The following is a 68,830-nucleotide window of genomic DNA, read 5'->3' on the forward strand; positions in this document are numbered from 1 at the left end:
TAGACAGCATGAAGGCCCTCCTTACTCATACAGTAAAAATGCAATATATTTCCACATGTAATTATTTATTTAACAGAAAAAAACACCAAAACAGTTTTACTGAAATACATGACAAGAAGTAGTTGTTTAATGCATTCAGCCCAAGGAAGATACTTAATATGTCAGAGAAAAAAGCACTAGAAAAGAAATGGCTTTTTTTAGAAATTACCTCAATTCTGCTATCAAGCTAAGCATTCACTTAAGTGATTTGTTAAATAGTGGCTTAAATATGTATGTTGTAAAATTATGAGAAGTATGAAACACCAAAACTCTGTTAATTAAACTGTGTGGAGTGATGGCTGTTTTATTCCGAAGCATCCAAATTGTTTTCTTGAAACTATAGACATTGTATCCATTTGCACCAAAAACAATACTTACTGATTGCAGAGTCATAGGAAGTTGAGTTGTGTTCATCTCGGAGAAGAGGAAATGGTGACAGGTAAGCATGTGTACAATTCTTAGAAGGTGACTGGTTAGCTAAAAATGAAAGAAAGCTGAAGATTAATATTTTACTGCCTCAACAATATTTCATGTCTGTTCTTCAAATGGGCAAACTGAGTTTCATAGGTTCTTTCCTAGGCAACAGCTTACAGTGGATTTGATTTGGTAAGAGATATGAGCCTTGTTATCCAAACAAGGATATTCCTTAAAGAGCAACAGATTTGTACTATGGGAATGGTAAATTAGCCACGCTGAAGGTTACACTGCAATTTATATGTTCTGCATATGTATGCTTTTGTAGCCATAGGTACCTTTCTCTTTTGAGGGTTAATTATGCTCATCTCATTACCGCATGTCCCACAGAAAAAAAATTCAGGAAATTACTGTTCTCTTGTGAAAGGACAATGAAAGTATCAAGCATCTTCAGAAAGTGTACAGTGTCCACAAATATGAGTTTGGTCTATGGAATTAATATCCCCCAGAAAAGGGTAATTTCACCCTTTATATTAAATATTTATAAAAACATCACCTTCTTTCTAGTTAAAGATAAAAGCTGACTATAACTTAAACCACATTTAAATTTCAGATTTTTGACCGTAGAATTCTCCAGATAAATAACAAAGGGAAATTAACTACAGTGAATATTACATTTTCCACCTAAGAATAAGCAATATATTTTACAAAATATGGTTTATTAAAATCAAATTTGTATGATGGCACCTGCTTTTCACAAGGATTATGGAAATCTTGTAATAAAGAGAGGGAGCTCTCTATCTCAGAGGGAGTGTAAGACAGGAAAAGAAGTTTTGCTTGATTTCTTCATGGGGGATTTTGGTTATAAAATACTATCTGATCTTCCAGAATCTTGGCATGTAGTGAAAGCAAGCAAAGGGTCATCTGGAGATGGTGTGTCCTACACCGTTTTCACATTCCTTCCTTAACCCACTTGTAGAACCTGATGGAGAAATTCTCCAAGCAAAAATTCATAGTTCCCAATAACCACTAAGCTCTTTTTTCCCTACATAACAGAAAAAACCCATCTATTTAACAGTTAGTGGCAAGAGACTGTGTAGATAAGAATGGACTCAGGTTAACAGAGCAGCCATAACAATCATAGCGTAATTTGATAGTTAAACTTGTATCATTTGGTCCTGGGGTTTCCTTTAGTACAAATTACAAAAGTGTGTGTCAAGAATTTATTTTAGGGTAGTTGAAGAAACTGATCACCAAAGAAGCCATATGAAATCCGATTATTCACAATATAGAAAAAAAAAGAAACACCACCAAACCCTAACAATTTTGAGAACAAACTACTGTAGATAATGTAAAAAGAAAAATTTACTTACTATACCAGAAATTCCACATGCTGGCATTATTATCTCCTACATTTCCACTAAACCAGCATCTCCAGAAGAAACCTTCATGATGGAAAGTGGCCTTCACTCCCTACAGAGGAAGAAAAAAAAAGAAATCCATTATCGTGTAATTTTTGAATGGCTGAAAGAAGTAAGTTCAACCTGAATTAGATGTTGAGGTAACAAAAACCATAATAATGACGCACACCTGTGTGCATGTAGATCAGCTATAGCATATCTAAACAGATATACTTTTTTTGAAAGGATATCCTATTGCAAAAGCAGTATCACAAAAGAAAAAGTCATTTTAGAGGTGATTACAACTGATTACAAGAGGTTTTGAAATAGGCTTGTAAGACTCCCAGTGGTCAAAATTAGTATATTCAAAAGTTTATACAGAAGTAAATTCTTAGAAAATAAACACATTCAAGAAACCTATATATATAATTATTGTTATAAGTAAAAAAGTCCATACTAACCCCAGCATCTTCAGGTGCTTCTGAACACGTTCCTATTTCCGTAGCAAGAAGCCAATAATCAGTTCCAAACGCCACCAAAAAAAGCAAAACCCCCAGAGCTGCAAAGAAGCCTCCAAAAAATATCCCCACACTCAGTTTCATTATCAAAGTTTGGGTTTGGTTTTTTATTTTTTATTAAAAAAAAAAGCTTAATTACTTGACAGGTTGGCAGTAAAAATATTGTGAAAGTGACTAAAAAGCTGTTTGGAGAATACAGCTCATATCAGAAAAAGTTTCTCTTCACTTGACTTTCTGTCTGTGCCCTTCTTCCCAATGCCCTGTGAGTCGATTTGTGTCTCCGAATTTGTGTTCCATGTGGCTGACTCAAGTCTGACAGATGAAAAGGGCCTTCTATTTTAGGACACTGATGGCAGAGCTTCACTCTGTTTCTCTGTCTGGGCGAGGCCAGTCAGAAATAGCTGACCTTCCCCTAACTAATCAGGGATTGACTTGAAATATTATTGCAGCTGGTGCACCAACATCAGCGGAGATGGAGTTGCAATGGCTCTGTCCATCTACATGAACTGCATTGCAGAGCACATAGTAGAAGCAAGGACTTCCAAAGCTCAGGCCTGGTGGTGAATGCTTCCTTAGCTGCTAGCAGGGAAGGAAACACCTGCAACACTTTGGAAGTTACTAGAAGCCACATTACAAAATGAAGGCTGAGGTTTTTTATAGAATTTTAAAACATGGTAGCCAAATTGCAGAGATGCCTTTGAAAAATCCTATTTTTACAAAATAATTCTCTTTAAAAAATTACATCTTATCTTTAAAGTAATAGCTTTAACAACACTAAACATGAAAGTATTTAAATGCTTTATTTATTCAGATGCACCTTATCAAAAATGTATGAAGTTAAAAATTCCTCCCAGCACCTGATAAAAAAACTTTCATCTTTTTTAAACAAGAAGACACTTTCCCATACACATGCTTTGGCCATTTTGGAAAGCGATGAGGTAGCACATTTAAATTCTAAATACTCACTGCACAAGTAAAAAGGCTTTTTCAACAACTTCATGCCAAGCAGGCCTTCCTAGTCTTCTCTAGTGGCTTACAGGGTATGCTACTACAGAGATTTACTGAGTTTATACTGTGCACCAGATCCTGCAGTCATTATCCAATAAAATTTCATTGGCATTCTCTATCATCAGAGTAGAAAATATTCCACTGACGTTGCATGCTGGTAAGTACTGGGATCAAGAGAAGAATGAAGCCAATTTACTCCTGAAAACACTTGTCACAAATTGTATTGCAAAAGACTTAGGACTTCAGAGGGACTTCTACTTCCAATATCCCAATACTGTTTGGACAGTGCAGCAGCATGCTTAAGGAGAGCAAGAAAAATACTGTTTCTACCCTCTCCTCTCATTTCTAGACAGATGAACAAGTGTCGTGTCCTCAGTGTTTTTATAACACTATATTATCTACTTAACACTATATTCACATTTTTTACAAGTCATATTTTATTCAAACATGATACTATACTAATTCCATACACAAGCATATCTGACATTTTGTGGCCTTTTTGCATTTCAGAGTTTCAGTGTATGCAGAGAAGCAAATGAATACTCAAACAGACTCTTTTTGCCATATTTGCTTTTCCTGACAGCCACTGATGCAGTTCATTTTGCTAGAGCAGAAAGAGATGTTTGCAAATATCATTTTGGAAAGGGATGTTCTGTTGTTCTTTATTAAAGAAAACCAAAAAAAGTCAGGAAAAAGAAGAAGACATAGAATATGCTATAAAAGAAAATAAAAAATGATTACTTGCAATTTAGAATAATACTTTAACTCTTGGTCAGCCCTGAAGTGGTCAGGCAGGTGGACTAGACGATTTTTGTAGGTACCCTCCAACAGAAATATTCTATTCTATTCTGTTCTGTTCAATTCTATTCTAATGTGTCCAAAGTAGCACCAAAAAAAAAAAAAAATCAGTTCAGCACTAACATGCCCAAATTTAGACAATTTCACGTGAGCTACGTCTTTCCATTATAATCAATAGCAATCACACTCAGCTGAGCCAGAGGGCCGTTCATCACAACCTAGATTAGACTCACAGAGATCAGTTCAATCACTCAGGCAGACACCTTGCTTTAGCCAGTTTCCACAGTATCCTGCTGGCTCTCAGATGCCACTCCAGAAGGGCATATTTCCCTCTCTGCTTTAAAATATATGCTAGCCCCACGCATGGGTCTTATGTACCCTCTTTCACCTTGAATGACACTAGGACTTTACATGACGGTGACAGAATCATTGCCCTACTGTCATCTCCCACAAATGCTTCAGGATGTCAAAGGCAAGCAGGTATGACAAGGGACTTAAGGGAGATTGACACTTTTCTTGAATGACAACCACAGACCAGGTTCACACCACCTAAAAGTGATTCATCCTCTGTTCAGATGGCTAAAGCCAGTCTCCATTAGCTTGTCAGGTCATTCTGGAACCACTGCTGAGTATTTTAACTGGACCTCCATCAACTCTAATGGCAACAAAGATCTGTATTTTACACAGAGATGTCTGAATGCACAGGTCTTAATCTGGAACTGAATCCCACTCAGTGGAGTTCCCAACCATTTTTTGTATGGGTACCCCTAGAAAGCTTTGGCCCGAAGTTCGAGATTTTTATTCTGTGAAGTCTAGAGATGTAAATAGTCACAACATAAAAAAAATCCATGATAAAAAGTTCTTCATGGTATCCATTAAAAAATTAATTCTGATGCATTGTTTAACACAATGCCATTTAGCTCATCCTAAATAATGGGGTGGTTATAACTTCACAATGGTGAAATGACTTTTTCAATGTTACAACAGAAATAAAAGAAGAACTCCAGTCACCTGACTCAGTCACTGAACCACAATTAATGAAAAAAAAAATCAAACAGCTGGTTCCAGTCATATTGCACCTACCTGGCTTTAGGTCAGAAAAGTCAGTAACCATGTGAACCCATTTCTGCCTGAGAGTAGCTTCACTGAAAACAGTTTGCATGAAAAGTTTCACTGAATTCAAATGACAGCTGAATTACTGACTGTGCAGGGCAAGTATTTATTTTTAATATATTTACATGCACTCTGGTCTCAGTTTAGCACGTTCATCCTGAGAGGATCTAATTTAATTATTCTCTTTTATATTTATGGCACATTCTCTGGCAGTGTTATCTTCCAAATACTCTAACATCACCAGTATTATGCCCAGCTATGTCAGGAATGAATCAGAAGCCATGTTAAGACTTGTTATGTCAGCTTAAAAATTCATGTTATCCACTACTTGAATATTCACAGAAAGTCTCAGTGCACTTTTTCTTTAATTAAATTAAATTCTGAAGGTTTCTCACTAGAAGAGAGAATGCTTCAAGGCAGAGAAAATAGGACTAGGCTTATCAAGCCAAAACAATCGCTATTCTGAATCTTATACAAGACTTATACAATTTGGTCATTCCCCAAATCTTCCCAAAATTCCTAAATTTCTAGAGAAATACTGCCATTTTAAACCAAAATGACTTAGCCAAATTTATTCCTACTATAATGACAATGAAGTAATTAAATCAGTTTTAATAAACAATCAATTTGGCCAATTAAGCCCAACATTCATTGATTTTGTTGATTTATAGAGTGAAAATTGAAGGCCCCAACATAATGGATGGATTCCGATCTCATTTAACAAAGCTAGCAAAAGTTTTGTGATTTTATTTCTGCTTATTCACTAGAAGATAGAGCTAAATTAACTCCTGAATCTGCATATTTTATTTATGCATCTAAATAGCTCCACCTTCAATATAGTGTCTGAGCCCCTCCTTGTATTTAAAAACAGAAAGAAAAAAAAAAAAACATAAAAAAACCAAACATGAAATCAAAACAATAGCAGGCTGTGTCTTTCTTCCTTTTGCATCTGAAGGGGAAAAAAGCTTGATTAGTTTATGGGAAGGGGAGGTTGTTTATTTGCTTGTTTATGTTTGTGTGTGATTGAGTAAATGTCTTGTGCGTATGCTTGGAATTGGCAGGCAGCTCCTTATCTGTGCTGGCAGATATGTCCATGATCTAAAAACAGCCTTTTAGAACTGTCTGCACGTCTTACTGAACACCAAGAAACAATTTCAGCAGCTGCCCCAGAGCTGAGTCCTTCTGAGACCCTCAATGTCCATTTACTGCTGAAAGAAAACATTCTGAACAGCAATGGGAGTGTCTCACCCGCTGATACTGATCCCCATTCTGTCCATCTTCCCCATTGCACCTACATGATCCATTGTCAGCAAAGGGCAGACATACAGAATATAGTACACCTTGTCCACTAATTCTTTGGCTGGGATTCATCTTACCTAACACTAGACAGCTGCAGGGAGGCTGTCTCCAACTAAGCTGGTCACCTCAGGTTTCCCCTACAGTCACATCACCACTTTTATAGCACAGTCCATCTGACCTATTTTTGGATGACTACTTCAATGTGCAAGGAATCGCGTCCTAAAAGCATGATTACTTTTCTTATTGTTTGTTTTGTTTTGCTTACTGACTAAGAGAGGGTCTGCAATAACTAATTTGAGATACAACCACTTAAACCTTAATACTATAGTAAATCAGAAAATAAATCACTGAATCACAGAATGATTGAGGTCATCTTGTCCAACTTCCCTGCTTAAGCAGGACCACCTGGAACTGGTTGCCCAGAACCATGTGGCTTTTGAATACTTCCAAACTTGGAGACTCTAGAAACTGCCTTGGGCAACGTTAAGTCAGTGCTTGGTCATCTTCACAGCAAAAAAGTGTTTCCTGATGTTCAGAGGGACCCTCCTGTGTTTCCCTTTGTGCCCACTGTCTCTGGTCCTGTCACTGACATCACTGAAAAGAGCCTGGCTCCATCTTCTTTATACCCTCCTTTCAGGTATTCATATAAAAATCCCCCTAAACCTTCTCTTCTCCAGGCAGAACAATTCCAGCTCTCTCAGCTTTTCCTCATAGGAGAGATGCTCCAGTCCCTTTATCACCTTAGTTACCCTTCATTTCACTCTCTGCAGTATGTTCATGTGTCTCTTGTACTGGGAAGCCCAGAACTGTACCCAGCACTTCAAGTGTGGCCTCACCAGTGGTGAATAAAGAGGAAGGATCACCCCCCTTGACTTGCTGGCAATGCTTTGCCCAATGCAGACCAGTATAACATCCCTCAGCTTTGCAGCAAGGGTACGTTGTTGGCTCGTGTAAAACCTGGGCAGAGATTGTAGAGATGTGCTGAAGTCCCCTAGAAATGGATGAAATCAAGCCATTTTGAACACAAGTATCACCAAGTCATTCATTTTACATGAGCTATATTAAGAAAATAGGTAAGAATATGGTAAGAAAATAGGGGACATAAGCAGCATATATCCCGGCAACAGTTTCAACAGGAATTCCAATAAACCAACAAGAAAAATGTTTGTTATGAGGCATTACATCTACATATTTTTATGTATCCAGGATCTATTGTTACACATCTGCAGCCACCCCAATTAACAAAGCTGAAGGGGGTATATCTCATCTGGATCCTGCCTCATACCCTCTCCATCCTCAAGACCTTGACACTCTACAAAGAATCACAGATTTATTCAGCCGCAGAAGAGAAAACTTTAGTATGACTATGAGCGGGTCACTCTTTCATATATTCCATTCTTCATTGTATCCTACATTAAATCTACATTGGATACAATGTAGATTTAATACAATAGATAAAATATGGATACAATAGAAAAAATATGGAAAAGCACTTTTTATTTTTTTTAATTGTGTCATGTTATTGATTCAAGGTGTGATGAATCCATGTCCCTGCGTTGAGCAAGATAACTAGAATCATCAGTGGTACAAAAGGGTGTATCTGAGTTCCTTTATCATATCACCATCCTTGGTGAGTGCTCTACATTTTTATAATTTTTACAATTATAGGGAATCCAAGCCAACCCCATTAATGTCTCCCGCACTGTTTTAAAGTCGTGACACATCCCATGTGCAATTTTCATAGAAATGAATGAGTTCCCTAATTTTAGGAGGTGTTCCAGGCAGTTTTCTATGGAAGCAGTTATCCACCTGCACCCCAGAAATAGTCAGAAATTAAGAGTTGGATCTTTCTTAACTGTTTTTTTTACTGTCCTGCATGGGTCCTTCCACAGCAAGAAGCTATTATAGATCTCACTCTGAGGGTGTAGCACCTTCCACTTACTGCAGATACTTTTTGGTACATATTTTTGGATCTTATTCAGGAAGCCTGAGGAACTAGACTCCAGTTCTTTCTGTACCCTTCCAGCTTTTACAGAGCTTCTGAGGAGAAAATAAATAAATAAATTTTAAAAAACCATAGACTAGGTGTGGGGCGATATGAGGGTACCATAATACAACAGGAAATAGACTGGAGTCAACAGGAGTCATCCAGGCAATCAATAATCCAGGATCAATAAAATCTAAACTAGTTCTGGTGTATTCATCTGTTAAACATTAATTGAAAAAAACATAGAAAACTACATGGCCCTAGTTATGCTGCCATGGAATCTCCAGCAGGGAAGAATTACGTCCAATGCCTGAAATAATTCCTCCCTTTAACAAGTTGTTTTGGTTTTTTTTAATAAATACTTTATAAGTTGTTCTGACATACCAGCACTTACAGCTTTGAGGGGGGAGTCAATTAAAAGGTTTCTTTCCACATTCCTTAAATCTGCAGATCTTTTCAAACAGATTACACTTTAAATGTCCTTAAGACTAACAACAGATTCCAAACTCAAGTTCATTTAAGTACCTCTTAAAATGTTCTGAACCACTGGATTGTCACTTTTTTTACTGGGCTCAATTCGTATATGAAAAGTTGAAATGACTGTTGAATGCTACCCTAATGATCTGAAGCAATAAACCCGAATGAAGTAAGTCATCGTTAGATTCACTAAATTTGATGACAAATTGTACATTTGGGGGTCTTGACCATACCCACTTGTAATGCAGGAATCCAAGAATATGTTCCATTTACCGGAATAAATTGCTGTAGTTGTCTTAGGTCTGGCTTACAAAAGTATTTTACAGACTTTATTTAATAATTTATAAGGTTTAAAATTTTCTTCCCTATTGAAGGAATGAAAGGATCTTTTTTAAAAAAAAATTAGTTAGATTTCATATGACTCCGTCAGTGCTTTCACTTGTCATGGCTCGGAGCACACACAGCCACTGAGCTGGCTGAGGAAGGGCAGCTGCAGACTGCCTCAACCCTAGCTTGGCAGGTGACACCAAATGACTACAGTAGACATTTTCAGTAAAAGGCTGCAGATGTCTCACCTCTTCTCCTCATGACCAAACTGAAGCTCAGACATTCTCCCCAGAATAGTTTTTCCCCCATTCATAATTTGAGGCAAGAATAGTCTACTGAGGCTGAGGATAGTCTGGCAGCCCAACACTGTAAGAAACATTCCTTCTGCCATTAGAGTCTCTCTCTCTCTCTCTTTTTTTTTTTTTTTTAAATTATTATTACTTTTTTTATTTTAAACCCTCTTCCATGTATTCAAAACTGATCTTCAATTAGGACAGGAGATGTAGGCACAATGTTGTACTAATATGCAGACTGAAGAACTGATACAAATGTAATGAAGTTTTCCTGCTTTTCTACTTACTGGTTCCTCTGTTTATCAAAAGATGGGAACATGCTTCTTGGGCCATGGAATAGCAATAAAAACTTATGGTCACTGGCTATGTACTGTGACTACCAAGTTCATCTGATAATCACTGTCTGTCACAACAGAGAGGTGACATGCTCAGCGTGCATCATGCTTTGTTTCTAGCTGTGCTTATACACTTAGGATACTTGCATATTTTGAGAGCTGAGTACTCAGGTTGTGTACTGACTACAGTGTCTGCATACTTTTCTTGGACTGGTGATTTTAATTTTATTGCTTCTACTGGATCATGGAAAAAGGGATAGAAATAAGAGGATCGTCTAGACATACCCCTTCTTCCGGGAATATTATCCATTCGCAAACAGTTTGGAGACATACTGGACAATTCTGAACACATGCTGTTGGCCATTCCTGAGTATGTACTGCCCCACTGTCTTTAAGAATCATTCAGTAACAAGTCAAACACCTTAAGTAACAGAAGTGTGCCATATTGATGGTTAGTTGATTTTAATCAACCAACTACGTAAATCTGCCCCCAAAGATACCAGACTGGTTCTATTTTCTTTAAGATTCTTATAAATGGTTTTCTTTGTATTTAATTCCTTTAATTGCTAGTCAATTCCCTTATCAGTCACAAAATCACTTTATCTAGGGACCTTTATCTTAAGATTTCTTTATTTTGGGAACCTTTATCTTGAACTTTGTAATTGCAATGACAGAACATAAGTGGAAACATTGAAGCAGCTGGGCTCATCTGCCTTCAGTTCAAAGGCAAGAGAGATACTTGCCACATTACTATATATTAATGCCTTTTTCTTACATATTATGCAAAAGTAAGCATGTAATAAGCAAAATTCTTTTAACAATATGACCAAGTTTGCCAGGACAAAAGCAGTAACAGATCTGTTAAAGGAAGAGACATCTAAAAATATTTTCTCCATGAACAGTTTGCATTGGCAATGTTATTGGAACATCATAAAGTTTGGTTATTCTCTGCTTTAAAAGGCATTCTGCATAGAGATAGCTTGAAATAACATACAAACTAAGGATTTTCATTGTCGGAATTCAATATTCCTGCCTGCAATATTTTGTCCCCATTATATTAGATCATTCTGATCTTCAGAATCTGAGAAGAATGCAAAATAGCTAATTCTGGTTTCTCAGACTTACAGAGACTATAATTTACATAAAACCCCAAAAATTTCACTTGGGCTCAGTGTTTCCACAAAAGACAATGTGCCTTAGACCACAGGAAAAGTACCTAAATCCTTACAACATCTTTTAATCATTCACCTCTTTAACAGTTTCTTCTGATAAATTTTCAAGCATTTTCCATTTCTTCTATCAGAGTTAAAATGAGTAAGGGTAAAATTAGCGCAATATTGAGCAGACAATGTAGTGGCAATTCCCATGATGTTCTAATATTTAAGTATCCTGTCACCATTTTGCCCATTTCAGAGGAATTGTATGCAACTATGAGATCCGTTAATGTTATATCCAGAATTTTAAAAACCTCACTGAGAGGATTTTTTCTTCCAAGTGGCCTCAGAGAGATAAATTAACAGGATGTATTGGTTAACCCAATTATAAAACATCACAGTCACTAGAACATTAAACAACTGAGTTATTCTGGAGACTCTGATAACATCTTTGTCCCTATGGATATACTACTCTAAGCTTTGCCTTGGTATCTTACAAATAAGCTGCATATCTAGAAATATGTCTTGCTTTACAGGTTTGGGTTTTTTTCAGCTTAATTCTTCATAACCATAAGGAAAATCACATTTCCCTCTCCTTTTTTGTGACCTAAATCTGTCAAAGAACCTCAGCCCTGTGATATTTATTTCTTCTGAAAACACAAAGATAGAATTGAAGTCATGCTATTGTCAGTTATGGAATGATCACTCTCAAACTTTACCAACTGGTGCTAACTTTTAAAAGTCATCAACATTTTTCAAAAGTTTCTTCTTACTGATAGTTAAAAACACATTACAGCACCTCCTGCTCCCTTTTGTGTTTTTTTGTATTTAAAACTGCAGCCCTTTCACTGATCCCTGGCCTAACAACTATATAAAAGAACATTTCTGCCTCCAACATAAAGGTATGTTGCATGTGACAAAGGCTTCCACCTGTGCATCTGAGAAATTTAAGAATGGTGTTTTACTTCTCTGGATGCAAACGCATTATAACAATTATCAACAATTCCAGCTACCCCTGACTTTTAATGAAGATACAGCACAGTGGCGTGCGTGCTAAGCAGAAAGAGGGATGCCCTTCTTCCCTGGACAGTACCACTACCACGAGCCACATAACCAGATAGGAAAACACTTTGCTGCCAGAAACACTTGGTGCTGGCACAGGGCTGAGCCTCTGAGAGGGCCAAGCAGTAGCACTGGCGGTGGGACACAGCCATTTTCCCCATGGATATTCCCCATGGAGCAGGCAGGCTCGGAGGTGCATAGGCTCAAAAGTCATCTTTCTGCAACGACCTCGAGAACGGTGCAGGGGATCCAGCACCACACTCCTACGGCATATTCTGCCCGTCGGCTCCATCTCGCTCTTCCTGCCTTCCTTGGGGCCTCAGGCCCTGACGTGACGGGTTGCAACACTCCCTTGCACAAACGCGCAAGAAGAGGCAGGAAGGGCAAAGTCCTGTGGCGTGGAAGCACAGATCTTTTTACTCTTTGTCCTCTTCGCCTGAAAAGGAGGAAACACGGAGAACACGGTGTCGAACGCAAACAAAAACATCGGACCCTGTCCCGCCACCCCCGCGCTTCCGCCGCGCCGCCGGCACTGCGCACGCCCGGCGCCGCCACCGTGCCCGCATGGAGGAGGAGGAGGAGGAGGATGGAGGCCACGGAGCCGCGGGGGCTCCGGAGCGGTCCGGGCGTTTCGTGCGCTGCCTCTACGTGGTGGGATTCCTGGTGAGCGGGGAGTCGGCGGGAGGGCCGCGGTGCCTTCCCGCGCGGCCTGGGGCGGGCGGCCGCGCCCGGAGAAGGGAGTCCTTTCCGCTCCGGATAAAGGCTGCTGGGTTCGGGGGTGCGTCGCTGCAGCTGCTCCTCGGGGACTTGGGATGCTTGTAGCGACAGCGGTGTGTAGCGGCTGTGCTGTTTTATCCGGGCGAACAGCCCTGCAGTTTGATACAGGGGTCGTATTTTTATCCTGTGCATGCCATGGAATAGCGCAGCGCCTTTAAAGGTGAGCCTTGCCTTGTGCTTATAAGAGAGCTGGTCCCTGTGAAATACCCGTGGTTGACGTAAACTTATATTAAAAAAAAAAAAAAAAAAAGAAACACTGAACATGGGTTTTTCTAGGGGAAAAATCTGCGAGAATATAGACTTTAAAGATGGATCATATTCTGTATTGATTCACTAGCCCCAGGAAAGTGCCATTTGAAATTAAAAGGGATTACTTAGAAAGTGAATACAAAGTGAGTACGAATTTGCACTGTGAAACGTCGAGATACTGTCTTACCTACCCTTAGGTTGGGCAGTAGAAACAAACTAGTCAGTTTATGTCCTGGACCAAATACTCCAGGTAAAGGTGTGTTAGAACAAAGTTTGCTTCTTAACTAACTTTTACACATTGTGGTTCTCCAGCCCTGTAATATCTTTCTGACACCGAGCCAGAGCACACACAGATGTCAACAAGTGTCCTTTTAGAGGTGTGGAGTGTCCTGATATAATACGGAGCTGTTGCTTGTAACGCAAGCTTCCTGTAGCCAGACAAATACAGGGTATCTGTCATTCAACATAAGAAATTACACATGAAATGAGAAGTAACTACCCATAAGAGGATGGTGGTTAATGGGTCTTGCTCTACCTGCACACTTATGACAAGTGCAGTACTGCCAGGGTATATTCTGAGCCTTGTTCTTTTTAATGTCTCTATTAATAACCTGGACGAGGTCACTGAACCTCCTTCAGGTTTGCAGATGACACCTAAGACTGTGTTACTGCAGGTGTTTGGAAGTCATGTACTCTGTTTGTTAATGCTGATGTATTATTTAATGCTGATTCTAACCTTGTAAGTCTCAATTTCAAGCATCAAAAGATAATTAATGACAGACTGTGAGAATGTAGGGATACACATTGTTACAGTTAATCAGGCTTTGGAGTAGTCCAGTTCAAGCAGTCGCTGATGAAAGGTGATCTTGCTCCGATAGATCTTCTCCAAGGGACACTAGATGCTTTGTCAGATTGTAGTAGTAGTGGAAGAACTACTGCGTCACTGTGGTGAGCTTAACAAAAGGGAAAAAAGCAAAAGGAACGATCAGAAGATCCTTGTGCTGTTCAGGATGGGCAGTGTCCTTTTCCCTCCTCTTACAAAATGTTTTTCACAAATGCTTTTCTTTTTTTCTTTTTTTTTTCGTGTTTCTGTCTTTTCACTACATTTAAACTATACACAAAGGTGTAAGTAGGTTTAGATCATAGCTTCTTCCCCTTGCAGTTGAGTTGAAATACTGTAGTTTTTCAAAATATACTTTCTTTGCACAAGTAAAAAGTATTTTTAGGTCATTGAAATTACAGACAACTTCGAATTTAAAATACTGGCACCAAGTACTTTTCTTGTTAAATGGGTAAAGTTTAATATGTATTAAAGAAATATTTAATGTTTAAATGTGTATCTTCAGAAGGACTGTATCTGGAGGGGGGGAGAGGACTGATGTTTTCATAAGTTTAACTCCTCCAAGAGGCAATCCTTTATCTTTCAGTTTATGTGTTTTGTAATTTTGTACATACTTGATGCACTGCAGAGGTTACAACATACTACATTGACCATGAAAAATTAATTTTCTTTTAACCTTGTGTTAATATGGAGGTAATTTACTTTTTTTTTTTTTTAATGTTGACTGTTATTAATCTAAGTTTCCATCATCTTTGTAGAAGTTATTAAAACTTTTTCTGCCTTCTTTTCAGGATTTATTTGGGGTGAGCATGGTTGTTCCTTTAATGAATCTTCATATCAAATCTCTAGGAGCAAGTCATACAGTGGCCGGAATAATAGGTGAGTTGTAGTACTTGACTGATTTACCAAAGAATAAGATAAGGCCTGGATTATGCCTTACTGCAAGTTGGACATTGTAACAAAGTTCTTCCTTGCTAATAGCACAATTCAAAGTAAGTAAGGACAATTTCCTAGTAAAACTGTAAGGGCATCCATACTGTGTTAGACCCATAGACCTGTCCAAACTTGCATACTGACAGTAGCCAAAAGCACACGCATGGGAAAGAGTACACTTGGAAAGAACAAGGAAGGCTTGGAGTAACATTTGTACAGATGCTTTTCCAGCATCCAAGAATTCACAGCTCAGCAATTTAGAGAGCTAGAGGTGTTGCTTCTAATTTTATTGTTATTTACAGACTCTGCAAACAGTACTTCTGTAGCTGGTTCTCCAAAGGTTTCCAAAGCCCACGATTGCTCCCATTTTGATTAAAATCCTTGCAGCTGTCTTGGCAAAATATTTATTCACTTTAAGGAGTTTTTACAAGTAAATTCTGAAGATTAGGGGTTTTATCTTAACATATTAAGTCGTAAGGTAAGCTCTGTGGGTTTAAAGTTCTTTAAAGTACGTTTTATGGTACTGTTTATGATTTGGCGTGATACAAGTATGATATTCTTTATAGCTATGTGTGGTTGACATGGGCTCTGTTATTCAGTTTTTTATTGTATTGCTTTTCTATTTTAGCACTTTTCATGAAATAATTCTGGTTCTACACTGACTTGACAGTATTATTTTAAGCAACAATTAGAAATATGTCTTCATTTCAACAGTTTGCTTTGATTTTTAACTTTAAAAAAACCTGGGATTTGAGATGTATTCCTATAAATAAGAGAGTCTGGCAGATATTTCTCTCTGCTTCTCTTCATTCATTCTCTTCTGTCTGTAAGTGCTGATAAATTCCTAGCCTCCAGAATGACAAAGTACAGTCTGTGGTTTCTTCAAGGTATCTGTGGCACCTTGCAGTAGGTTGAAGTGCCAAGTGGAAAATAATTAGTCCCTCCCAGTAATGAAATTCTCTCCCAGTTCTGAGAAAGCAACCATAAATGCATATATCTGTTTTGTTTATAACACTATACAAAGCAACATCATTCTACCTTACATAGTTTTACAAGTTTTCAGCACTTTTGTTTTGTCATTCCTGAAACACTACCTTTGGTTTGTCATGCTCCCTCTTCCCAGTCTTCCAGTAAATTATTCCCAGAATTTCTCTCATTTTTTATCATTTAAAATTTTGTGTATTTTTCATTTTAAAAAAAGTTTAATTTTTAATACTGGTATTTTGTTTGTTTTAGGATCTCTCTATGGTGTAATGCAACTGTTTTCCAGCACATTTGTGGTGAGTTCTAACACTACATTCCAGAGCATGTTGGTATTTCTATGGATTGTAGGGGGGGAAAAGGATGAGGCTAATAATGGTGTTTCTTGGCATTTTGAAAATGCATAAAGTGCTCTTATAAGCATTTTTGGTTGGAGGAACCAGGTTTTAGTTTGTGTGAAAAATGTTTGTTTCATTTATAGTGAATTGCCAGATTTTTCAGACTCAAATGGAATACAGTTTTTAGACAAAAATTAGAATACAGATTTAGGCTCAGATACATTACTGAGCACGTTGTGGTCACACAGGGTTTTCTTCAGCATTGGTGCTGGTAAAGCAGTTGCCTTCAGTGCAATAACCTATCCAAAAACAGTCTCGTGAGTCAGCCCTTCATAAGCCTGTTATCTACTTCACTTTCCATGCCTAGTGAGCAGTGCCTTGTAATTCAACATATGGTCTAAATTAACGCATTGTATCTTTGCTCTTTGTTTGGTTTTGTTTTCTATTAGCTATTGGTTTTTTACATCCTAAGATTACCCTGGTACTAGTTTTCTAGCTTTCAAGGGAGCAGATTTCGAACATCTCATGAAAAAACTGTTTCAGGGTTTGTTACCCAGGCCATCTGGGATAATTTGCCAACCTTGTGGCATTTTATTTGAACTGCAAGACCATTGTCTACTTTCTTAAAAAACTATTTCCTTTTTGGAATCATGCTGATTTATAAGCATGCTAAATGCAAGTTTTCTGTTTACCCTTCTCATAACTACTTACCTACGCACTCAGATGACAAACTTCTCATATCTAGGATCATTCCTTTTAGGATGTTCAACAGGTGTCTAGTACACATCAACCATTAATGCAAACAAATATTTGTGGTTGGTTATGATAAGATTTTCAGAAGACCACTACTGCTAATATGTATTGCAGGACTATTTTTAAAAGGGAGAAATTGTTTTTAAAAAAGCTGTATTCATAGCATTAAGTGGAATCATAGTTTTGACAGGTGCACTGCCAACAGGGCAGAACTCTGCTGGGGACTTCCAGATTTTGAGCACTTAGGAATGTTGTGCAATAAGCTTATTAAGCTTTCATTGACAGTCCTTTGATGTCTTTTCTCAGTTTAATTTAGAAGTACTGATTGTTCACTGTACATAGCTTAGTGTTATAAAAAGCTAATCTTTCTTTCTGCTTTGTAAAAGGGCTGCTGGAGTGACATAGTAGGAAGACAGTATTCCTTGCTTGCTTGTATTCTTCTCAGTGCACTGGGTTACTTCCTTCTTGGAACATCCACCACTGTGTTGCTGTTTGCCATTTCTAGAGTCCCTGTAGGTGAGTAAACACTTGGCATTTTGCAGTTTAAAATCCCTGTAGTCTTAGCTTGAGAGTTACTACAGGAAAAGTCATGATATGTAGGTGGCTACATCATCACCCAGCAGCACCAACTGAACCTTAGTAATGGAAAAATCTCTACAAATCAAAAATTCTCATTACTTTTTCTTGAAAATAATTTGAAATGTTGTTGTGACCTAACCCACCAGGCAGCTAAACTCCACGAAGCCACTTACTCACTCCCCCTCCCACAGCGGGATGTGGGAGACAATTGGAATTTAAGAAAGTAAAATTCATGGGTGGAATTAAAGAGAGTTTAATGGGTCAGAAAAGGAAAGAAATAGTAATAATAAAAAAGAATTAGAATATACAAAGCAAGTGATGCACAATCAGTTTCCCACCATTCGCTGACCAGTGCTGAGGCTGTTTCTAAACAACGGCCCCCACACATTTGTATGCTGAGCACACCACCATATGATGTGGAATCTCCCTTTGGCCAGCTGGGGTCAGCTGTCCTGGCTCTGTCCCCTCCCACCTTCTTGTGCACCCCAGCATACACACTGGTGGGATGGGGTGAGGGGCAGAAGAGTCCTTGACTTAAGGTAAGCACTGCTCAGCAACAACTAAAACATCATTGTGTTATCAACATTATTCTCATCCTAACATCCAAGAAGAAAATTAACTCTATCCAGATGAAACCAGGATAAATGTATACTCAACAAGTGTCACAACTTTTATGCTGCCTTGAATGGCTGAAATTTATGAGAATAGGAGTGCAGCAATATCTTGAAAGAGGCTATTGTAAAATTAGTCATAGCAGGTACACAATATACCAGGTGACTGCTGAAAATCTTGGCCTGCAATTGCGATGGAGAATGGAATGATATGTGTGTTGGGGTTTTCTAATGCTGAAAATATACCTCAAAGTGATACTAGAAAATTCAGCTGAAGTTTTAGATCATTGCTTCAACCAAACATTTATGTTGTACAAAAGCACGTATGTTTGCAGCACAGAAGTGAAGTTTGTGCCAGGGTTTGTAGCAGAGTTCTTAAAATAGCTGAACACCTACTGGATATATTCCGATACAATAAGCAGTGCTATTACTAAAGGGCACTTTTATAGACCATAGTTTTAATTTAAGAACTCCTAATATTGTTTCTTAATTTAAAGACAACTTGCTAATGAATTGCTTGGTTGAAATTTGATTAGTTGAGTAGTAGATGTAGTACTTTTTAATCCTGACATCACAGTGACTGTGACAGCATTGCCATGGTCAGAGGGAAGCCACATAAAAGATTGCATTATTAATATTCTTGCAGTATGCCTAACCTTCTGTGCTCTTCTTTTGCCACCCACCAGTTTCCCATATGAACTTGGTGTGTTACAATCTTGGCACTCTTCATATTCAGCCAAGTTGGTACAGAGTTATATCCATAAACAGACAAGCCATTTCTACTCCATCAAAGTTCCTGGTTTAGCAGCTATTTTATTCCTAGAGTGCTTCAGCACATGACTTAGTTAATTCTTTCATCAGGGCTGCAGGAGCACTCTTTGACACCGATGCCTAAATAATTTTGATTCCTAAATCCAAATCCTTAAACAGTCAGGATTATGGTCATGGCCCAGTGTGCTGCATGGCTCTAGCATTGAAGAATTTGTGATTAATGGGATCTTAAAAATATAAATCATACAGATTTTGCTCATTGATATTTCTGATAGCTTCTGTCGTTCTTAATCTTTTGAACAATACATGTTTGTTATTTTGTTTATGTTGTGTTGCAGGTATTTTCAAACACACACTCTCTATCTCTAAAGCCCTGCTTTCTGACTTGGTTTCGGAGAGGGACCGCCCTTTGGTAATGGGACGCTTCAATGCAGCCTCTAGCGTGGGCTTCATTCTGGGGCCTGTGGTTGGTGGCTACCTTGCAGAGTTGGAAGGTGGCTTTTATCAAACATCCTTCATCTGTGCCTCTATCTTCCTTCTGAATGGTGGTAAGTTATATGTCACATTTTGCATCTTGGGTCCCTTCATTCAGTACTTTCGTGTTTTATGCCATCTGTAATACCTTGAATTCATAGTGTATTTATCATCTATGGCATAAATGTTTATGTAGTATGTAGTATACCAATACTACTCTTTTGAATTTGAACCTGAGTGGAAGGAATTTTGGGAATTTTGAAACAGTTAACCTCTAGGTGCTTCTCCTTTGTTTTGCATATATCCCCTTTACATTCAGACACAAACAGGAACTTTTGATGTGCCTAAAGATCAAGACTAGAACTCAGAATTTTTGCTTTAGTCTTTAGATTTGTTCATATGGTATGAGTGTGGCATTTCATTGTTTCCTTTGTTGCTTTCACTGCATTAAAAATTGAACTGATACTGTGAATAACACTAGCCTTAATGATTACAATTTTTTAAGTGAAATTATTGTTGAAGTCCTTTTTTGAATTGTTACAGTCAAATTAATGTCTTTTATGTAAAGTTGATGCAATTGAATGAAATAAAATGATTTCTTGATGTACATAGGTCTTGTCTGGATGTTACCTTGGAATGAAGAAAACACTGGCAACCGGGAACATCATCAAGACAAAGGAACAAATAGTTTCGCAGCAAAAGCAAATCATGACCTGCTCTTCAAATCAGCAGCTAATACAGCTGTGACAAACAATAATGTTTTCCAGTCTCCGTGGACCCAAGTTGCAACAGTGTTGAAGAAGATTAAAGAGATTGCATGCTCTAACTTGTGGGATATATTTTTAGTGCGGTTTCTGATGTCTGTGGCTATACTGCTGTACTATAGCAATTTCACTCTGGCCTTGGAGGAGAGATTTGGAGTGAAACCACTGTTCTCTGGATACTTAACAAGCTATAGCAGTGCACTTGGAGTCCTGGCTGGTTGTCTGCTCGGACCAATAACAAGGCTCTATCAGCATAACACTTACAGAGTTCTGTTGCACTCCAGCACTTTCACCTGTATGCTGATTCTCCTGTATGCATCAGCATTGAACATATGGATGGTCATTTTGTCTTCCACATTCTTAGCCTTTTCAACTACTATAGGTCGTACTTGTATCATTGATCTTGAATTGACCATTGGTGGGAATGAGGCCAGTGGCACACTTCTAGGTGTTGGACAGTCTGTGACATCAGTGGGACGTATAATTGCCCCACTCCTTTCTGGAATTGCGCAGGAGTTCAGTCCTTGTGGCCCTCCAAGTCTAGCTGTTGGACTAGCTTTAGTAGCTATTCTGATAATGAATGCAAACAAACAAAAATACTGTAGTCATGGAAATGTGAAGTTAAAAAATCAGTAGGCACAATTTTGGATTGCATAGATGTATCTTCACCTGCGAGGCTTGTACAGTGGTTACACGATCTTTTAAGAGGGCACATTGTGTTCATGTGGAGGCAAGTATTTCTGCTGCAGGGTGCTGATCTACAGGGAAGCAGTACAACAGGTTTGTAAAAACAAAGGAGGACAATGCTGGTTTTCTGTTAACTCTAGATAAATGTTATTCTAACTGGTACCACTAGAACATTTGTAAGGGGACCAATGTTGCTATATTGTACTGCCTGTGATTTTTTTTTTTAAATGGATTTTTAACCCTTTTTGAGGGGGAAAAAAGAATATCATGAAATGCACGAATCCTGCTTGTAGCTCATATTTTAAACAGTGTTTAGATTGACAGACTGTTAAAATACAAAAATTGATTCTTATTATTTAATCGAAGGTGGATATTTGTTATTTAATCAGAAGGAGAATTTGCAATATGCTTGTTGGCCTTAATTTCTTATGCTGTGGTCAATTGCCATTTGTCTTCTGTGACAGTAGCTCAGTTAATAAGGTGTTTGCTTATGTGATTTTTTTGAAGTATACTTTGTCTACAAAACTTCTTGCACACCATGATCAGGCACTTTGGGATAGTCATCCAACCCCCACTGATTCCTGGTCTTTCCCAGGTAACAGAACTGGGTATATGCTAACTTCGTGTATTAGAAGACCTAAAGTGGACAATTTTAAAATGATACAAGCCGATTCAGACTGAAACTGAGGCTGAATGTAAGTTTTATTGAAATTTGAACTGGTGGTTTCTGTTTAGTAATAACTTCTACTGCTCAATTTTGTCATAAATATTTGTTATTATTTCCTGTACAGTTTTTCAACCTTCAATTTAAGAATAAATTTCCCTCTTAATTCTTTTGAATGACTGTAAAGATGTGCTGGAGGAACTAGCAGTAGTTCATGGTTCTTGAATAATGCATCCTCTCTCATCTCAGAGATAAGTGACATTTCAGTGACAAGAGAAAAATTTTTGTTTGTATTTTAGTCATTGTTTGAGTGCCTGGCTTAATTAATGAGAGGTTACTCTCAGAGCTATACTGGAAGTTGTAGCAGTCCCGTGCTATTTACTGTTCAGGCTCATATTACTTGCCACTCACCAGTGTTTGTATTTCATTTGAAACATAGGAAAAATGTATTTTTCACTGATAAGGTTCCATATGCTCTTCGTAATAATACTTAAAGAAAGTACAAAGTCAGCTATATGTAATTGTTGGGTTGAGGGAGGATTTGTTGAAAAACAATTTAGTTATCTTCTTGAACACATCTATACAAACACTGTTGCTGCTTCAGGTGAGTCATAGATGGTGTTTTGCATTTTTTATTTTCATTTTCTTCTTTACCTTTTCCAGTGCCTGCTAGTGTTCAGATATTTGTTGAAATATTCCAGTAGCAGCACCATGGGAATATATATATATATATATATATATATATATATATATAAAAAACTGAATTGTTTTAATTTTATATATTGACATAATCAGTGTCTTATTAGTGCTATGATTTCAGTACATATCCTCAGAGTTCTTCATTACAATAATCTTCTCCCAAGGAACTTGAGGCATTTTCAAGTGTCTTATCTTTTCTTGCCTTGTTTGGTAGATGCCCCAAAACATTGTTGCCCTAATTTTCCTGTTTTCTTTCTTTTCATTTTTTTTTTTCTTTACCTAAAAGTTTTAGGGACTTCTGTTTTTCATCTCTAGCAAGGGGTAAAGGAAAAGAGTAGGAAAAAAGCTTCAAAAATTAATATATATGAATGATTTAGTAATTTTTCCAATACTTGTTGGTTATATGAGGTAACATTTACCTTTCTAAGGTGGTTCACTGAATAAGTCTGACTTCTGTAAACACTTATACTAACACATACAGCTGCCTGAATATTTTTTACAAAATCTTTACAACTTCACTGGTTTATACATAAGTGAAAAATGTGCTTTCCCCTGTAAGCGAATATTTTTGTTTTATTTTGAAAAATGGTGCTCCATATAAGCTAAATAAAAATGAAATTAAATACTAAAATTGAGAAATCTACAAAAGCCTGTGGTCTTGGGGGCATGTTGCAATACATGTTACAGAAGATAAGTTTTTAACTTGTAGGCCAGAATGATTTCTGAGGTGCCACAGAAACACACCTTCTTTATACAGCCCCAGGATCAGAAAAGTTTCACTAATTTATTTTTTTTAAGGATTAGAAATGACATGACGTTCCACATGCATCATTTTGTCATTGTGCTTTTTCCCCTCTTCCTCTGCTAAAACTACAGCACAATACAGAACTGTTCAACTCAATATGAAGTACAGATTTTTTTTTTTTCTTCAAACCGTGATTCATATGATCATTTGAGTCTGCCTGCATTTCACATAAAAAGCACAGGAACCAAGGATTCAACCAAGAAGAACTTAGCAATTTTGGGATGAAGTGCTTAAAGTTACTGTTCCTAGTGCCTGGAGACCACATTTGTGTCCCTTGTGTCACCTCTTAGTTGCCATAACTGTGTGAGTTCAAAGAATGATGACTCAGTGATGTTCCCAGAGATGAGATGTGACTCCCCCTTTCAAGTTGAGGGAGGAGCAGCTGCAGCTATTTTTGGCTACACTGTAGTGGGCAAACTACTGAATTAGTAAGCAGTTTCTTGAATCCAGTTGTCCTATCTGAAGACTGTAACAAAAGAGATCTGAATATGGAATAAAGGAAAAGAGTTTCTACCAGCAAATCACTGCAAATTAAGATTTTTCTCTTACTTGCTGTTACTTTATTTTGGCTTGGTTTCATTGGGCATGTAGGAAGGGTAGGGGCATGATTTGGTTTTGGTTGTTTGGGGGGGGTTTTGCTTTTTGCTTTTCAAAATTTTCACTTCGGTAAAAGTGACTTTTCTGACAATTTTGATCAGGCCATGTTGAAGACACTACATATATAGGATAGTAATTTGTATCTGTAAAACAGCTGGTAGCATATGATATGCACTCTTTTTGTTGCTTTTAAATGATGAAGCAAATGTAAGATTTTTTTCACGCTGGTGTAGGCTGTATACATTTGAAGAGATCCTTTATAAACATACCAGTTGTGGTGGGTTGACCCTGGCTGGACACCAGGTACCCACCAAAGGCACTGCATCACTCCCCTCCACAACTGGACAGGGGAGAGAAAATATAACAAAAGGCTCGTGAGTTTAGATAAGGACAGGGAGAGATCACAAACTGATTATTGTCATGAGCAAAACAGACTTGACTTGGGGAAATTAATTAAATTTATTATCAATCAAATCAGAGCAGGATAATGAGAAGTAAATCTTAAAAACACCTTCTCCACACACACACGCTCCCCTCCGTTCTTCCTGCACTCTACCTTCTCCCCTGCCACAGTGCAGGAAGCTGGGCAAGAGGGGGTCACAGTCAGTTCATCACGTTTCTGCTGCTGCTTCTTCCTCGGGGAAAGGAGTCCTTCCCTTGCTCCAGCATGGGGTCCCTCCCACAGGAGACAGTCGTCCACAGGCTCCTCCAACGTGAGTCCTTCCCACAGACTACAGCACCTGAACTGCTCCAGCATGGGTCCATTCCACATGGTGCAGTCCTTCAGGAAGAGGCTGCTCCAGCATGGATTCTTCACAGGGTCAGAAGTACTATCAGTAAACCTATTCAAGCATGTGCTTCTCTCTCTGTGGGTCCACAGGTCCCTGGAGCCCTCTCCAGTGCAGGTTTCTCACAGGGTCATAGCCGCCTTTTGAGCATCCACGTGCTCCAGCATAGGGCTCCTTCACAGGCTGCAGGTGGATATCTGCTCCCCTGTGGACCTCCCTGGGCTGCAGGGGGACACCTGCTTCACCATGGTCTTCACCATGGGCTGCAGGGGAATCTCAGCTCTGGTGCCTGCAGCCCCTCTTCCCTCTCCTTCTTCACTGACCTCAAGGTCTGCAGAATGGTTTCACATATTCTCACTCCTCTCTGGCCACAATTACTTCTGCTCAATAACCTTTTTTTTTTCCTGTCTTAAATGTGTTATGCCAGAGTCCTTACTATCATCACTGATTGATGGCCTTGGCCAGCAGCGAGTCCATCTTGGACCCAGCTGGCATTGGCTCTGTTGGACATAGGGGAAGCTTCTGGCAGCTTCTCAGAGAAGCACCATTATAGCCACCCTGGTACTAGAACCTTGCAATGCAAACCCAATACACCAATTCTGCAGAATTCAGTTTCTTGTCTAGTTTTTTTTCCTCTAAATTTACTCAACACAGCACCATCACAAGGGTCACTACCATTCTCATTTTCTGAGAACAGGTTGACTATTGAGCAGCAATAAAACAGGGCAAGGGTTGCTTATGAACTGGTGTGCTTGTTACTTCAACCACTCTGTAGTGCCATCACATCCCTGCTGATGGGAACCTCTGTGGGTATATGGAGGTGCTGCCAGTCCCCATTTGGTTACGGGTGTTGTGGGATACTGTGAAGTAAATGATCCTTTATAACTTGGCGATTTGGCGTTTGAAAACCCAAGACTTGCCGGTGCTGTTATTGCTGTAATACTGAAGATTCATTCACAAAGAGCTGATCATGAATCTTGTAAGGGACTATATTGGAGCCCGAACTTTAAGAATCAAATGATTGTGAGTGGAGGTCAGAGTGCTTTTATAAAGGAAAGAGTGTAGAGCTTGCTTTAAAGGGAAGTCCTGAAAAATGTATGTGTTAACTTACCAAGAGAAATTAATCCAAAGTTCTAATTATTTTAAATCTCAGCATCAAAGAACTTTTTTCTGAAATGTGCTTCACAAATGTGTAATAGATGAAAAATAAATTAAGTAAACTGGAGTATTTAAAATTACTTTTCCTTTTTGTGGCAAAAAAAAATTATTTTGAAACAAAACCTGTGGCAATAAGGGTACTGTTGTAACAAATGACAAATTTAAACCTGAGCACATGAACCACTGAAGGTCACCAGAGCAGCCGTCTAACTACTGCCTTCCCTTCTGCAATTTTTGTCCCCCATATTCTGCCACATCTCACAGGATGAAAAGGTTTCCAAAGCATGTCAGTGCTGTGTGGGAGCCATATCAGGGTTTGCCATCTTGGGAAAGGAAAAATGCTAAACCAATCTCCCCCTGTTTAATAAATTGTCGGACCATCTAATAGATAGGCCAGGAGGGAGATGAAACTCTTTGACTTAAAAGTTTTAGGAGAGTCTTCTTAGCCATTCATACAACAGACAATGTCAAGCACAGCTGCAGGTTTATCTTGAAAGTAAAAGTTATATCATGATCTGCTAAAAAAGGGCTAAAAAAAGGACTGTTAGTCTTTCTACTAATCTGGATTTAAAAAGCACCTCAATCGGGTAGTCCATGATTTCTCTCTATACTGTGTCCTAAAGTAGTTCCTCCTTCTCATGCTTGGACTTGATACCCCCTCCTCCATGTTTTCTGGCCTGAGCCTCTGATCTATTGTTGGCATGGCTGGGACTGTGTATTGCAGATGTCATGTTTTATGCATATTTACAATATGCATAAGGATATTTTTATAGGATCAGAGCTCTTGCAGTGCAAAAAGCATTGCTCCAGCTAATTTCACAATCCTTCATCTTTTCTTCAGAGGCTGGGAAATGTTGGCAGAACTTGGAGAATTTTAGAAATGGCACATTTCTTGCAGCATCAGCTGATTCTGGAATTGGTGGACTTGGCAACTCTTCAGAAAGTTGGTGGAGGGTGAAGTGTGTTTGCTCCCAGAGAGCCCAAGATACTCTTCACAACAACAGGTATATTATTTTGGCAATTTTTTTAACTATGTTTTTCCATGTGATTTCTGTGTGGCATTAGTGGAGAAGGATATTCTAAAGTTTCTAAATTGTTAGGCAGCGCAGTTTTCTTTTGATGAACTGGTTTCAGTGAAGTTTGCATTATACTTTAGTACCAAGTAGGACAGCCCTTAAAATTTTGCCTTTCATGGCAAAATATTGTTTTTTCTTTCATAAATCTACCTAAAACGGATAACTGGATGTCTATCTACTCTAGCCCTTGCTATACCTACTTTCTGATCTATTTACTTTCAATTTATAGGCCTCTCAGCAGCTGAAGGGGGAAAGAAATGCTCAGAAAACCCTAATTCAGAGTGAAACATATATATTTTCCCTGAAACTGTAAAACTGAACTTGCTTCATCGAAAACACACTAAAATATTTATACTACAGAGTGTACTGGGTAGTCCATCTGTAAACAAAACATTTGTATGTGGCTTTGGCATGTTTCCCCATCACTGCTGAAGATGTGGTTTCCTGAAAAAGTGAGAAACGTCCCCAGTCAATACGTGACTTTGCCCATCAGATGGTGCTCGAGGACAGATTTATTGGGCACTTCATCTCCAGCAGACAAACTCTCATTGACACAAGATGAAGGAAGTGTCTCCTCTGCAAGTTCAAAAAGTGCTATCTAACTTGTTTTGACTCTGCAGGAAAAAAAAAAAAAAAAAGATATAAAAGGTAAACCTCTGACCCGAACAAGAGCAAGAGTTGAATGAGAAGGGTCACCTGTGACACTGACTCTGTCACCTGCTGCTGTCATTGCTACTGAATAAGAGAACACCCAGGAAATCAGTTTCCAGAGATGACAAGGGTCTGATTCAGCAGTAGCAGAACAGAGCCTGAAAAGGGTGGGAGGAGCAGGAGTGAGGAAGGCAGAGAGTACTTGCAAGGACACAGAGTCCCAGGAGATTTGCAATTCTGCTTCACAGTGTAACCATGCTGGAGATGTGCCTTGATGCTTGTATTCTGTGGATTCTAAAGTGGTTTGGAAAGGTAACAACATGCTACGATGTTTTGAAGCACCAAGAGTTTAAGACTATATTTCATAAAAACAACCTTCAATTTGATGTGCTTGTACTATGGGGCAACCACTTTAAGTACCAAGATCTGAGCATGCACGGCACTAATGGGCAACCAGCATAGCAGTAAGGCTCCTGAAACCTGCATTCATTATTTAAAATTGTGCTATAAAAAATAACGACCATTTGAAAAAAAAATAAAAAGCAGTTTTTCCCAGATAGAAGCCAAATGCTTGGTCATTACCAGCACATGGATGAGAAAACTCCACAGAGAGTAAACTAAATGTCTATGTGCAACATTTCACATTTATTTATTTTGTCCGATTTCAGATGGGCGTGATATAAAACACCTAATATAAGCATTCTGATCTGCAAGGAGGATGTCTCAAAACTGAAATCCAAACTCGAAGCTTTTTTCTTACTTAAACATGATCCCAATAATGCAGTGACAGAGCATTCACTGACAATTTTACTAATGAAACATACTTTCCTGTTGAAAGACAAATTTAAATTTGTTTTTAAAACTTGCTGACTTTGTTTGAACCCAATTTTATTTCCAAACAAGAGATGATCATTAAAGGACAGGTAAGTATTGATTTCCACGAAAATCATTTGTTGAGAATAGCCATGAGCTTTTGACTGAGATTATAGCATTCACACAGCCATCCCTCTGCAGCTTAGACTTTGTATTTGCCACCCAGCAGAAACTTCCATAGCTGGAACAGAGGAAAAAAGAACAAAAGACCTGTGCCAAGGAATGAGCTTAGGAAGGTTTGATATTTCAAATACACACATGAAATAAATATTTTGGAAAAGCTGTTAGAAGAAGCAAAGACTTAAATCCCCATTTATCAACCCCACCCATAATCATTTGAAAGAAATCTACCCTGTGATTTTAAAAGAAAACTCTGATTTTTAATAGTTCTTTCAAAACAAGCTTAAATAATAAAAAAATTAATCGTATTGCCCACAGATTTAGAAATGTGCTAATGAAAGAGAACAGTTATGATTTCACAGTGTACATTCTTCAATGACAGTTATCAATGTTGTAACAAGTAGAATGATTTCTGCATTGTGCTGAAATGTGTATCTGTGGGAATGCAAGCTTAGTACGTAGATTAAGTGGGACAGAAAGTGCAAATTCCTGAGAGCTACAGGAGTATCATTTATTTTAATGCACCCTCCCTTCCCATATGCCTTCAAATGGCAGCCATTGACACTAGGATCAAGAAGTCCATGTTATTAAGGTGCACAGTGACTTCATCAGATTCCAGGGCCCCTCTCTGCTACTTTTCTGTAAAAACAAATTAGACGGAACATTTCTGTTCCTTGGAGTGCATAGCTCAGACAAAGAAAAGATTATCTTTCCTCTTTTATAGATGAGGAAACAAAAAGTAAAACAAGTTGACCAGGGTCACAAGCATGAGTGAGCAAGCTTTCTTGACTCTCAGTGGTCCCTGACTCAAACAGGAGACTGCTCTCTTTGTCTACGTGCAGTGCTCTGTAACTATTCTACTGCTGTATTTGCATTGCAACCAAGAAACTAAGGTGCAAAAAGCAATTTTGATTAAGAACATTATTTATCCACTTGAAGTTTTCTTTTTTTTAGGCCTTCTGGTGTCCCGCTAGTTGCTCTCAGCTCTTGCTGACATTAGTGAAAGCCAAGGTAATTCAGTTTTTCTTTGGTGATCCTTAGTACCTTTCAAAGGTAACATATTGCCAAAAATTCAGAAAGTAAAAATTCAAGCTATTCAGGTCTTGTCTCTGTTGCGAGTCTTTTATATAAGCCGTATTTGCAATTCTGCCCCTACAGCTTGTTCCTTCTCTTCTTCCTCTTTTTCTGCATCACAGGTCCTCGAACAAACTAGGCTTCAGGAATATATTTATTCTTCTTTAGAAGTCTATATGATAGGTGCATTGTGCAATTTTCAGTGTTACTCATACTAAAGCTCTGGTTAAAACAAGTATTATTGGTTATAAATAAAATATGAAATGATACGCTTTTTTTTTTAAGAATCCATTCATCACTGGACTTCCAACAATGATTTTCAATGGATAACTAGGTATTGAACTTCCATGACTTGGTTCCATGAGACAATAAGGCACATTTCCATACTATCTTAATAGTGGAAATAAATTAAATTCAAGCATTGCCATAAGTTATTTATAAAAGAGATGATTCTTTTTAATGTCTTCAGCTTTGCAATTGTTCCAGTATTCCTTTCACTTAGTTAAAGGCATTGACTTTACTCAAATGGAAGTGGTTAGACCCAAATTGAGGCTTGTTTGGTTATTTTAATGGATCCTGCAGTCTGATCAGATAGTGTAGAATTTTAATTCAGTATGTTCACGATTTATTAGCAATAGTTCTCTTTTGGCTGTGTTCAGTATGGCTGGTTCTCAGGCTTATTTCTCTGCCTTTCCCCTTGCGATGCCTGCCTAACTAATCGTGGTGGTGGCATAGGTCTTGCTGGCCCATGGTCTGCAGTCAGATCTTCCCTGCTCAAAGTGCCAAATCTTGGTCTTGTGAGCAGTGGCTGCCTGAACCCAATGGACGGCTGAGGCAAGGTGCTTGATTCCTGCTGCTCTCCTCGTCCATCCTGGCTTCCATCAACTTCATTCTTCCACTCCACCCTAAACTCAGGCAGTGGCCTCTGCTGTCTCAGTCTCTGGTCTCTCAAGATTTTCCCTGCTCTGGGTCTTAGATTGAGCACTGTAGTAGTGGCATCCAACTCAGAGTCACTGCTGTCACCCACTGTTAATTGAAAACAAAATTAAAATGTTAAGTGCAGAATATAACTGTTCCAGGAATATTCAAATAACAGCATACTGAGCATTAGTAGCCATAGAAAAAAGTTTCCCTCTATTTCCTAAATTTGGTGCTTTCTGATTAGACCCAATAACAACAGCCTCTTAACTCCACCAGTATAGAGGACAGATCTGACTTACAAACACCTCTCCCCTCAAAACTGGGATTTTTAGAAAGGCCTCACTCAGCTGCTCCTTGATTGCCAAGTGCCTCCTTGTTTAAATTGACATTTCCCCAGTTCTGGCTCTGAACATGGAAAACCTGTCTTTTTCTGAGGTACTTGGGGTCTATTCCTTGCTTATATCCAAGCAGGATACAAAAATTAGATTTCTTACCCTCATATCCCAAGAAATCTAAACTGAGAGGCATTTCCAGACCATAACATGTACAGAGGCTCTAGAAATATGACTGGAAAAGGAGCATCAATACTCTACCAAGCAAAGGATCTTTCAAGGTCATTGTATAGGTGGGAGGAAACATCCTATCCTTAATAGGAAACATCCTATGCCTGAATGTCAGACATGAAAGAAAATCCACAGGGCAAATCTTACAGGTTGCAAGTGGTGCAGACTATTTCTCCTGCTCACAGCAGGGTAGAAAATGGCCAAGGGAAAGCTGGCGTGATTGTTTAGGGAATGCTCATAGATGATCACTACCAGGTAAACCAAGCTGGAGATTGCCTGGAAGTGCACATATGCATATATTTCTTCTCAGCAGATTTCTTTAAAATGAATTAACATCTTCATCAAAACTTGCACATTTGAGTAATTTGATAATTATTTTAACAATAAGTTATGAATGCCTCTGATTTGTTCTTACACTTAAGTCAGAAATTATATTTTAAATATATCAAAGTAAAGAACTGTGTATTGTGCAACTGTCATAATAACAACTTCCATTAGGAGCCTTCATGTTATTTCTTTTAAAAAGGTGAAGAAGGAGTCAACAAAATATATGACCATGTAATTGTCCATTCACCCAGATAATTGTATATCAAGGAAGGTCTTCATCAGACTGTGTTTTCAGGCTTTTCCCCTCCTGAATATGTCAAATGATATATTTTTTGACAACTGAATAATCTGGAGGCACATTTCCTCTCTAATTCTAGATGACGGTAGGTGACCTCTGCAGACATAACTACAGAATAAAAGGCATCCTACATTCAGGAGAGCAAAGATATAATTATTAAAAGACAAAACCATACTCTACTGCTAAATTAACTGGGAAGAGCAGAAAACTAATTAGGGTGTAGATCAGGACATTTAGTAACTTTGCAGAGATTTAATCTTCCCAGTAAGAGATCTTGATGGTAGCTTGTCATAAAAGGAAATGCTCCTGAGCACGGTATAAGCATGGTAATGCAACCAGTAATAATCAAAACTAATACACAGAATTGGGCAAAGTTTTCGCATCTAATAGCTGTCTTCCTCCAGATTTTGTTTTTAATTTTTTTTGTTAGAATTCAAGAACTCCAATATAAAACATTTGTGAGTTTATGCGGGGGGGAGAAATTAACAATTCGTTTGTAACCCAGAGCATTTTGAGAAGTTCTTCATGAGAACAATAAACCACACCTCATGTTCTCATTCTCCTCTCTGGTTTGGTTCTCAGAGCAGTGTCCTCTACCCTGACCCCAGTGAGAAAAGAAACCATATAGCCTCACAATCCAAGAGGGATATCTGGACATTATGGAATAAAGGCAAGGAGAATGAGCCATAGCAGTGTTCCAGGTGCAGAAGTGTTTCAGGCTGCTGCTTGCTCACATGAGGAGATGTGCTGGGAGGACTATGCCACTGCAGAATAGGAAGTGAGAAAGCCCATAAAATGCTGCTGTCCAGGGCATTTCTCTGCACTCAAATTCCTGCTTTAGGACCCACTGCTTTTAATGCTCTAATATTCTGATTTCTCTAAATCATTCACGGAAAAACTTTCCTTCTATGTATGCAAAATGACTGCAGCACAGTAAGAGACAGCAGAAAATTTTTCATTACCTCTGGAAGACGTTTTATTTCTCACTCGTAGTTTCTCTGGGAGTTTAGTATTTTTAGGAAGTGAAAGGAATCTTTTTGTATTTGCAGCAGCCTGCATGTGAAGAAATACAAAAAATGTGAAGTTACTGCAGACTAGTGTACCTGCATAATGTGTGTTAAGATACACATCCGAGCTTGAACGGGTTTATGTAGCTAAAGGGCTGGGGAGTAGTTTGGTATTAGCTAATATGTGATCTTTTACTACACACTCAATGCTGATTGCTGTGCTAAGGCAAAGACTGTGTAATCTCAAACAGCTTAATCAAATGAAAGCCTAGTGATATGCCTCTGAAATCAGAGTTAATAAATATATGGTCTCTAACTTCAACCTTGTCTGTACATGTTTTCCTAAGGAAGGCAAACACTGCAAGCATGGCAATTCATGCAGCTCCATGTTAGAAACTTCTTATTAGTCAGCTGCAAAAATTTGATTGAGACTGAAGCTTGGGCACAAGAACTAATCTGTGTTCTGATTCTGCAAGTGCTTTATACATATAAATGACTTTATACAGTTGACTAGTCACACTGAAGTTGATGGGGAAGTTAGGAACTAGCGTGATCATTTACCAGTTCAGGGCATAAAATCCTTGTTTTCCTCAGAATAAGCTTTAAAGACCCAGGAAGCAGAGAACATCTCATACTTCCTGAAACATGAGAGGTACTTTCCAGGACAAGTTGCTTTTTTTAAAATTCAAGTTTCTCAAGGACATCCTTTCTTAAATTTGTTACAAAGATTTTTTAAAAATTTTATAGTCTAGCTCTCCTCTGATTGTACCATTCATTGTGGCACACTCAAAGCGAACCTGATAGGAAATGTATTTTCTGTGAGATATTTTTCCTCTTCGGGTTTTTCTTCTTTTCCTCTCTTTTCTCTTTTTCCTCTTCCCTCTGTGGTGGATTTATGTATGAATAATTATTTTTAAAATTACAGCCTGTGCTTTTTAAAAAGTTGTAAGTCCCCCTGTTTCTCGCCCTGACATAAAAATCATGATGAGTCTCCTCATTATTCCACCAAGAAATCATGTATTTGTATGACAGAGACAACATACATAATTGTGGTTGAGAGGGAAGAAATCATTCAGAAACAGTCTTATTGTCACAATTAACACCACAGCAGCCCTGGTAATGAGATACAGCAATTCTGGAGGCATTATTCCAGCCTCAGCTGATGGACAACTGTATCCATTAAGACAACAGTCACTAAGTATTCCTGTAACATGAAAATACATATTTATAGGATGGTTAATTTCCTTGATACCTGATATGATTTGGAGGATCAGCTTCCCTGCTGATTCAGCATTCTCCATTCAAATATGGTCAGAAGTTTACAGTGGGGGTATTGCAGGATTGCCTCAGAGAGCCAAATATTATCATGCCACAGCAGCTCTTGTAGGTAGAAGAGGTGTCCCTATTCTGTGTCAAAACCTGAAGTCCTGACTATATTTTATGACTACTACACCATTTTTCAAGTGAAGAGTTCACTCTGACTAACTCAATTAAAAGCTCTCTTTCCCATATTTTGGAGCATACTGTAAATAGTTTTTCTATTTTAAAGTAATTTTTACCTCAACTATCCACACATCATCAAAACACTCATAGAGAATACTGACCTTAGAAGTACATTGTGTACAGAGCCTGTTCAGCTTCTTTAAGATAAAATTATGTCATCAGATCCCATTTTCATATCACACTCTACAAGACTGAAGCTTTGCTGAAGTGGTCAACACAAATAAGGGCCCACAAATGTGTGCAACTCAAGGTGGAAGGGTGACATTATATGTATAGTTGTCTTCCAAATTCAGGATTTTTTTTTCTGCATGTCAGAAGATTTATTTTTTTTCTGCATGACAATTAGCTAAAAAGAACTGCTTTCTACATAAAAAAAAGAAATAAAATGCAAGTACCGGTCTTTCTCTTGACAGGCTGTTTGTTTTCCTCAGGCTCTCCCTGAGGCTGTGCCGGCGACGGATCAGAATTTCTTTGGCCTGCTTTTCGTTTGCATCTGCAGCCAGGCTATGTCGGTTGTAGGACATTGTCTGAAATACAAAAGCAGTGATCACAGCCTGAAAAGCATGATGACAAATGTGTTGAACTATATGAACAGGGCAAAACAGGCTTTTTGCTTTTAATGTTTTCATAAGCATCATAAATCCTTGTGAACAAAATCATATTGCAGATGATTAGGAACAAGAAGAGTAATTATGCCAGCACTTTTTTAGTCATCTGCTTCACCATCACTGGTTTCATTTGCTGCTTTGTTTTTTATTTAACCTGCTAATATTTATAATGAAAGAGAAAATGGAAAAAGCTGGCTTAATACAGTGTTCACCCCCACACTGTAGAAGCTCGGTCAGTATGTCAAGGACGCATATTTGAAAGTGATGAGTCACCTAAGGGGAAGTCATTTTTACCTCCAGCAAGCTGAAGCTTGCTCCATTTTTGAATGTTTTCCAAAGGCTCAGGCATTCAAACTACTTAGCCACAGGAGGGTAAATGTGAAATATCCTTTTGCTTTTAGTTCACTATTTTTCCAGCTCATCACCTCTGCTCTTAATACAAACAACTTCACAACTGTAGGCAAATAGGAAATCTAATCCCATATCAAGGAGTGACCAAAATATTGATATAAGTAGACAGTGTTGGGCTGAATTTGCACCTAAGATCCTATTTTAATACCATACATATATTGGAGGTAATATGACAAAAACATTAAGCTTTATCAGCAGTATAAGATCAAGTAAGCTATTTACACTAAGGAGTATGGATATGCTACTGTACATATGATAGGACATGGATTCAAGGCAACAGAGGTAAATAAGAGCATTAATTATTATTCTGTGGTAGAGCAGATGCACTAGCCCAAAGATATGTTAGGAAGATAATCAGCATATTCAAAGATCAGTGGGATATTTAAGAACGCAAAACTTCATCCTTACTCGATGTCGTATTTGGTAGAGATTCTTTGTTAATATTTCCCGCATGTTTTCCATTTCAGTGGGAGAAAGTGGCTTTATCTTTCCTTCATGATATTCACTTTTGTAAGATGAAAAAAAAAAAGTAGAGGAAAGAGAGAGAGAGAAAAAGATTGGGTTTGTATTTATGACCGGTAATTACATTTTAACTATTTCCTTTGTTAGAGCTGGAAACAACAGTTCAAAACAACTGAGGAACAGGTGAAAACGTAACATGGAGAAATGAAATCTTGATTTGAGTCAGCGGTAAGATGCAAAACTGAGTCTCCAAAATGTGATATAAATTACATTAAATTTTAAGTGTGATTTAGGTACTTTTCAAAATGCCCCTCAGGCTTCCCCTGTAGCTATTCTGAGCAGATGGGCAGGCACATGTTCAAGACCAGCTCCGTTCTAAAAGGCAAATCAATGTTCCAGTGAGCAGCTATCTTGGTAAAACTACAGATTCCAGAAGAGTACAGCTCACCAAGCGACCTACAGAGAAAATGGTCTTGTTTCACATCCTCTTACTGTTCTGGTGACATTCAGACACAAAGTGTCTTATGTCAAAGTGATTATACTGCCTACAGACCGGGCTGTGAAATAAATTATGGGACCCAGAGGAAACGCTTGGTCATCACAGTATCTCTTGCTTACCTGAGAGACCCCGATGAAGGGACCTTGCTTATCATTCCACTCTCTGCCATCTCGATGGCATGCTTGATTTCTAGCTTCTTGTATAAAGAAACGATGCTGGATTTAGGCTGGTTCTCGCGGATTAGAAGTCTTCGCAAGTATTTATTGTCAAACTTTTTAAACCTGTACATGAGGCAAACCAGCCCAACCAGTTAATTTTTACTGCGCATAGTTAAGAAAGCCAGTACGCTTTACATAATGCAACTTTAAAGGAGTTTATTCTCTGGGAATGTGTCTGTTCATATTAACAACCCATGCTAAGTAACATAAGAAAGCATTAATTTCATGTTTACTTCAGATAGATAGTTTTCAAATGTGTTTTTGTTAATATGGTAGCGGACAGTCTCCATAGCAGCAACTTTTAACTTTAAGGTATTCTGTGTTATTAGAAAATATTATTTTTAATTCTCCATTTTCCTCAAGACAAAGAGAACATTAAATATTTACTGTAATAACAAATAAAAGGTCTAAATTTGCACCGACTGCTTTTTCTTTGAAATTTTAGCCTGTTCTTGTAAAACTTTGGAAGTTCTCCCTTCCTTTAAAGTAACTGCGACCCTCTTGGTTGCTTACTGAAAAAATATTGGTTACAGAAGGGGGAATTTTGTTTGTCAGAGATCTCACACAGGCTGGAAGAGAATCAGGCTGAGTAAAGAAAAGTTGTATCCATGTCACACATCTGTCTGAGTTTCCCCCAAGTCATTTGGAGAGACCTCTCCTCAGCCCTTCCTCCTGGTGACATTCCTCTTTGTATAAAACACTTGAATTCTTCTTGGACCAGTGACTAGAAGGTGGGTGAGTGATGCCAATGCTTTGGGTCTAAAGAATTTATGTCATTTTAAAAGAGCGTGTTTCTGAGAAAAGGGAATTAGATCCAAACCAATGATGATGATGACTCAGCAGCTGAAATATGAATTATTCAGGTATTGCCAGGGGTAATCTTCTTCACCGACACTAAAGTCTTAAATAATACCATCAAGAACTGTGGAGTTGCCTGACATTAGGCACCTCATGCCTGCTACTGCCTTGATCTTTCTAGAGGAAGTCCAATAGTTTTTGTATGATTACCATCAAATAGGGAACTAACCTCTCACTTAACACTCCTAAGCCATACAATTTGCAGCAGGAGAGCTGGATGGGATGAAAGGCTCATCAGACACACAGGAAATTCTCTGCAATAGTCAGAAACAGGGAGAGGACATGCACACTCAGAAGTTACCATACTTTACCCTGGGATCAGAGGGTTGCCTTTCTTCTCAGTTGGAGATTTTGTTCTACCTGCTTGTGGTTTAGTAAAAAGACATTGTTCTGCTGCTTTTCCTCTGAAACCCACATGTTCTAAAAACAACCATCCGCTTTCAAGAATAAATGCTGAAAATTAAATATGATGCCCAACAGCATTTGTTTCTTGCTACTGAGCCATTTCAGCCTCTCCTGTATAACAAAGAGTTTTAAATGCCACTCTTACTTATCTCTCCAAAAGTTGTGACCCCAGTGTCCACACACATCTTCAATTCCAGTCTTCACATGGTCAAAGAACTAAAGGAAAACATTGGTTCATTACATAAACTTATAGACATCACTAGGCTTGCTCTTAGATATTAATAGTTTCCAACTTACTTTAAAACAGAAACATGTAGTCACAATTCAGGACAATGCTTCCATTTTACCAAATGCAGTTCAACCAAGCTCAGAGACAGAATCTGTTTTGTTCTCCTGGAGCTTCCTTAGCTCACAGCCCCCAAAGGACAGAAGTTAGTTGCTAATTTCCTCAATGTCAATCTTGATCAGCTTCTGCATGAAACTAAAGTTTTTTACCATATTTTCACTTATTTGAAATTCCTTAACCACTCTGTGCTATGCCTGGGAGACTTCCCCAGGCCTGACAGTGAAGCAGGTATGATTTTGTGGAGAAGAGAGTCTGAGTAGGAAGAAGCTTCCACGTCAGCACGAGCCCCTCAGGATGCACAGGACAGAACTGAGAGAGCCAACATCAGGTCCTGAGCTCCTCTTTTAGGGAACTGTTGTCTAGCCTCAACTTAAAGCACCCTGTTCACCTAATATTAGAAATACATTTTTCCTCAGTCTATTATGAATGATAAAAACTGAATCAGTTCAGCTGAGATCTCACTTGAGCCCAGAGGCAGCATGTTTGTTCTTAATTCAAGAACCATAGTAGAGGTCCCTCAGTAGGTGTCTCTCTAGATGCCTAGACTGACTTCTTTCCTAAATGTGGGCCTTACTATTCCTCATTTTTGAAATTTCAAACCACTTGCCATAGGCATGCTACAAGGAGAAATACATTCAAGTACATGCATGGCTAATAATCTGCAACAATTGGAGACACACACATAGCAAACACAAATCCATAAAAAGGCTGAGGATGTAAGAGTTAAGTAAGTTTAAGCATGTGTTTAAGAGAAATTTGCCTTTGTTTAATTAGATTAAGTCAAATGCAATACAATTAAATTGCCAAGGGTTTCCCAGTGTAGCTAAATTATAAAATAACATGTATCTTATGTGTGAAACAAACTACAGAAAATTAATTTACTTCAAGAGTTGACCTATTAAGAAAGTGAAGATTCCAAAATAATAATATGTAACAATAATTTCGGTAAATGCCAAAGGTTAAGTATAAGCTTTACGATTATTGTTCTTATAACAGCTATTAAAAAGAAATCTAGTACAGCACATGCCTCTCCATAATACTGTACGCTGAATCCTTGTCTTACTGACTGTGACTACGAATTTCATCTACCCAAGGGTTTCATCTATGATACTTAAGCTGCAACATACCCTATTATAAATTTCTTCACTGACAGCAGGCTGCTTTTTATTCGACCTTTTGACATCAAGAAACTCCACCAGTGGGCGAATTGTTATTCCCTGTGAAGAAAAAAAGAACACAACAACTATAAATGTGAATTCACTCTTTTGATTAGCAGGTATTGCACTTAGCTATGAAGCCCTTGTCAATACAGACTCCATTAAAGCAAGAGAAGGAAGGAAGGGGTTCTGCTCCCTAAAGCTAAGAAGTCCTAGAGGGTCAACCTAACACACCATATCAGGAATACACCATCTATCCCATCCATATGATTTTTAAACTTTTTTTTCCAGTTCTGTGTTAGAAAAACACTCACTTGTTTTCTGAATTAATAAACAGATTCCCCATGATTTCAAAATGGACATATAAAGTCCTCTTTTTTAGTGACTACTTCCAAAACAGGTAGTCAAAGATACGTCAACAGTAATACTAAAATTGCTCTTTAAGAGCATGACATTAAGGCTTTTTGTAAACATGCCTTGCCTGACTATTCTCAGAGAAATAACAAAAAGTTTTGGCTATCACAGAATGATATAATGGTTTTGAATAATTATTTGCGGAAGAATTGACATAATTTGTTTACCTGTATAGGTACAGTGGCACAGGGGAGAGGAATTAATCTTTTGTGGTGTTGAGATCAGTCCCTATTATCCCAGACAACCAGGTCACATTTCTTCTTGTAAATGAATCAAGTTTTATCTTAAAAGTAGTTAGGTTTCTTTGCCCCATTGCTCATAATGGAACACTCATCCTGAACCTTATTGTTCTGATAATTAGAAAGCTGCATCTTAATTGCATCATGGTCACTGTGTACCACTTTGTTCTTGTGCCAGCATTTGTCTTTTTAGTTTAAACTGTGTTCACTCCCTCGTGTAAACAGTAATTATAGTCCCTCTTCTCCTTCATTTTGCTAAGGCCAAGGCACACTGGTCTCTCTTCACGTGACAGACTTACCAGTCCTGTGGTCACTCCAGAACACAACATCATGCTCTGATGGAAACACCTGTATCAGTATGTCTTAAGATTAGATTTGACTTTCTTCTGTTCCCACTGCAGTGTTGACTTAAAATCTAGCCCATTACCAACTAGTACACCTGTGTCTTTTTCCCTTTCTAATTTTTTCCAAAGGTTCCCATTTCATAAGAGAAATTCCTAGTAAGAAAGTCCTAGCAAGAACATGTTTGCACTTTATTACTGTTCAATTTCATTCTGTTTCAATCATATTGGCCCTCAATTCTTTCTACAGGATACTTTTATCTCACTGTCACCCTAAGAACACTTTTCAAAGTCTGTCATCAAGAAACAATCAGCAACAAAAACTCCTACACTTATGTGCCATGGTCGATAACGAGAATATTAAAGAAAACCATCCTCAGGAACCATCCTCGAGGAATTCCATTAATATCATCTCATCAGCCTATTATCTGGCCAGGGTGGTTGAAAACTTGAGCAGGTGCCCAGAGAGGCTGGGGTATCTCAGTCCACAGAGATATTCAGAATTCAACTTGACACGGCCCTGAGTAACACGATCTAGCTTTGAAGGTGGCCTTGCTTTGGGCACAGTGTTAGACTAGAGACCTCCAGAAGTCCTTTCTGACCCAAAGGACCATAAGCTTCTATTTCCATTTATAGGAGAGACCGTCAGCTCCTTCCTCATTCACTTTACAGTCATCCTAATGTCAACCTAAACCTCAGTTTAACGAGTAGTTACACTAACAATCTCCTGTGTAGCCCCCTCCCCAATGATTTGCAATAATCCAGTCAGACTAGCTTACTCTAGAAAATAAATTGCCTTTTCAAAGAATAACATCAGGTTTTCCTTTGGTAAAACACATGGCATTTCACAACACATTCCATTTGTCTACAAATTTTAAATTATTCTACCCTTCAAAATCAGTTTTCACAGCTAAAGTCAACTAATGGACTCCACTTTTTCCTCTTTCTCAAGCATCAGCACAGATACTTCCTACTTCCCACAGCACCTTAATCCACACAAAAGGCAGGGTAAAAAACATATATATATATATTTTTCCCACAGATATGAAATTTCATTAATAGCCATTCACATCTCTCTCACTGCTCTAATGACTAGTCTGACATGCTTATTTGACAGACTTGGCTGCCTCTACACTTTCCAGATTTCAATCTCTTCCCTGTCTCTTGGCCACTCTTATCCAGGCCTCCAAGGCCAGCTGGTCATCAGAGACAAGTTCACATTCGTCTGCACACCTGGTGCTTTTGTAGGGATGTCCAGCTGGTTTACAGCATCACTTGCCAACACTCAAGACTCCAGTTCACCTGTCCGGGCCCTCAGTGTCTTCCTTTCCCTGCTCACTGTGCACTGTATCCAACACTGAACTCCCGAGTAAATGCACGAATTTAAACATTCTAAAAAAAGGAATTAGTGCTGGAGTTGTACCCAGAATATCTCTTCTCTCTCTTTCAACCTCACGAGGTCTTAAATACTTAATACTACTTATATGTTAGCATAAGTACTTAATATCAAGCATACTTTTGCTACCTGCTTGTGGTATGGATAGAATTTTTTTTTTAAACTATGACTATGGAGAATACCTTCAAATATGTTCTTTCCAGTAAGTTAGAACATTTGTTTGTCTACCCATTGATTATTTGTAACCTGTCTGAGAAAAAAGAAGCCCAGAAGATGAGAGGTACTACCTGAATGAAAACAGTAAAGAATATCACCACAATAACAGCAGTGATGAACAATTTCTTCCTGGGAAACACAGCAGGAGGAAGCAGAAATACAAGCGAAAAACAAATAGCTCCTCGGAGGCCTCCATAGGCAATAATAAATTGGTCCTTAAAAGTGAGAGGTATTGTCCGGAATACATTAATGATCTGAGTCAGAACAAAAACACCTGAGGGAAAAGAACATAAATACAAGGAGGAGGGAAAAAAAAAGGGAACTTAAATTACACAGAAATAGCCCATGATGATAATATTTGTTCAAAACCACTTTTATGTGTTTCTTACCTTTTATTTGCTTCTCCAATATATAATATTGAAGAAATGAAATATTACTTAGCGACTTGAGAACACCATGGCAGAATAATTACAAAAGCCTAGGGAGCATCATCTTAAACATATTTAGTGAGCTAACCACCTCAGGTCAGCTGAATTTATGACCTGAAGTAGCTAATTGATCTCCACAAGACAGCTATCTGCTGGATTCTGCACTTCTAGAACAGCAATAATTCTCTGTGTCAGTATAGACCAAGACTGCTAGTTGCTTTTTAATAGGATTTGAGGTGATTTTGAACATTTTGGCTTGTCACCTCCATTAATCTGTGCTTTGAACCCTGCAAACTCCTATTCACTCAATTTTACTCACACAGACAGAAAGGATGCAGGAGTGGGGATGGGGGAAGAAGATGCCAGTGCACGCTGCTGTACTGTAGGCAAAGGCTCCAGGGATGCGGCAGACTGAAGCAAAGGTATAAAGGCAGGTGAAGGGAGCAAGCATGGGGGGCAGGAGCTGGGCAGCAGTCAGGCTGCTTGGCTGCTTTTCAGCATAAGGTATTAATTGTGGGGTTGCAGGTGCAGCAGAAAAATAGCCCAGATTTCTGCTCTGGGAAGGAGACTTGGGAGCTGGAAATAAGGGTGCAGAGGCAGATCAGAGCATGAGTAACCTTTACACGTGGAAGGACTGAATCATTACAGATGAAGCTTGGGAGAAGAGCAAGTTTAAGACCCACAAGCCTGCCCTGCGCTTAGGTCTCCAGGTAAAAGAAAAACAGCTAGTACAGTAAACTCAGGAGGAATCAAGCTGTTTCATATATATAGATAGATAGATAGATAGATACACATTTATTTATTTATTATACCCCTCAACTTATATATATATATACACACTTAAACTTATATATATACATAAACTACAGCATTTCCTGTTTTGGTACTAATTATGCCAATGACTAGGAAAATCCTAAAGATAGTAAATATAAATTTAAAAAAACCCATAACTCTCAGCCTGTTTAGCTGCTGTACTACACCTAATTCTTTTAAGCAGAATTTGCTTATTTGTAAATAAATGTTTACTTAAATATATGTATTATGATTAACAAGCAGAGTGCCTCTCACTTTAGATGGGCAGGATCAGGGTAAAACTGATTTTTAGGTTCCATTTTGGGAGAAGGTGGAAACTGACCCTGCAATATAGGACATATTACAAATATTAATTCCATTCTACCATTCATGATGGGACTTTTAAGTTCTGGCATTCTCTATTTGACAAAACATTTCACTTGCAAAGAATACAGACCCATAGTCTAAGACTTGCTTACCCAGTGCCCTCCAGATTAAACAGAAAAGGAGGGTGAAGCTAACAAAGGCCCAGTTCCACTCATGGTTCTTCCCAACTGTAGACACTCCCATGAAGATGAAGATTAAGGTCTCACTGACACTGCTTAGCATCTTCATGAAATATTTTATTGTCGTATAGGATTTTTGAGAAACATTTTCCTCCACATATTTATTCATGGTCATGGCACAAGCTGTGATCCTGAAAGGCAAACATTATCCCATATTTCACTTGCTTTATTTTTTTTTAGCATCTTTCATATCTAAATAATATTATTCACTTTTCCATAGTTCCCTTTAAAATGCAAAGCATAACTTACTCCATAACCAATCTCAAATATGTAGGCTTGGTGAACCTACAATTTTGGGCACATGATGATTTTTTCTGCACTGTAGAGTTTTCTGAGAAGACATCAGTACACGGATACTTTTGTCACATACTAAATGCACATAATCCGTTCAGTGGTCACTCAGACTCCGTGTTTTGAAAGAGGTAGGGATGAGGAGAGACAGGGACAGCCCTAAAAAATGGGATTTGCTGCATCTATTGCTGCTGAGGGACATCAGACAGGATGGCAACTGCAGGGGCAGGGCAGGACTTCCCACCTTCCCTACCAGCAGTTGTCCCACCTCAGTGGCAGTGACAGTAGCCAGCTACTCTTTCCAGGCAAAGCAAGTAGCAAGGCTACAATTTGTTACCCTTCACCACTTTAGGCCACTACTTGCTTTGCCTGCACAAAGGGCTAAACAGGAGAAAAACACCACCAGAAATCATACAGGTGCTGTTGCACATTTAAAGCACCTACAAATGGATAAAATGGGCATCTCAGCTGCAACATGAGAGAAAAGGCTTACTGTAAGTACTCCTACATGTCCATTTTCTGTGTTAGTAAACAGAGTTTGTTAATCAGCAGAAACAGCAAAGAATGGTTTCACTTGCTCAGTATGGCTGTCCATGGTATAGGGATGGCTGAGAACCACTCAGATAAAAATTTACAAGTTTAAGGGCAGTTAGCAGAGCTGGCTGGAGGATAACCTCAAGGTGGTGTCTCAGTGTAGGGAAGCACAGTCTGAACAGTAATTATCAGGGTGGCAACTAAGGCCAGATACGTTGTGAAACAGCTGTCATTCCTGGTTCTACTGTCTAAAGCAAAAACATGTCTTCTCTGATTTCCCAGTTAAAAACATTATACATACCCATGTGTGGGTTCTCAGTCAAACCCTGTACCCTAAATCTAAACAGAGAGAGTGATGTGTATTTACATTGTCTTTCTGAATACAGCCCACGAGAACTTGTCCTACAGTTATTTATCCCAGTTCAACCAAGTTTTCAGTTTATAATTATTTGCCAACACAGGGAATATTTCTTCCCACTGAGATCTCTACACTTCTCTCTTTTGTAGAGGAGGATGGCAGGTTTGCTAGCATCTCTTTGGAAAAACGTGAACTCTCCCACGTTTTGTAGAGATCCCACTGCAGATCTCTGCACCCTCTCTACAGAGGGGGTTTGCTAGCATAACAGTACACCTAACCTGGCTTTCACCCTGCATTTTTGTCCACCTATATTTGGTGACAGAGAGGCCAACCTAGTCAGCACAAAATAATATGTCCACTGCCATGCAAAAACTAGCTCCAACCCTAAGCAAACTCCTAGGCTAAGGAAAGTCTCACTAAGACTATCCCAGACTCCCATCTGTATTTAGTACTTAAATAAATGCCTGCTCTCTCCTCATTGCCAGCTGATTTCACCATGGTCTTGAACAGAAAGATCCTCTATAGTCCACAAGCAGCATGCTGCCTGGGAAGCAGAACTCATCCTGGTTACACTGGATCCACTGTGGAAGACATAAAGTAGATTTCAGAAGCATGCAAGCTTCCTCCGTGAAACACCAGGTGGTTTAGATAACATTTCTAATTTGAGCATGTAGCTGGGACAAGAGAAGTCCTGCATTTTTGCCAGTACTGACAAACTGATGATGCTCTTCACAGCAGTTTTCCCTGTTCTAATCTTACAGTTGTCCAGACTAGGAACTTATAACAGATCCCACAAACATATGTGCCTGAGTATCTCAGGAAGAAAATGGTGAGGACCTGGACCATGCATGGAGTTTGTCCTGACAAGAAGCAGTGACTTGGTCAGGACATATACTCAAACCCAGAAGCTGTCAAAACACTCCCAGGTTCCTCGGTTTGCACATAGTTCCAGTGACCAACCTCTAAAGTACATGTGCAAATCTTCTCAAATATACTCTCGAATGTACTTAACACTTTGACCCTTCATAAGTCTCCTACTCAGTAGCAAACCAGCTCTCTACAAGCCACAGCCTGCACTGACAGACCTCAGGTTATGCCATGGGTTGTGACAGCTCTCTTGTGTGTGCACTGCTTATCTACAAAAGCATAACAAGTCTGATTCATCCTGGCTACCTCTCACTGATGATACACACAGTGGAGCTGGCAAGTGCAGGGGCAGCAAATGCAAAATAGCAAGAAGGCAGTGGGTGGGCTGCAAAAGAGCCACTTCCAGACCCACAGTCATTTCGGAGTCTCAAAGCAGCAGCTCAGTGCCCGGAAGCATTAGGGCTGTCAGATCTGCATCAAAGGCACAACAAAACACTCAGTACTATTTATTACCTTCTTAAAATAAATCATTTTCATGATTATAGTAATTTAGGAAAGCCCTGCAGCATGGAGAGCAGGGAAACAAGCTCTGGACAGGGTTTGTTTTTGGATCCTGAGGTAATGGAGACACTGTAAATAGATGTCTGATAAGAATCTGTCACCAGATTAATCAGGATCTTTGCAAACTGTAACTTAAAACACCTACCACACTTAAACACTAGAATTTAAAGGGACAACACTCTTATAATATTATTTTCAGTTACACTATGCATTCATTCAATTAGTGTCAAGTAACTGAGAAGTTGGTTCAATGTTAAAACAAATAGTGCTGTATACTATTTGTTACTCTTCAGGTAAGTAATATTCCACAGCTAATCACTGCTCATTTTGAATCTCTTCAGAGTACTTATTTACATTAGAAAAAACACCTCTTGAAGTCTCTTTTGTTTGAAAATTATAGGGGGATATAATGTTAGAATTTAATACATAATCAGTGTCTTTATGCAAGACTTTATGTACATTATTATACTATGTTCTTCACAAACTAAAATTTTACTGTCATGATAATCAAAGCCAAAACTTAGATGAGTTTTATTTTATGTTTCTCATTCACATACATTAATTCTGGCCTCCAATTTTGTGACCTGAGGCAGTTGCCTTGGTCAAGAAGGGGAAGGGAAAAGCAGTTAATTGAAATTAACCTGCAACATTCTGTACTTCTGAAGAATAAAAGTCTCCCTGTATAAACAGTACAGTTTCTGTCAGGACTGCAATAAACTAGGCCACCGGGTTCAATCCTCAAGTTTCCTTGACCTACTAAACTTAGTATCAATGTTTGTTCCTTTCAGCCTGCTAATTGTTGCAAAAAAAAAAAAAGGAAAAGAAAGAAAGAAACCTACAGTAACAGTTCTGCTGCTTCTCAGCCTTTATGAAAAATTAGTAAGCAGAAAATGCAGCATTATAATTAGAAATGGAACCAAGCAAATAAAGTTCAGATTCACATCTGTATGTTTTACACCTGTGATCCTCATTCATGCCCAGCTCTAATTATAGTAGAAGCTCTTCCCTCTTCTTCTGAAGAGGATTTTCTCACTGCAGTTCACAGGGACACGGTTCAGTCCCTTCACTATTTCAGCCAAGTAACCTGGTGCAGGGGTTACACAGACGATTCAAGAATCGTTTGTCCTTAGTTATCAGAAGAGTGACAAGCACCTTTTATTCCTTTGCCAGTGAATTCCTACTTGCCCAGGAATGAAGCAATCTGTGTAAGTATCTTATTTACTTGATAACACTGTACATTCCTGCTCCTGTCCTTCCCCTAAAATATGGTACAGCAAGTAACCACAAGGTCTGAGTATCTTTACGAACCTGGTTATGAAAGAAGTGGGAATCAGTTGTTTAACACATGGATATTGGTGAAAAAGAGGAGATCAGGCAATTATTCCCCAGAGGCTAAATTATAAATGGCCACAGAAGCAAATAATGCATGAACAATCTGGGTTGTAAGGGACATTCCAAGGTCATTTGGTCCAACTACGTGTTGGAGCTGATTTTTAAGTCAGACCCAAGCAATCCTGCCATGAGTCAGTCGTTGCAGAAAACAACAGAGAACTCAATACTGGTGTGTGTTTTTGCACTGTGACACAGAGCAAATTACTCTCTGCAGTTCAAAGGCCAATTAAATCTGAAAATCACAGGGTAGATTTACTCCAAGGAGATGCAGAGACTGCAGGAGCTCTAAGGCTCTCAGCAGCACTGCTGGGAGGGGACACACTTTGTGGTTTATGGCAGCTGAGATCCTACATGGCTGCAGAGAGCCCCTGCATCTTGCCTGGGGGGTACTGAGGTACCCAGGCCTGTTAGCTATTACAAAGTATGCTTAGAGTAAAAAACATGCAAGAAATTTCAAAGATAACTTATTTTCTATTGTGCTGTTCAAGAGAAAAAATACTTTTTGTTTCCTCTTTTGTTTTGAACCCACTCAGGGGCCACTGTTACAAAGGAAAATGAATTAGGTTGTTAGTGCTGTGGGAAGCACTGGTGTGCTGATTGCAGGCATTGGCATGTGGTGGGTCCACTGACCCACCAGCAGACCAGCCATGCCCTTTCTGTTGTGTCTTGGATGCAGCAGGTCCAAATCAGTATTTTCAAGAAAACTGCCACAATTTTTTCCATGTACAGTTTAGCCACAAGTTTTTGGTTTAGAAACCCTTTAAGTATTCGATCATAGAATGTCAAGGACATTTGGCTTAAGAGGTGGAGGAAACTAAAAACCACACAAACGCTATGAATAGAAGCTATGGAAAGAGATGGCACATTTATGAACTCGGTCAAAGTGGATGCATATGCTGCTTTATTTAGGCTCGTATCAGAGAAGGAAACAGGCAATCTTTAGCTCTTTACTTACATTAAAGTACCAACCCCTCTTGCTTCATGGCATATTTCTATTTTTATACTACTGAAATCATCAGCTCTAAGTTTCCTTGTAAATTTCTTCCCAGCCCCAGAAAACCTTATCTTGGTGTTACTATGATATGAAACCTACCTTCACTTGCCTAAAAGATAATAATGAGATAAGGTATTATCAAGTATTAGTGATCCTAAGAAGTAACATCAGAGCTTACACAAAAAGCTATGTTCCTAATGCCTGAATGACTCATACTTGCCACTAGAACAATACAAAGTCATTAAAGAAGGTTGGCCTTTAAAAATATTACTAGGAACCAGAGCAAAACCTTTAAGTATATTAAATGTCATAAAGGCTCTTTCTAAAGTTGAGGTTGTTACAGTATAAACAGAATAAAGAGAGAGGTTGTGCTCTTTTTTTACTGAAGCCCAGGAGTGAAAAAACACAAGTAAAAATATTTTTATCTGCTGGAAGTGGGAAGAATAATATTATTTTATATAGGGCATATACAGAACATTGTAACACACAAGCACACATATCAAAATACTAAACTAACAGATTATATCACCATAGCACTGCAAATTTCACATTCAACGAGTCCTTATGGTGCTTATAATCCAGCAGGAGTTTGCCTTAATGATACATATCTTGTGTTCATGGAATGGTACTTACTGGCTGCTCACATGACTAACTTGTTAGACATAGTTTCACAATATACTGGCATTGAAAGTGAAGCCAGTTCATGAAGGCCCTACCACTCCCACTCCCTCCCTGCCACCATTGCCCCTACATCACTGTGGGCCACTCCTCATCCATGCCCTTATGTCTAGTTCTAGGGTCACATGAGGACACAGGTCACCAAAGTGATCTGGGTTAAAAATAAGCCCACTGAAAATACAAGTGAATATTTTTAACTTGGAACATTTCAAAGATATGGTTTGTGATGTGATGCCATGAGCAGTTTTAGTGACACAGCTGGTGTGGTGGCAAGCCGAGAGAATGGAGTGGAAGCTGGAGGGAAGAGGCCGGAAATCCTCAAGCCAGCATCTCTGCCATGCACTATGGAACAATGCCATATGGCAAGGTCTGCAAAATCTGATCCTCTCTCAAATTTCTTTTGGTATTCTTACTTGAGTGTTATAATTACTGAAGTTTGGGGTACTTACGCCATGATGCCCGAGAGATGAAACATTTCAGCTGTTATGTATGACAAGTAACTGTACAGGAAGACAAAGAGTGGCTCAATCACTCGGATTTTATGGGTGAAACGGGTGGTAAAAGCTGCTACAAATCCCAAAAGGATTCCAATCAATACTCCACCGATCCCCACTATAAAGAAGTTAGCAATCCCAGCGAATATGTCAATAACCTTAATTGTGCGCATCTGGCAGAAAGACTTGAACAAATTGTACAGGACCTAAGAAGAAAAAGAAAGCACATTATATTTTTGAACTCTTCTTAATTTCCCTTCATGTCATTATGTTCCTCTGCTTAAATGTTGAAGTTTGAATTTCTGTATCTCCCTTGAATTCACTTTTGAGATATGCTGTTGTTTATCTCTGGTATATTATTCATCATCCATATATATCAAGGAGATACACAAAGATGGGTAAAAATCAATACTCCCATTTTTGCAAATGGGACAGGTTTCTTAACCTATGCCATTCCAGGAGCCAGGAACATAGATCTATCTAATTCTTCTTTCAATTCATTTATTTGCACAGCTTCTAATTTCTCCACAAATATCAATTTCAGATTTCCCCCAGATAAAAGAAATAAAACAGAAAGAGGAAAAAAAGATTGTTTCACAATCAGTGAAGAATTAGATTATTTTCCAATGTGTTTGATCTACATGACACTGAGAGATGCAGTACTGAATCAGACCATAGATTCATCTAGCATGGGAGAGTAGGGGGGTCGCAGGGGGGTGGAGATGGACAGTGACCACCTCAAGTAGTAAAAGAAACGTGGTATCCACTAAGTAAGAGCTCTTTCTCTAACTTACTGACCATTAGGAATCCAATGGTTTAGAGACAAAACAATCTAAAGTCCACATTTCTCTAATATCCAGTATTTTAATTACTCCAAAATAGACAACAATGGAATCAGTTACTCTTAAAGAAACCTTAAAAGGGTTGCCCCATCTGCAGACTTACATGGGAGATTTAAGGATTCCATGGTGCTGCATGGATGCTCCCAACCCTGCAATACCATGACAGCTACACTGTCCTCTTGTACAGATCTAAATTGGGTCACAGGTACCTATTCCTACCCCAGAGGGTTCACAGGCTAAGCCAGTGAAGACCAGTCATCTTAGACTGCTTGCAGGAGTTAAACCTCTGCTTTCTTTCTGGACTTCTTAGTGAACCAAACAGGTTTCTCTATCAGGAATGCTATTTGAGAGAACAATGTTTTATCAGCACTTGCATAGTGCCAACAGTGTAGGTGTTTGAGTAGTGGCTGGGAAGGATTTCTCATGTTTGCAGTCTTGTTCTCTCTCACATGACAGAACATAAGTTGTTCAGCACTTTTTAGCCAAAACTGGATAGGTCCTACAGAGATAGAAGTTTAACACAAAGTCATGGCTTATTATGGGTCCTTTGAGCTAAGTGAAAGGAAACAACGGAAACAGAAAAGAAAAAATATTCCAGAGCAAGCATGAAAATAGAAGATTAAATCAAACCTAGAATGGTCAACAGTAATTTTCATTACAAAGCAAAAAATACAACAAGAGCAGGATCACAAACTATTCATTTGATAACAATGATGTTCTCAGGATGGGTCCACTTGGGAGAAGCGTCCCTTTTCACCTGGACTAACCCCTTCAACTTGCTGCTCTGAGGCAGACTCACAGCTTTTTTGCCCCATTCCTTGTTACTATGTCCTGTGCAGGACAGGAAAGCATTGTCATAAGATTGACTGGTTTTCCACCTGTTTTAATTTGTGGACTCTATGGATTTGAATGAAGAGAATTATACCAGAATTAAACCTATTGACAGTAGGAGCACCTTTGCTGGTCACCTTACAAGGGTTTCTCAGTGCACAGTCTCCCAGAACTCTGTGAATCACAGACTGAAGAAAAAATACTATTGACTTGTGTAGGTTGCAAGGAGTTTCCCTGAGTCACTTATTGAAACTTGGAATGGTCCTAGAGTAGTGTTTTTCTCTAAGAAACTACAGAATTTCACCTGGCAGAATACTCTCTTGGAATGTATTAGGGAAGATGATTATTTTCTTTAATTGGAGTTTTAAATAGCCTTTTTTATATTTTAAAAAGTAACTATATAAATATATACGAGGCAAGTCTCCAAAGTAAGGGTAGTGCAAGGTGCTTGTAAAGAAGCAGAGAATTTTAATCTACTTGAGCAACAGCTTTTCCATAACATCACCTCATCCTCACAGCAAGGAATACACCCTGCAAAGAGAATGGAGCCTGTTGTTCCACATAGAGACATCCCCATAAATCTCAAGTCTGTTGCCATAAGTTATTTGAAAGAAGAAAAGCAACGTTCTCCTTTGTACCTCAACCATGGTAGAAGCAGCACCTAGGACTATGGAATGTCATGAAGGTGATTTTAATCTCATTTGTACTGTCCTTTATTTACACTGTTGTAAATGAGATCAAAATCAGGTTCTCTTCCCTTTTACTCTACAGCAATTCAGTTTTACAGCTCTATCTAAACTTCCAGGTGTCAAACATTAACTCTGGTCATATTTTTAACGCATTTCGTATGAGAACATGGCGATTTTTTGAAGTTCAAGATTTGCATTTACTCAATAGCCTTCAGTTAAACTCACTGAAAGTTACACCAAGCAATATTAGTCACTGATCACTTTTTAATCTTGTCTCAGAGTATCTCTGAAGCACTAATTGCTTATTTTCATCAGTTCTCAGTTATTAGTTTTTAATTCTAAAATTACTTTAAAGCACTCTAAAGTAATGTTTTCAGTAGAGGCAGAATACAGAGTACTTCTGTAATGTTTTCTAACATGGGAATAATATTATTGTAATGACACTGGCTCCTTCTTCGTGATTTTTTTTGGAATTTGAACAGCTAACACTCAGCTGTCATTTTACCATTTAACATCACCATGCTAGTTATCCCTGACTTGGTTTTTTGGTAAAGCATCAACTCTGATCAAGAATCCAACTGGCAAACATTGTCCTCAGCCAAATTCAAGCTCCAAAATTCCACCAGTGGGGGAAAAGGAACATTCAAATGCACGGACATATTGCAAAAACTATCAGACAAGAAAGGCCATCTGAGAAGTGCACACTTTTCTTTGTATACAAAATGAAGTTGTGGTAGGACATTGTCTGAAAAGGCAAAGCACAGATGACACTGCTATTCTGTGAAAGCTTTTATTAGGAGCAGCTAGGCAGTACAAGCAGGATAGCAGGAAGAAGGGCTTAAAGTATTTAGAAAGCACGTTTAGTAAAGCCACTCTGTTTTGCACTGCCTATCTGTGCATCTCCTGGGGTTTTTGATACATAGGAATTAGGTAGCTTTCACAGATGGACAACCTGCATTTAACTCCCTTCCTATTTCATCCTCCCATCCCACCGCAGGTACCTGCCAAAGCAGGTGGGACTCAAGGACTCCAGCAGATGAAAGCTGAAAGGTTCTGAGCTCTGCCTGTTAGCTGGTTTTATCAGCTCCCCCTCTAACACAAGGGCAGAGGAAGGCAGAATATTTACAAAACATCATCTCCTTACAGCACACAACTGAGTGACCCCAGCAGCATCCCATCAAGGGCTGCTCCAGGAGCACTGCTATAGGCAGGGGAGGCAAGGTCCTCTAAGGGCACCCCACCAGGGTGACAGCCTGGGTCACATTTCAAATATAATCACATGATTGCAGGTGTGCAAACACATAACAAGGAACCATTAGCAGACCAATGCCGTGCATTTGGAAACTACTTGATCTCTTGCCAAGTCGTACCTTTAAGCGATAGCTGGGAAGTAAGACCAAAGGTACTCTGAATTCCTTTCACTCCTTCATGAATATATGTAAGGACAGTGCATTACTGGGCTAGCCCTGCAGACTCCTCAGAGTAACTTCCCTTTGTTAGGGCATCTGGGCAGGCAAGTCATAAGGAAAGACTACATCCAGAGAAGGCAGTAATTATGCCATGCATTAAATTGCCATGCCAGCCCCTACAAAAAGGATGGTTTAGAGTAATTTGCCATTGGGCAATGGCATGCATGAATACTCCTGTCATCAGGATGCAGTATTTTAGTAGCAAATCTTACTGTATTAACTGCTGCTCCAGTGGAAAGGTGGTTGACTTTACGATTGAAAAAAAGTGATTTTGATTGGAAAAATTCAGAAAAAACAACTTTTATGTTAACATAAAATCAGATCCTTTTGCCCCAGAAAAACTTGTATCTAGAGAATTCCAATATGTAAGTGATCATTTAGAGTGAATAGAGACAGAGCCAGCCATGGCTGAACTGCTGAGCCTTCTGAAACTCAGTATGTACATCTGCTTATTTACAGGACTGGCTTAAGTACCAAAGCTCAGATTAAATGACGAGATACACACGTGTTAAGCACGTGAGACAAAGTCTGAGAAAAGAGGAAAAAAGGTGAGGCAAAGTCCAAGAAGAGGTGAAAACAGAAGGACAATTCTGCACAAAATAGGACAGGAATAAGAAGCCAGAGACAGGGACAGGAAAGGTGCAGATTCAGTTCATCAATCTTTCTGATCCTTCTACCATATGAAAAACCAGACCTCCATGTCTCACAAAACTGAAAGCATGCCAGGACATAGTTGGCATGGGCAGAATTTCAAGTAAGTCATGGATAAATGGGAGTAATGTCCCAGACATAGTGTCATCAGGTACAAACAACGGACATTAGGGGTGTTAATTGAATTTGCGGATTGCTGTCCTCAGGTCAGTACCACAAACCCAGTTCAGCTAGTTAATGATTAGAAATTACTGCCTCCAGGTGGCTGTCCTATCTCATCTGTAGCCTGGGATACATGTATTGGTGGTTTCAGGGCAGTTCCAACTGGATGGGCATATGCAAAAAGTTAACCTCAACCGGGTTCAGTGCCATCTCAGTGATTTGTCGACCCTTCCTGTGAATGCACTGAGAGACCCCACATTGGCCCTTTTCCCTCTCCTGCCCAAAAACATTTCTGCAGGTGAGGAGAACGAATTTCAGATTACAGAAGGAACAGAATTACAAAGATACAGAAACCAGAGTGATCAGGTAGTAAAATTCCTACAGTAAATACACTACCATTATACATTATTCTGGTACAGTAAGACTACCATTGTTTCTAAATCTAAAGAATTACATAAACACTTTAGCACTCTTTTACTTACATCTATTAGCAAACTGTAATAACCAAATACAAAGAGATATAATGGAGTGGCATGTAAACAATCCTTTATCATTTTTATCAATTAATCATTTATCAAGTAACTTACCACAGTTATAGCATCATTCAGCAAAGACTCCCCAAAGACTAGGATGTAAAGCTGCTCATTGACATGAATATTTTCAAAGACAGCTAACACCGCCACAGGATCCACAGCTGAAATGAGGCTGCCAAAGAGCAAATTCTGCAGCAATGTGATATCAGTCAAACCAAATGCACTGATTTGGCAAATTCCATAAAGGGAAATTCCAATGCCGATGGCATTCCAGAGTGTACCCACCACAGCATACCAGAATATGGTACCAAAGTTCTCAAAGAAAAGACGAGTTGGCATAAAATATCCAGCGTCGAGTACAATGGGTGGCAAAAGATACAAGAAAAACACATCACTGTTCATTACAGGTGGAGACTTCTCCTCTGCTCCAAAAATAATCCCACCAAGAAGCAATCCAACCAGAATGAGGAGACAACTTTCAGGTACTATTGAGGGCAACTTGTGATAGAGATGAAAGCCTTCAAAGGAAAGTCAAATACAAGAAAGGGAAATGGTTATTTGTAGAGAATCCACAAGATTATTCTAGATTCTGTTATCTTAATTTCTATAGTAAACAAACAGCAACCACAAGCCAAATTCCATTTTCTTTGCAAAGACTGAACTGGACAACCACAACAGGTCAAGGCAAGTACGGTGGCTAGCATAGTTAATTCAGTTAATGTGGGAGCAACAAATTAATAGCTGGACATTCCACTTAACAGCTAGGATGGGTGGAGCAACTGTGTGCAACGGTTCTCTGTGAAACTGTGGGGTTTTTCATAATGTGGAATGGCTTCAGAAACACAGTCAAAACACTTCTCTAGGGCAAACTGGACCTAGACAGAGGAAAAAAAAATCATACTAACCACTCCTTTATCCCTGGACAGCTTCACAATGGAGTTTAAGGAGTACATTAAATTATTTTTTAGAAATCTTTTAGAATCTCAAAGCTAGTGAGGAGAACTAACACATGTGACTTGCACCCAGTCACCCATGGTCACTTTCTCCACCACTATGAGAAAGCATTTACAGACATAATTATTATTTTTGGTGGAGCCTCCTAATTAATTTCACAAGAAGCAGCATTTTCCATGAAGTGACTGTAAGTTGTAGCCTGTATTATTATGTTAATTCTTCTGTATTTCATCAAGTAGCAGTGTTGGGATTCTCTCATCAAAATCTGTGCTAAGTACTGAAAAAATTAACTAAAAAACGGTTCTGAATGAGGACTTAAGGATTGAATGTTCCTTAGCCTACTAAAACTCTCAAAGCCATGCAGTTTTGATTTAAAGATTCCAATTACTTGTAGAAGTTGACAGCTGTAAGGATAATTTTGGTAATGAATGGGAGAAGTTTTAAAGAAACTTATTCTGGCCAATCTAATAGAACGATCAACCTCATGCACCAAGGTCACATTCCAGGTCCCAGTGATGCCAATCTTTTCCAGACTCCTCCTTATCTATATTTGGCCCGCATAATTACATAGAAATCTATCCACACCCACAAGATCCCACAATTCCTGTCTAACTAAAAAGCATTTAAATTATTTTAAATGAGAGCTGCATGGAAACACTGGGTGTGGTAATAACGGGCGTCTATTTCAGTAAAACTATTTCAGTAAAAATCACACCTGTAGTCCAAACAGTTAAACTAGTGCAATATTGGTATAGTTTACATCCAGTTTCCCAATTTCAGGCTTCTGTATCTTTTAACACCTCTTTTGTTAAGTCACCTCTCACCATGGAGTTTTTCCAGGTAAAAGAAAGCCGGAACTTAAACTTAGGAAAACGAAATGGTTAAGAAGGAGCAAGGGGCAGCTGTTTTAATCTACTGACTTTTTACTTATATATTCTATAACTATTAAAGCTATTTTTAAAGGCAAGCAGCTCAAGCTGCATTTTTATTTCCTTTCTGGATGAACACAGACTGCTTTAAATAATTAGAAACACAGCCGATGTGACTCATTAGAATGTCTGCCAAACTCACTGTCATTCTTCAAAACCAGAATCACCAATGTCCTATATTGGCAGAAGAGGTAATGACCCTGGAAAAGACAAGAATTTGTGGTTGGAGACTTGACTCTTCAGCTTTCAGCCACACAAACATTTTATGATTTATCTTAGTTTCTGTACTGGCAGAACACCAACCTTTCCAATATAGCGATCACAAAGTTTCCCGAGTGAGTAGGTTTTGCTAAAAGTTTTTTTAAACTCTTCAGGAGTAAATTTTACATTACTTTCTTATACAAATTCAAGAGGAAGGAATTTTTGTAAATGCAGCTTTTAAGGAAAAAAAAATCCTAGACAGATCCACAGCCACAGGGTCACGAGCACCCTGAGAGCAGATTCCCTGCAGTATAGGAATTTATGATGAATGCAGGACTACAACTACTTTCTTCTCCTCTGACCCTGTTTTTAGGCTCCAGACTATGCACTGACCCAACTTCAACAGCAGTAAACATATTTCACATATCATAGCAAAAATGGCACTAGGACACTAGCCTGAAGTACAAGTATGTTTAAAGCCAGAAGACCTTAGGTTTGCTATTTTTGGGGTGAATTCCAGCGCATTCTGATGCTGGAAATGCCACTGAGTATCCCTGAACAGCATAAACCTTTTTTCAGGAGAGCAGTGTTGGAAGGATATCAGCTCAGTTCCCAGAAGAAACACTTCTCATTTGTGCATTTGTGATTAAATGTAATGGGAATCTGAATCAGTTACACAATATTTTGTAGTTTTAGTAGTACAAAAATTAAGCAAAACTGAAGGGTAAGTAGATTAGTCTCACTGCTTAGAGATTCTAGCATTCTACAGGTGTAATGGGTCCCACCTAATATACTCATCAGCATGTGAGTAACACACCTCTATGGTATCAACACACAAGAAATAAGCAGAGGTAGTCAGAACATAATTCCATTCAAGGCAATTTATTAGATTTCAAAATGTGCCCTTGTTCTATGCTGGAATAAAAAGCACCATGTTTCTAATGTCTTTATGAAACTGTACCTTGTAAAAATGTTCAAGTTCTGCTTGACAACTTCAGGTTTTCCTTTCTTATACTGTCTTTCTTGCTCCCTCTAAACCAAGCCTACAGTGTCATGACCACAGCCAGGGGCAGAGAAACCTCTCAGGTAAATCCCCTATAAAAATTAGCAAATGCTGGAACATTTCAGCTCTGGTAAAACTGTGCTTCTGTGGAAACATATTTGCTAAAAGACTCATAACAGGTCATAATGCCATGCTGCAGTTTTCTTTGGGATCCTTCAAACACTGAGAGAGCTGGTATTTCAAGTGACCCTATCTTCTTAGCTCCTCACAGCTGAAAAGACCTGAGAGCTCTGTTCATAAAGGTTTGCCACTCGGCAGTGCCAAGCATAAGCATTCAGTGCCTAGCCCCAGAAAGGAATTTGCGATGCCAGATTAAGCACCGAGGTTTCCTGGGCAGTGCAGGAGTCTCGAGGTGGATTTCATGCTGCCTGGCATGACAGAGGCAAGATGCCTGTGCTGTTCAGCAGGAAATTAGGGGAGAGGAATGCACCAGAGAGCCTCCTCTCTCACAGGCAGTGAGACAAGGTGGAAAACCTCTCTCCATCTCTTTGAATCAAGACACAAGGCCCAATTCTAGTAACCCAGTAGGATGGCAGAGCAAAATTTCTGTGTTTTGGTGGTTCAAGAACTGCTCATCTGCTCTACCTTCAACAAAGGAGAAGGCACCAGTCAGTGAAAATTTAATGTGGACTGCAACTTAGGAGCGATGGGAGCCTGACCTGGGAAGGTTTACCTGATGCACTCACTGGATAAGGAAGCACAGACAAAGCTCCAGGAGCAAGAACTGGATGTTCCTAATTCCAGTCCCAGAGTCAGGGCACCTGCAGATAGGTGTGGCGAAGCTGAGCACTGCCACACCTAGGGCCACTCCTGGATCTGGCCCTCATTGCTCTGCGCACGCACACTGACAACAGCATGCCCTAGATTAGCCACACTTGCTTTTGTTTGGTGTTAACTGAAGGGATTTAAAAATTATACATGTTTTTCTTCACCTCTGCTGTTTATTTGCTTATTTACTGCAATCAGACTGGAAAATTAAAGTAGTCAGGCAAATTTCAATTTTTTTTTTTTTTTTTACTTTTTAGATGCCTATGTACCAGCAAAATATCATGATAGTCAAAATGTACTACAGACTATTATTCTGTCTGTATTGTGTTTACATCTTTCACATGTAATCCTTTACAAAACAGAAAATTTTTCACTAGTTTTAGCTTATTCAAGAGTTCTTGCTGTATCTAAACTCAGAAGTCATAGCAATTTTACAGTACTCAACTGGCTGAGATAGTTTTTTACCAAACTCCCTATTCTCTGGTTATTACAGTTCATCATACACTTGAGTGGATCATATTTGAACTCTGTCCTGATTCTGCAATCACCTAAAAGCATACTCAAGACTAAGCATGCATCTTTAATGCATTAAGATACATGCATCAGAATACATGCATGCTTAATTGATGCAACACATCGTATTTCTGAGGAAGTAACGATACCATAGCAAGTTCCTTGGGGAGAGGCTCAGGCCCCCAACTACAGTGCTAGTTGTGTCAGGGGGTGAGTAGCAATTTTTGGTTTTGCAGAATCCTAATTATCTGATTATTAACCAGAATTTGACACAGTCTTCTTAAATGTCACAAACAGAAGTGACTTTATCAAAGTTTTAACTTTGATAAAGGGGTTGAACAGAATCAGCATGATCATAGTTTCTTATGGAAATCTCTGCTGCAAAATCAGAGTTCTGAATCAAACAACTGTAGGGTGGGTAAATTTATTTATTCTGTTCCCACACCTTTACTTCTTACATTATTTTCTAGGTAAGAACATACAAAGTTCATAATTTGTAGAGACTTACTGGACCTTCAATAGCTGTCTAGCACACCATTATCTGACATTCCTTAGATTAATACGCTGTACTCATTACTCTGTTTGGGACATAGAAAGCTAATTAAAAACACGATATATAAGCTGCATAAAACTCAGTGAAACTATGCAATACAAATGTTTTCCACAGGAGGGAAGAGGCGGCTTTTCTTACTCATACAGTGCCGTCTTTCTTGTCTTTCTCAGGACATAAATGAATGGTGGGAAAGAAGAGCAAGGAGGAGGCTTACTCTCCCCTCATTAATATCTGCTTTCCATCGATCCGTTGTTCTGTTCTGAGACTGTCATTACACCCTGCGTTATTTTAAGAAAAAGTAGACCGTGCTCAAATGACAGCAGGGCGATCAAGGAAAAGTCAGTCACGCACCGGGTGAACTCCGGGTTTTACGGTCCTCATAGCCCGGGGTTCACCCGGCGCTGCAGAGGGCCGGAGGTAATCTCTTCTCCTCTGCACCTTTCCTAACCGAGAGAACCTCAACTTCAGCCAGCCAAATCCCGTCCGGGAATCCCGCTCCGCGGAGGAGCATCAGTGTCCCTCTGGCCGCCCCCGAGCCCGCGCCCCCCGCCGCCGGGCACGGACCGCGCCAGCGCCGCTGTCCGCGGCGGCCCCGGGGGCGGGCGGCCCGGGCGGGTACGGGCAGGGATGGAGGGGGGGGGGGGTCGCCCTACGACCCCGCTCACCGATCTTGGCGAGGGAGGCCAGCAGGATCCACAGGGTGATCTCGAAGGGGATTTGCACGTGGGGGTAGTCCAGGGTGAAGACGTGGAGCCGCGTCTCCTCGAAAGCGGTGCCGCTGGGGCTCGGAGGGGTGCCAGTGCCCATCGCCGCGGCGCCGGGCAGCTGCCCTTCCGAGGTGGCCCGCGCCTCCGCCGCCCCGGCCGCCAGCGCCGCCAGCACCGGCACCAGCACCGGCACAGGCACCGGCCGCAGGGGCGCGGCAGGGCGCGGGGGGCAGCGGCTGCCCATGGCGTCCCCGCTCCCGCTGCCCTACAGCCCCGCGCTGGCCGCCGCCACCATCCCCGCCGCCGCGGGCACCTGCCGCTGCCGCCGCCGCGGCCCCGCCGGCCCCGCCTCCTCCCCGGTGACTGGGCGAGCCCCGGCCCGGCGCCGCCGGCCGCCCGCGGCGCCCCGCTCCCCCCCGGCCGCCCCCGGGGCCGCCCCCGCGGGGCCAAGCCGCGGGCCGGCCCCGCCGCAGCCGCCCGGCCGCCGCCCCCGCCGCCTCCGGGGCCGGCCGGCCGCTGTCAGCCGCGGGGAGCGCCCGGGCGGGGGCCGCTCCCTGGTTCTGGGCCCCGGGTTCCAGCCGCCGCCAGGTGCTGCGGCGTGAGCGGGGCTCAGGCACCCGGGTACCAGCTCCTGCCCCCCAGTACCTGCTGGGATGATCGGGGGTGCGCAGGTGTAAGCAGAGCTGGAAGGTCTTCCTTTAACTGTAGATTACTCTAAGAGAGATGGGTATGCAGTCATATAAATACAAGTACGTATATGTATATATATTTGTATACAAACTAAAGTGTTAACATACTCTATAGGTATATACACGCCTATAAATAAATATAGTCTCTACATACATGTATCTAAAAGCAATTTAGATTAGAGACTTTATATGTATGCATGTACATCTATATGCATACGTGTAAATGTGTGTATGTATACATATGAATGTATGTATATATATAGGTAATAAAGTAATTTTTACATATGTATATGTGTATGTATGTATATATCTATGTCGCCATTACCAAATACAGAATAGGTGCTTCTACCAAATATGTTATAGACACCATTCTGTTCCCACTAATAAGGAGCAAAATTCTGTTAATGTGGGGAGTTAAAAGAACACACTCTGTATACATATATGTATGTAGGTTCATGTATATGTATATGCATGTTGTAGAATACATATTTATTGTATGATCTATAATTATATAATATATATTTAATATATACAATTATATAGATAGGAGTCTTTCTGCTGTGCCTTTTGCAATTGGACGTGCCTAGCTCGTATTGGTCTTTTTAGCCACCAGCGTGCTTGTAACAAACGTGGGTAGAGCCCTCCCCAAATCTTCGTTGGCAAAGCCTAGCCATGATGATGATAGATATATTAAATATATATTTCCACCTATCGAGCATGTAATAGGTACAATCCTGTCACTGTTAATTAATAGATTTTCTTTCTGTTAATTCAGAGAGTTAAAATTGCACACTGTATAAACATATGTGATTGCTCATACATACATTCTCATGTACGTATATATAAATATATGACTGATCAAATAGTTTTGTGTGTGTGTTGCAAATATTGAACATATGATTGTATAGATGAGAATACCCACTATTTGAGTAGGAATTGCCTTTACAGGATAGCACAATACAGCAGGGAAGCAAACCCTATTTGACTTCAGAGCTAGTTGAAATAGATGCAGTGAAGCTCAGCACAGTATAAGGTGCTGAAGGTCTTAAAAAGATTCTCTCAGTGTTTGCAGCACATGCTGCTTTTCACTGCCACCAGACCTGTGCAGCTGGTCCCACAGATGCTGAGGGGTTTCGTCACCAGTGGAAGGTCTTTAAATCTCAGAGATTTGCCTGAGACAGGAGAATGGGGTACAATATTCCCATTATCTCTGCTTCACCCAGGCCATATGAGACAGCAGCAGCAGCTTCACTCCCCTCCATTGCCCTCCACTGCCCCTCGAACTCTGCCCAACCCTGCAGGTATCTGCACAAAAAGTAGTTCCACCTGAAGCCATGACCAGGGACATCACCATATGGAGAAAAATATTCCTGAGCTTCGATGCTGCCGGAGGAGGGGAGGGAGGGGATCCCCTCAGCCAGGGGAGAGCTATAGAGGAGACGTGAAGGTGTGTTCCTGGCGCCGCGGTGTCTCGTCATGGCTCTGCCCCTGACAATTCAATGGATCTGCTCCCACTTCAGAACAATTTTCTGTCGGGTCGCTCCGCACCATTTCAATGACAGCACAAACAGAAAGCATGTACACCTGACTTGCCTGATGGCAACTGATCCATAGAGGACCTTCCCGCAATGCCCCCACCGCTGCCTCCCTGCCCGCACTGTGCCGTGCCATCTGCTGCCGCAGTACTTTCATCTCCTTAATTCTGCTCGCAGGCATTGTCTGTTTTACCAGACACAGTGCTAACAGCATTTCACGTGACAAAGTGCGTGCTATTTTATACATCAAGATGCTAATTCACATGATTCAGTTTGTTTACCTTTTAATCCATTTATTGATTACTACTGGAAATTGCTGCCAGAGCAAGGGACTGCTCAGGGTACCCACAGTGTGCTGGTTGCAAAGGAGAGGCATTGACAGTCAGACCACACAGGTTTGCAATAGCTCGGGTGGTTCATACAGGTGTTATGACAGTTTAGCTTTACTTTTGCTGTAGCAGGCAGTGGGACTTTCTCATTGTAGGCATGACACTGAGTTACAGGGTTGCATGTTGTCTGTGATTATTAATCCAGCTTTATCTTTACAGTAGGAAAGATCTATCTTTATTGCTATTATAAAAAAATCTGTTTCTACAATGAAAAGAAAAAAAGTAATTTGAACAAATGAGAATTATCACTTTATCATAAATTTAGTTCCATTTTTTAGGGATTCCCTAAAAACAATGACATCATATTTTCATACTTGATTTTCTGACCTGTCTTTGATATCAAGGAAGAATTTCTGGAAATGTTATTGTGACTATTTCAACAAATAGATCTCCTATGAGCAACATAGTAGGTGTTCTCTAGTAAATATGATCAAAAAAATGAAAATGGTTAGGGGAAATTCATAAATATATTAATAAATATTTGTCCATCATTTTCATTGCTATTCTAGTTTGGCAGATATTTTCAACAGATTAAAAAAAAAAGTTATATTTTATCCTGATATTTTATTTTGATGGAAATTAACACTGTGCAGAGAAGCTTACTTTTGCATACTTCTTAAATTTTCCCTGACACAGTTCATATATCAGTATTGTAAAATCTGTGTTCCTTGTTCAGAAGAAAAGTATAAATTTCACCATTCTTCCTAGTCACTTAACTAAAACAGCCAAAGGCTTTCTCCAGTTTTCCCAAAAAATATAGCACAGGAGATTTAAACACAGACTACCTTGCTGAAATATATTAGGATGTTACTAAAATAAATTTGTTAAAAATTCTAGTATTTTCATTAGAACAAGGGAAGAAGTTTTCAGGCTACATCAGGTAAAGAGGTGATTTGTCTTGAATCTGCAGCTGTATGGGAATCAAAGTAACACAAGGAAAACCTCTGCCTGTTGTACATGCAACTAGGATGTTCAAAGAGTTAAGTGAAAACAGACACCTAAGAGGTGACATAGGGGTTTTTTTACTTATTTAGAAGTAGTCTCATTGGAGATTTAAGGACTATAAAATACAAATATGCTCGACTGAGAGTTTTTGATTTGATAGGGGAGCTGGTCACTCACCTACATTTATTATGTTAATAAACATTTCTCAAATTCTCTTCCATTAGGGATTAGACTCTCTTTATGAGGGCTGTGTCACTGGGCCTTGACTGTATAACTCTGTCTCTAAATCCATTAATTAGTGAATGAATATCTCAGCTATAGAGTGATTTATTTTCTGGAATCAATAGTCCATTGAGGATGTGTTTTTCCACAGCCTTTTCCAGGACTGCTTAGCAACTCTCCCCATAAACCACATCCACCAGAGGCATTATACCTTCCTCATATGGGCACTTTAATGGCAGCGATTTAGCTGTGCACATCTAAACTTTGGTAAGCCATTTTAAGGCCCTTGCAATGTTAACTGTTTTGTCTGCACAAACTGGTTTTTTTAGCTGGAAAGAGTTGAGAAAGGGCACAGGTACTGGCAGCTGCCTAATATTCCAGGATTCAAGGAGTGACAGATGCAGCAGTTGCCTGGCTATAGATGTGGAACATGAGGGAAGGAGCATAGCTTTTTCTTTAATCTTCAAAAGCAGTCCAATGAATGAAGTACTGAATTCAGAGTGCTGAACTCTGCTTTTCTGGTTTTCTCTTAGGCCTCACTCAGCAGCTGCTGCCACACAGCACCAGTCAAAGTTATTCCAGCATGAAGCCCTGAGGGAGTAATGTATTGCTGCTTCTGTGGATTATAGGCAACCACCTCCCCAAAGCCAGAGCTAATCTGTGTATTAGAGTAATTGCACCCATGTGAACACTCTCCCAAAGACTTCTCCTAAGGCCGTCCCCAGCCAGCAGGTGTGTACACAGGCACTTTGCTCACCATGAGTAAGCATCTCTAGCGGGTTCAGCCAGGAAAGCCTTTTGTGCCTCCTATCAAATAACAGAGAGGTTTTAGCAGCATTAAGCAGCATCACGCAGCATCAGAATTAAACATCATTCCCAAGAACAAAAAAGCTGATGGTCCTACCATCAGCTGCTGCAGGAGGACTAAGTGATGTGTCTAACTCCAGGAAGACTAATGTGTCTAACCCAGGAAGACTAATAATCCACAAAGTTAATTTTTGCTATTACTTGAAAGTAAAGTGCCCTTCTTCTGTTCATAAGACAGACAAAATCGAGAAGAGATGCCCAGAGTGGTTTGTGCTGTTTTTCCTTTCATTAGTTGTGTTTCAGATGATCTGGGAAATTACATTGTTGGGCACATTTGCTGGAAATTTAGAATTGGAGATGACAGACTCATCTCCCTCTCTAAAGGATTAGAACAATCTAATTGTTTAATAGGTAAGCAACGTGGTTTAATGTTTAAACTGTAAATCCCTTCTTTAGCTCACTCTGCACCAGGACACTTAGTCATTGAATGATTTCTGAGGCTGTGTCCCCATGCTGGCTGTCAAAAGTAGCCACTGTTCTCAAGGTTAGCACCTGTCACTGCCATGAATACAGAAATACTAATTTAAATGTTTAACTTCGGGGACAAAAAAAGTTAATGACTAAAAGAATGCCTCCAGTTTCAGCCTTACAGTGGCATCAACAACAATGAGAATTTTCCTTTGAAAACAGAGCTTGACAGGGTATGGTAGATATGATAAGCATATTTTTTAATGCTTTCCTGTGAGTTCAACTGTTGGAGTTGGTGACTGAAGTGATTCCTTTAGCGCTGTAGCCCATATTTACAACACTAGTAACCTTTGAAGCATAGAGGTTCAGCCTCTGTTTGCAAAGGGCAAGGTGAAGACTGACCCAATCCTGCTAAGATACACTTCCTACTTGCTCTTTGCTAGTAGTTCAAGCATGTTGAACAAGTGTTGTTTTCAAAATGCTGAGGGGTTGTCAATTTTTTTCCCTGAAGAAAATTTCATTTAAAAATAAATGTTATAATGTTTCTCAAATAGTTCTGAAGCAAGTAAAAATGTGTCCAAGCCATGCTCTCTATCACCTTATTCTCTGTTAAGCACAACCTAAAGTCTGTTTTCCCTCTCACCAAAATAAGCTGGTTTGTACAAACAAAAAAAGGCCCCATTTAGGCCCTTGATAAGGGCTTTTCTTAGAGGACTAAGATCTTCAGCAGGAGTCTAGAAATGTCTACCTTACAGAATGTCATCCTGTAGCAGGGATGCTGATCAGTTTATAACAGTAGCTGGAATTGCTATACATATGTGGGGTGAACAGGGAGCTGTTCACCCCACAGCCCCTTTCTCATCTGCCCCTTGTTTCTGACACAGTCTTGTCTCTCCTCTTTATCCCAAGAACCTACCTTCAAAATACAAATAAATGCACCCTGTTCTTGCTCAGTCAGAGCTGAGCAGCGCTGGTCTTCATTGCGCTATAGGGAACTATCCTTTAGCAATGGTGAAAAAATCCACCTCAGATTCTCTACAACCCCCAAGGTTGACTCTGTCTTGAGTGATGCTTTACATATTCCACTGAAGCCAGGAAAGTGTTCCTGACAGCTGAAGCAGAAGCAGTCCCAATACAAAGAAGACATTTTGTAATTTGAGTTGCCCTGAAAGGTAGTTTGTGAATTGCTACAGTGGTCAGCCAAAGAATTAACTGTCTCTACACTAATACTGTGTATGCAGGGGTTGAAGAGTGACAGCATTTATCTGGAAACAGAATTAACCTAGAATAGGTGTTATTTTTTTATGCACTATACACTATAACTTTCTTTTAGAGTTCAGAAAGACACATTTCAAGAGTTGATGAATTCTTCTTTCTTTTCAGTGTCTTGAGTTTGTATTATCTTTCCTCAGTTTTCCTTATTTCTTATTTCTCTTAATCCACCGTATCCACTGAAGTTAATTAGCTATTGCTTTCATCTCTTACGTCACCATATTTTCATTGGAGAAGGTTAATAAACTTGTGCAGAATCTTTAACCAATGATCTTAGCTGTCTGGCTTTATGACAGTAGGCTGGTGTGAACACAGGTTTTCCACTTGACTTGGTGGAAGTTTGGCTTTAAATTTTACACAGAATGTTATTTATGGTTTGTTTTCAATAAAAATTAGTCTAGTTCATTGTTCCTATGATTCATGTGTAAAAATAAACCCTCCTCACCTCTTCACATAAGTTAGCACAAAACAATCAGGTAAGAAATTAAAGAATATCATTCATTCGTTCAAGAAGACATATCGTTGAAAGTCCAACCTTCCCATTACTCCTTAAAGATGAAGTATATTTGGGAGAATATAGTCAGTGAGGCTGCAAGAGTTAAAAGAAAGGCTTGGATTTGAAGACCCCTGCAGATACCATAAATTTAGAGTCAAAAGGACTACAGCTGTTAAATTCTGCCTCTGCACTACAGAGATAAAGGGTACTGCATTCAGCTGCATATGAAATACCCCCTAACCTACAGCCTGGATTTTAGCACTTCCGAAGTGTAATAATATCAGTATGTGAGGTTAACAGAGCAAAGCTGCAGTGGTTAGAGCAAGCAGTAGTCAAGCATCAAACCCCTTTTTTTTTCTAGAAAAAGGTTTCTCATGATCTCAGAGATTATATTATTGAACCCCATGCCTTATTTAACATTCCAATACAGAGTAAAGAAAAATGCACAATATTTTCATTATCAGAGATTACCAAATTAAAAAAAAAAAAGTAACAGCCCAAATTGCTGATATTGTAAAACTTCTCAAAGGATATTATATGCTGTTTTAAGTTGGAAAGATGGATACAGGAGCTTTCAGGGGAAGAAAAATGTGGACTTTTCATTGGAAAGCTTTCAGATGAGTGGAAACTTTTAATAAACTAATGGTTTCTCACTGCTCTAAAAACAAACTGGACACATTGGCATAATGAGGAAGATGTCAGATTTTCTTTGTCTGAGTGAAATGAATTCAGTTAGCTTTATCAGCATTTGATAAACATTTTAAATGGAAGATATACGTAACTTATACCACTGGAAAAATCTGATTAACCTTTTCAGTGTTCACAATCCTTTGGTGATCACCAGTATCACTTTGGCTCTCATACCTTCTTTATCTATCTATATTCTGGGTTTGATTGTACTGGAATGATAATAGTTTAGGAGAGGACAAATTTACTGCTTCCACAACAACAAACAGCCAGCCTCTTTTCCTTTTATATATAGATATTTAATATCTATATGAATACATGTACACACACTCACACATACATGCACATATGAGTATAATTTTATTTATATTTTATATATTTTCCATGTAATTAGCTCTGATACATAGTCCTATATTTGAAACTATTTTTCGCTTTCTTCATGAATGCAGATATTGCAACTAGAATCTGCTCCCGTATTTTTAAATCATTTCAGCTAGGCATAGATACATAAATGTTAGAGTTCCCAACTTAATTACAAGCATTTGAAAGCGATAAAAAAAGCAGTAGGATTTGATCCCACAATTACATATGGGTATCAAAACGTGAACATACCTTTTAATAAGAAAAAAGGCTGCACAGGGAAGAAAACCAGCAAGCAAACAAACAAACAAAAAAACTCAAACCCTCTAGAAAACCATTTTTATAAGCATAGAAGAAAAGTGCAGAGGAATAGTAAAGTGTGTTCTGATGCCTACAACAAACAAATCTACTCATAGAAGCCATGTCAGGATAGCATTACTTTATTGAGAAGACTGTATCCATTT

The 68,830-nt window shown here is 39.3% G+C and overlaps 3 protein-coding genes across 3 annotated transcripts in view; 1 reads left to right on the forward strand and 2 right to left on the reverse strand.

Annotated features, from left to right (window-relative positions):
- Window positions 1-2,660, reverse strand: part of TMEM182 (transmembrane protein 182) — a 21,299-nt gene extending 18,639 nt beyond the window's left edge. Inside the window, exons 1-3 of the mRNA XM_032680302.1 lie at window positions 2,315-2,660; window positions 1,827-1,926; window positions 418-516 (exon numbers count right to left, since the gene is read on the reverse strand). Coding sequence (XP_032536193.1) covers window positions 418-516; window positions 1,827-1,926; window positions 2,315-2,455 — 340 coding nt within the window. The 5' untranslated portion in view covers window positions 2,456-2,660. The remainder of the gene's footprint in view (window positions 1-417; window positions 517-1,826; window positions 1,927-2,314) is intronic.
- A 10,094-nt stretch (window positions 2,661-12,754) lies between these two features.
- MFSD9 (major facilitator superfamily domain containing 9) lies at window positions 12,755-23,246 on the forward strand. Its single transcript, XM_032679812.1, has 6 exons — window positions 12,755-12,887; window positions 14,883-14,970; window positions 16,261-16,304; window positions 17,483-17,612; window positions 19,396-19,605; window positions 20,144-23,246. The coding sequence occupies exons 1-6, from the start codon at window positions 12,789-12,791 to the stop codon at window positions 20,929-20,931; spliced, it is 1,359 nt and encodes a 452-aa protein (XP_032535703.1). The 5' UTR covers window positions 12,755-12,788; the 3' UTR covers window positions 20,932-23,246.
- Window positions 23,247-28,044: 4,798 nt separating this feature from the next.
- On the reverse strand, window positions 28,045-60,731 carry SLC9A2 (solute carrier family 9 member A2). The gene is made up of 12 exons (XM_032679316.1): window positions 60,455-60,731; window positions 54,863-55,326; window positions 49,587-49,837; window positions 43,376-43,593; window positions 41,748-41,950; window positions 39,041-39,130; window positions 37,713-37,783; window positions 36,206-36,367; window positions 35,534-35,630; window positions 34,502-34,633; window positions 32,559-32,649; window positions 28,045-30,513 (listed from the first exon to the last, which is right to left on the reverse strand). The coding sequence occupies exons 1-12, from the start codon at window positions 60,594-60,596 to the stop codon at window positions 30,143-30,145; spliced, it is 2,292 nt and encodes a 763-aa protein (XP_032535207.1). The 5' UTR covers window positions 60,597-60,731; the 3' UTR covers window positions 28,045-30,142.
- Window positions 60,732-68,830: the final 8,099 nt, after the last annotated feature.

Source organism: Chiroxiphia lanceolata, chromosome 2 (genome assembly GCF_009829145.1).
Source record: "Chiroxiphia lanceolata isolate bChiLan1 chromosome 2, bChiLan1.pri, whole genome shotgun sequence".
Lineage (NCBI taxonomy): Eukaryota > Metazoa > Chordata > Aves > Passeriformes > Pipridae > Chiroxiphia > Chiroxiphia lanceolata.

Coding starts and splice junctions, on each gene's coding strand:
- SLC9A2 (XM_032679316.1), bottom strand. CDS start 60,596: ATGGGCACTGGCACCCCTCCGAGCCCCAGCGGCACCGCTTTCGAGGAG. Junction 49,838..54,862: donor TGAATGATGCTATAACTGTG/GTAAGTTACTTG, acceptor TTTTCTTCTTAG/GTCCTGTACAATTTGTTCAA. Junction 43,594..49,586: donor CATCTCTCGGGCATCATGGC/GTAAGTACCCCA, acceptor TTTGCCTTTCAG/GATCACAGCTTGTGCCATGA.
- MFSD9 (XM_032679812.1), top strand. CDS start 12,789: ATGGAGGAGGAGGAGGAGGAGGATGGAGGCCACGGAGCCGCGGGGGCT. Junction 14,971..16,260: donor TACAGTGGCCGGAATAATAG/GTGAGTTGTAGT, acceptor TGTTTGTTTTAG/GATCTCTCTATGGTGTAATG. Junction 19,606..20,143: donor TATCTTCCTTCTGAATGGTG/GTAAGTTATATG, acceptor TGATGTACATAG/GTCTTGTCTGGATGTTACCT.